The sequence below is a fragment of the Cotesia glomerata genome, linkage group LG3 (genome assembly GCF_020080835.1).
Source record: "Cotesia glomerata isolate CgM1 linkage group LG3, MPM_Cglom_v2.3, whole genome shotgun sequence".
NCBI lineage: Eukaryota > Metazoa > Arthropoda > Insecta > Hymenoptera > Braconidae > Cotesia > Cotesia glomerata.
This window is the reverse complement of record NC_058160.1, coordinates 15,684,549-15,747,126: the sequence shown is the minus strand read 5'-3', so window position 1 is coordinate 15,747,126 and position 62,578 is coordinate 15,684,549. Positions and strand designations below refer to the sequence as shown.

Genomic DNA, 62,578 nt, shown 5'->3' with positions numbered 1-62,578 from the left:
GTCTCATTTTGATAATTATATTTGATATTTTATCAATTAACCAAAATTAATAAGTGATCGATACTTCCTCGTTTCTTCAAAGTCGAAGTATAACTTATTTTGATAATAGTAATCAATATTTTATCAATCAACCAATATAAATCGGCCATCAATACTCTCTCATGTCCCTTAAACCAACCTGTAACTTAGTCTTATAACAAGAATTACTATTTTATCCATTAGCCAGAATAAATCACCTTTTAAACATCTTTTGACCCGTCCAAGTCGATTATTCCTAAATTTTACTAATAATAATTGATTTTACACTAATGTACGGAAATAAATGAGCCTTTGATACTCTCTCGATTCCTTTAAGGCGACCTATGACTCATTTTAATAATTATAATTAATATTTTATCAATCAACCGTAATTATTGGGCAATCGTGTTCTCTTGTTTCTTCTAAGTCGACCTCTAAATTATTTTGGAAAAAATAATTAATATTTTATCAATTAAGTGAAATGAATGGGCCGTCGATACACTCTCGTTTCACTTGAGTCAACCTATGACTTCTTTTGATAATAACAATTACTTTTTCATTCAATAGCAGGTATCAATTAGCTGTTGAACATCATTTGACTCGTCCGAGTTGATAAAATTGATTTTACTAATAATTATCAAAATTTAATCGATCAACCGGAATAAATAGGACATCGATACTTTTTAATTTTCCTTGAGTCATGCTGTGATTTATTTTGATAATCATAATTACTATTTTATGCGAAAGCCAGAATAAATAAGCTGTTGAATATTTTTCGACGCGATCGAGTTGATAATTAATTGATTTGACTAATAATAAATGTTATTTCACTAATTATCCGAAATAAATGAAACTGTGATACTCTCTTGTTTATTTTAAGTCGACCTAAGTGTTTTTTTAATGATAATAATTAACATTTTAACGATTAACCAAAAAAAATTGGCGATCGATACTCTCTTGTTTCTTATAAGTCGAAGTATGACTTTATTTAATAATAATAATTGATATTTGATCAATTTATCAAAATAAATATGCTATCAATACTCTTTTAGATCCTTTGATTCAACTTGTGACTTATTTCGATGAAAATAATTACTATTTTATCCATAAGCCGGAATAAATTAGCTATTGAAAATCTTTTGACCTGTCCGAGTTGATTATAATCCTTAATTTACCAATAATAATAGAAATTTCACTATTTTACCGAAATAAATGTGCTTTCGAAACTCTCTTGTTTCCTCTTACCAACCTATAACTTGTTTTAATAATAATAATCAATATTTTATCAATTAACCACAAAAAATGGGCCATCGATACTCTCTCGTTTATCTTGAGTCAACCTGTAAATTATTTTTTAATATTAATTACTTTTTTATGCAATAGCCGGAATAAATCAGCTATTAAAGATCTTTTGACCCGTCCAAGTTGATCATTTTTTAATTTTACTGATGATTATTGATATTTCACTAATTAACGACAATAATTAAGCCTTCAATACGCTTTCGTTTCTTCTAAGTTGACCTATGAATTATTTCAATGATGATAAATAATATTTTATCCATTAGCAAGAATACATTAGCTAATTGACATCTTTTAATCCGTCTGAGTTGATAATTGATTTATTTTACTTATAATGATAAATATTTTTCTATTTAACCAAAATAAATGAGTCATCGATACTTTCTCGTTTTATCTAAGTCTACATGAGACATATTTCAATAATAATATTTAATATTTTATCACAAAACCAAAATAAATGGGTCATCGATACTCTATTGTGTTTCTTGAGTCACCCTGTGACTTATTATGATTGAAATAATTACTATTTTATCTAATGGCCGGAATAAATAAGCTATTGAACATCTTTTGACCCGTCCTAGTTGATAATTTCTTAATTTGACTTATAATAATTGATATTTGACACATTAACCGAAATTAATGAGCCTCCGATACTTTCTCGTTTCCTCTAAGTCGACCTATGACTTATTTTAATAATATTAATTGATATTTCATCAATTCACCACAATAAATCGGCTATCAATACTTTCTCGTTAGTCTTGAGTGAACCTGTGATCTATTTTTAAATAATAATTACTTTTTTATACATAAGCCGGAAAAAATCAGCTATAAAAGATTTTTTGTTCTGTTCGAGTTTTATTATTCTTTAATTTTAATAATGATAATTGATATTTCACTAATAAACCAAAATAATTTAGCATTCAATACTCTTTCGTTTCTTCAAAGTCGACCTATGACCTATTACAATGATGATAAATAATATTTTATCCATTAGCAGGAATAAAATAGCTGTTCAACATTTTTTAATCCGTCTGAGTTGTATATTTATTAATTTTACTTATAATAATTAATATTTTACTAATTAACCGAAATCAACGAGCCATCGATACTCTCTCGATTTCTCTAAGTCAACCTATTACGTATGTTAATAATAATAATTAATATTTTTTATCGATTAACCAAAATATATGGGCCATTGGTACTCTCTTGTTCTTATTGAGTCAACCTGTGAATTATTATGTTCATTATAATTACTATATTATGCATTTTCCGAAATAAATCAGCTGTTAGACATTTTTTGACCCGTCCTTGTCGATAATTTATTGATTTTACTAATAATAATTGATATTCAACTAATTAATCAAAATGAATCAGCCTTTTATACTCTGTCGTTTCCCTTAAGTCAACATGTGACTTATTTTGATTATCATAAACATTATAATAATTATCATTATAATTATAATTGATTATTATAATAATTCTTATAAAAAAATATTATTATAATAATTATAATAAGTACTATTCTAACCATTAGCCAGAATAAATAAGCTGTTGAACTTCTTTTGACCCGTCTGAGTTCATAATTTATTAATTTCACTTATTATAATCGATATTTTACAAATTAACCGAAATAAATGAGCTATCGATACTCACTCGTTTCCTTTTAGTCGACCTTTGACTTATTCTAATAATAATGATCAATATTTCATCAATTAATGAAAATAAATGGACGATCGATAATCTCTCGAATCTTATAAGTCAACCTATGAATTAATTAAATAATAATAATTCAAGATGGCACAATCCATATCAAGATGGCGGACGGAAAGAAACAGGTTTCCGATACGTGCAAAGCTTTTAAGTGTCACTCCAACATGAAAGTGCCTAAAATAGTTATTTGTCTTGTGTGTGAAAATGTTTATCATGAGGCTGATTTTAATAAACATTCCAAGGGCAGATATATAAGTGAAATGCTAGTAATATGTCCAAAACATCAAATGGACGATATAACCAACAAATCTGAATGTGAATTTAAACACATTGGATGAAAATGCCTCGACAAATAATTGCACAGATTAAATTATTTCATAAAGAGGAACTTAGAAATGACCTATGTCACAATTTGTCGTTAAATTCGTCTAAACATAACCAGGAAATTACTGATTCAACGGAGCTTTGATGAACTGTCCATGTTGAGGATGGAAAATGAACTTTTAAAAGAATTAAATAGTGAACTAAAAAGTAAAAACAAACTACTGGATAGTATTGTTAATAAGGTAAATAATCAAGTGAGTGATCTGTCGTATGCTAGTGTAGCTAAAAGTGAACCAAATAATGCTGATCGAGTGCCTAATATTTATGTAAAACCCAAAGAGAATATTAAAAATCCTCAAACTTTAGCTAAAGTTAAAAACAATTAACATGTGAACCTTGCTATTCCTATAAACTCGGTCAAAGATAATAAAGAGGGTCATGTGGCTATTAAATGTAAAAACAATCTTGATGTGTCCAGAGTGAAATCTGTGCTGAGTGATAAACTTGGCCTTGAGTACAGTGTTGAACTGGAGCAGCTAAAGCTACCAAAAATTAAGGTTATTAATGTTGACTGTGACTTAACTAAGGATGAACTGTGTGATGATATTTACAATCGTAATTTTCTTGAGATTGATGGTGCTTTTAACATAATTGTTGATTATAAGGGTCATGCTGATAATCGTACTCTTATCCTAGAAATAACTTCTGAGTCTTATCTACATTTAAAAAAATAATGGCTTTAGACTGTACGTTGGTCATCAGTGCTGTAGAATTTTTGATTATTTTAATTTCAACCTGTGCTTCAATTGCGGTAGATCAAACCACAAGCATAAAAACTGTAGTAATGAAATCAGATGTCTAATATGTGCTGGTAGCCATCTTACTAAAATGTGTACAAGCCAATCTAAAAAGTGCATAAACTGTGTTTTCTACAATGATAAATTCAAAAAAGATAGAGCTACTGATCACTGCGCTACAGATATGTGCTGCGAATATCTCAAGTACAAACTGAACAAGATTATCAATGAAACTGATTATCCCATCAAACCTATTTTTACCAAATTCAATTGGTAATGTAGGAAATAGATTGACAAATCAAAATCAATAGTTTATTATCAATGGAGGATAATTCTATTGAAGAAAACTTTTAGTGATCTTTGCAGCTTAAATAAATTTCTATGTCATGATAACTTACTGATACTCCATCTCAATGTCAGAGGTCTAAATTCTAATTTTTGAAAATCTTGAAATTTTTATTCGTAACTTAAGTGTCAAACCTGAAGTCATAATATGTTCCGAGACTTGGCAACTACCCTGTTTTACTTTTTTCACCTTGATGAATACAGTTGTTATTATAATCATAGTAATGTCAATAAAGCCGACGGAGTGGTTATGTATATTAAGAAAACTCTACAATTTAGCACGTCAATTGAAGTGTCGGGTCAAGTAAAGTTTATGTCTACTAAAATTAAATTGAATGATGGTAGTGTTTTAAAATATCTGGTGTGTACCGATGTCATGATGTGAGCAGGGAAGATTTTTGTTAAGGCAACATACGAATACATCAAGTTAAATAGTCATGGCAAAAATCATGCTATAGTTGGTGACTTTAACATAAATTTGTTGTCAACAGATCTTTTAGCCAACAACTTTCTGTCAAATTTTCTAGACAGAGGGTATTTACCACATTTCAATGGTATAACCAGACCTAATGATTCTGGTGGAACTTGTATTGATAACTTCTTTATCAAATCTAACATATGTAATTTAAAATCCTTTACTTATACTAATACTTTTACTGATCACTTTCCGATTTTTGTCAGTTTTGATCATCATAAAAGCAATAATAATAGTAATTTTAGTAATAATAATTGCAACAATGGTATTGTTCTATAAATTACAACCATCTGGCTATTCTTAGTAATGAATTTAATTGGTCGACATTACTTGAAATACAAGACCCTGATAAATTTTTCAATGTATTCACTGATAGTATTAAATCTTTAGTTAGTGATGCTAAGTTTAAAATCAGAAATAAAAACAAAAATAAGCCACGTAGTCAATGGATAACTCAGGGTATTATGGTTTCATGTAAGATTAAAGAGCAACTATATAGTATTTGGAATTTAGACAGGGATAATGAGGAACTTAAAAGCCAATATAATGCATACTGTAAAATTCTTAACAAAACAATTAAATTAGCCAAAAGTAACTTTGAATCTAAAAAAGTCAGAAATTATTGTAATGATAGTAAAAAACTGTGGAATTATGTAAATAGCAAGCTTGGAAAAAATAATCGAGCTAAAGATATTGATTATATTATTAGTGATGATGAGATTGTTTCAGATAACAAATTAATTGCTGATAGTTTTGTTGACTTTTTTACTAATGTTGGTGAAAAGCTTGCGAGTAAGCTAGGTAACAATGATGAAATTAATTGTGAAAAAACTGTTGAATATAATTGTAATACTATATTTTTATTACCTACTAATAAATTTGAAATAGAAAAAGTTATCAATGAAATGAAAGACAAAGCTGGTGGCGTTGACAATATTCATAGCAAGATATTAAAATGTATAGCCAAAGATATTAGCCTGCCTTTAGAATATATCTTTAATAACTGCATAAGCAGAGCCATCTGGCCCACTGCTTTGAAGAAAGCTGATATTATTCCGATTTACAAGTCTGGTAACGCCCATCTGGCCACCAATTACAGACCTATTTCTTTGATTTCTAACTTGGCTAAAATCTTTGAAAAAATCATATATGTTAGATTATATAATTTTTGTATTTGTAATAATTTGATCGCAAATAATCAATTTGGTTTCATGAAGAATAGAGGCACGGATGATGCCTTAGCTTTTACCTCTAACTTTATTTACAATAATGTGGATAAAAACCTAGCTACCGTGTTAGTTTTCTTGGATCTTGCTAAAGCTTTTGACACTGTGAATCATAAAATTCTTCTAAATAAACTATGGCGTAAGGGAATAAGAGGTCTGCCTCATAAATTGATTGATAATTATTTATCGAATAGAGAGCAGTGTGTCAAAATAAATAATTGTAATAGTGATTACAGATCTGTGAAAATTGGAGTTCCTCAAGGGACTATCTTGGGACCACTTCTTTTCATTTTGTTTATTGATGATATTTTTAATATTGTACCAGAGAATGCACTAGTTTCTTATGCTGATGATACTGCAGTCCTGTGCAGTGGAAGTGGTTGGCAAGTAGTTCATGAATGTCTGACTGAATGGTTAAAAAATTTAGATAAGTGGTTAAAAGGCAATAAGCTTACGCTCAATGTTGATAAGTCTACATACATTACTTTCGGAAGCTACATTGATAGTGTTCCCACTAGTTTTCATTTGTTTATTAAAGATAGAAAACTGAAAAGAGTTGAAAAGCTGTAAATATTTAGGGTAGTGTATGACTGTCATATGAAATGGAATAAGCATGTAACTGAGCTGATTAAAAAGTCAAGTACTTCACTTTTTATTCTATAAATTAAGTATTGGCTACACCAATCTATACTGAAAACAATATATCATGGACTATTCGAAAGTGTTATAAACTATGGAATCATTGCTTGGGGTGGTGCATATGATAATACGATGAAACCTATTATAAATTTGCAGAATAAGTTGATAAGTAAAATGAAAATAAAAAATGAAATGTTAGTACCCTTAAAAAATTAACCAGTATTTTGTTGTGAATGCGCTTACTTATTACTTTACAGATTGTAAATTAATGTACTCTGAGAGGTTTATAAACACACGTAATAGACTGATAATTTTACCAAAAATTAGTAAAAGTTTAAGTACCAAAAATGCGTTTTTTGTGGCAATAAAATATTTCAATCTAATTCCTAATAATCTAAAAGCTCTTGAATGCAAAAAGAACTTATTAAGCAAGAATTTTGGGAGGTGGATTAGATCTATTGAATTATAAATTAAGATACTATATTAGATAGCAAAATATTGTATAATTAGTCGTAAGGAAACTTATACTTTGTACATTGTATTGGCTTATGAATGTTTTAACACGATTTATATATAACTAAATATTATTGTATTTTTCTTGGTGTCTATGCACAGGTGTTATGCACCTCTATAGAATGTATATCAGAAGTAAATAAAAAATTGTTATTGAATTATTCAATCAAAATAAATAGGCTATTGATAATCTCTCGGATCCCTTGATCCAACTTGAGGTTTAATTGTTAAAAATAATGACTATTTTATACATAAGCCGAAACAAATTAGCTGTTAAACATCGTTTGACCCGTCCAAGTTTATAATTTTTAATTTTTACTAATAATAATTAAAATTTGTTTGTTAATTAACCGAGATCAATGAGCCATTACTACTATCTCGTTTCCTTTCAATCGACCTATAATTTATATTGATAATAATGATTGATATTTTATTAATTAACTAAAATAAATGAGTGATTGATACTCCCTCGTTTCTTCTAAATTGAACTATAACTAATTTTGATAATAGTAATTAAGATTTTATCAATCAACCAGAATAATTTGGCCATTAATATTCTGTCATGTCCCTTGTACCAACCTGTGACTTAGTCTTATTATATTATTTACTATTGTATTCAATTGCCAAGATAAATCAGCTTTTAAACATCTTTAGACCCGTCGAAGTTGATAATTTTTAAAGTTCACTAATAATAATTGATTTGTCACGAAAGAAACGTAATAAATGAGCCTTCGATTCTCTCTTGTTACCTTTAAGAGCGTATACACTGTTTTACATTTATCGATTTTGAGGATATTTTTCAAAGTCGTTGATTGGGGCTTCACGTGAATAAAAAGTCCTGAAACTTGGCAAAAATAATCAGAATATCATTACGAAGAATATGAAACTACCTATTTTTACAAAAAAAAATTTTTAAAATACTGTTAATTATTTTTAAATTCGGCGGTTAATAGTAGGTTATGTTTGAATATTAAAAAAAATTAAAAATAAATTTTTCGCAGCACTTTTTAGAAAAATAATTACCGTTATGTTCTAGAGAAACATCTAATGAATTGATTTTTATATGCCATTTGGTAATTTCTAATCACATAAACTCAATCAATCAATTTGAAAAAAAAAAATTGTAAAAATTATTAAAATTATTTGAAATGTCAACAAAAACATCTGTTATGTTATTTTTAATCATGTCACTAGATGGTGGTAAATGTAAGTGGAAAACTGAAATTGATTGATTTCTGTACTGTAAGATGGCACTTATACTGTGAATTTAGGTTTTGTCTTCTGAGTACAGTTTTGTACTGGAAAACGTGAAGACAAAGCGAGCAAGGCTTGCTTGGTTTGAATTTTGTTTGTTGCGGTGGCTCAATACGTATATTTGATTGTAAACTAGACCCACAACTGGGGTTATTAATACATAATTATTATTATTTTTATCAATAATAATTTAATTATTACTTAAACAATATATAATAATAATAATAATTTTTAATTTAACAATATATAATAATAATAATTTTTAATTTAACAATATATAATAATAATAGTAATAATAATAATTTTTTGAAGATTAAAACTTTTTTAGAGTTTTAGATTATTTTGAAAAATGTGATTTTTTTTTTATTTTAAATTTATTTATTTATTTATTATTCTAGCATACAGGTCTATAGAGATGCAAAAGCATCTGTACATAGAGCTAGATATTAGATAAATATCTTAATTTACATAATTTCTTTTTTAAAATTAAATTTTTGGAAAATTTTAATGAAAATTGTTATTTAGCTAAAACAAATTTTAACGCAACATTTTTTTAATCGATATAAAAAAATTCAAATTATCGAAAAAATTCAAAATTTCAAAAAAATTCAAATTTCAAAAAAATTTAATTTTTCAGAAAGAAATCAAATTTTCAGAAAAATCATATTTTAAAAAACCTAAAACTTCGAAAAAAAAAATTAGGAAAACGTATGACCCTAAAGGCCATCCTGCAATTACCCGCTAACTCCATATCTAAGCGCTCAAGAATATAATTTTTGTGTTTTTTTGAGCTCTTCAAGCTCAAAAAGATAGCCGTTTAAAAGTTATTTGAGAAAAACCACGTTTAAAAAAATTTTGTTTCTTTTATTTTTAAAATTCCCCAAATTGGGATAAAAAAAAAAAAATTAGGAAAATGGTTGAATCTAAAGGCCATCCCTGTAACTTCCCGCTAATTCCATACCTAGGCGCTTAAAATTGTACTTATGACGTCTTTGAACTCTTCGAGCTCAAAGAAGCAATTTATGTGTTATTTTGAGCTCTTCGAGCTCAAACAGTTTGCAGTTCTACGTTTTCGAGCTCTTCGAGCTCAAAACGCGGGGGTAGTCAGGGAAGCTTTCTGTGACCTTATAACGTCGAGATCTAATGAAAACTCGATTTTTGCAAAACGGGGTAAAAACAATAACTTCCCAATTTTTGAAAATCTTCGATTTTCTTTGCGCAAAGTTAAAAATAAGAAAAGAAAACATTATTTCCACTAATCGGCTGACGATTTATTGTCTATCAAAAGTGGCTGTAACAGCTAAAATAGTGGTTTTAGAAAAAAATTATAAGACACCAAATATGTAGATTAGAAAATTTCCTACAAAAAACATGCCAATGGTATGCGTTTATACTCGGAATTCTCAGAGATAAAGCTACTTAAAGTAGTGCCACCACGGCGTAAAACCGATAATCATTATGTACTAACAAGGCTAATGGTAAAGAGACGATAGGTTCTAAAATATTGATTTTCGGAATAATTTATGCTTATACAAATTTTTAGCTTAGGAAATTTCCCATAAAAAACACACCAATGAATTGTATTTATTTTGGATTAATCAGGAGATATAGAGCCACTTGAATAATGTCGAGAAATTTTCTACAAAATATTTTTTTATCTATCCATTTAATTTGGATTTAATTTTTTAATAAAATCGAAAATTAAAACAATAATTTTAAAGTTAGAAAAAAAAAATTTTTTTCTTACTTTTTTCAGATTTCTCAAAATTTTTGAAAATCTATCACGCTGTTTGATTAGTTCCGAACGGCTTAGTCGTTCAAGAGTTATAAGCAATTCACACACACACACACACACACACACACACACACACACACACACACACACACACACACACACACACATACACACACACACACATACGGACATATAACATCGCGGGGGTAGTCAAGGAAGCTTTCTGTGACTTTAAAACGTTGAGATGATGAAAACTCGATTTTTGCCCGATTTTTGAAAATCTTCGATTTTCTTATAGAGAAGTTAAAAATTAAAAGTACGAATCTTTAAAAATATTTTTCGTATTATAATTACTTTTTTCAGATAATATAAACAATTAACAGGTATCAGCAGATTCAGTGTCATACACATATGCGACACTGAAGTTTAAATACTTGAAACTATTTTTTACACTATTATAACACTAACATTATTATAAAAAAAATTATTCCAAGAATTCTACAAGTTTAAATTAAAAAGAAATTAAAATTGCAAATCTTTTAACATATTTATCGTATTTTAATTAAATTTTTTAGATTATATAAACAATTAACAAGAATCAGCAGATTCAGTATCACACACATTCGACACTGCAGTTAATAGACAATATAATTTTTTACACTTTCATAACACTGAAATTCTTTTAAAAAATTTTTATTTTTAAAATTTCACATGTGTAAATTTAAAAAATTAACGTGCGAATTTTTTTAAATATTTTTTTTATTATAATTAATTTGTGAACAAATTAAGGCAAAGAACAGATATCAGGTGATTCCTTATCATACATATATGACACTGCTGTTGACAAACTTAAAACAATTCTTTACGCTTTTATAACAATCAAATTATTCAAAAAATTCCACAAATGTGCATAAAAAAATTAAGAGTGAAAATTTTTTAAAACATTTTTTGTTTATTATAATTAATTTGTTAGACAAATTCAAACCATTAACAAATACCAGCTGATTTATTATCATACATATATAACACTGCAATCGACAGACTTAATACAATTTTTAACACTTTTATAACAATGAAATTATTTTAAAAAAATTTGATTTTAAAATTTTCAAAACTGTAAATTGCAAAAATTAAGAATGAGAATTTTCAGAAATATTTTTTATCATTATTAATTTATGAATAAATTAAAACAATGATCAGGTGTCAGGTGATTATTTCCTATCATACATATATGACACTGCAGTTGACAGACTTTGAACAATTCTTTACGCTCTTATAACAATTAAATTATTAAACAAATTCCACCAATGTGCATTAAAAAAATTAAGAGTGCAAGTTTTTTAAAACAATTTTTGTTTATCATAATTAATTTGTTGAATAAATTCAAACCACTAGTAGATACCAGCTGATTCATTATCATACATATATAACACTGCGATTGGCAGACTTAATACAATTTTTAACACATTTATAACAATGAAATTATTTTTAAAAAAATTGATTTTAAAATTTTCACAACTGTTTATTGAAAAAATTAAGTGTGAATTTTTATGAACATTTTTTTTTATCATTATTAATGTATGAACAAATTAAAACAATGAACAGTTCCCTGTTTAAAAATATTGATTGAAAAGAATTGAAAATGATGAAATTCGAATTCTTTTCAATAATTTCAATTCTTTTCTTTGTATATATAGATATACAGTTTCCATGGAGTGACCGCTACTCAATTCTTTTCAATCAGTATTTTTAACCAGGGTTATCAGGTGATTCCCTAAGAATTTCAACAATTAACAGATGTCAGCTGATCTTAACTGTCAGATATAATCTAAAGAATACTTCTTGGCTACAGATTATGTAAAAATAATTTTAGCGCACTTTGGCGGGTTTAAATGTAGGCTGTGAAATATCTTTGTTTAATTGTAGCTTCCCATCATTGAAGAGTTACCGTACAATTTCATTTTATATGGACTGTCGCACTGACTTTCCCAATCAAAAAAATCTCAGGATCAAAATTTTAGTTGCGTTCAATATTCTGATTCTTTATTTTCGTTACTAAATAATTTGTTCAAAAATATTTTTAATCTTATTTTTAGATTCACCACTGGTTTTTTTATAGCTATGAAATTGCGAGCTTCTATTTTTAAGCTTTAAAAATGTTTCTGTTGTTTGCTGTGCGAGAGCTCAAGCTTTAAGAAAAGTTTCTTTTTGATTATTTTGATGTTTACTAATAAACGTTAATACTTGATTATCTTTTTCACCGGTAAAACACCAATCTTCATCACAACAACACTAACGCTCTTCATTACAACACCACTAACACTCCAAAATGTCCAGCACAGATCTTACTTGTTGAGTTATCATAAGAATTAATGCTGATAGTAATAAGTTTATGCCATTATTTGGCGAAAGTAAACAAGTTCTTGCCATTGTTTTGTCATATCTTTAGCAACTTTGCGAATACTTTCGGAATCGTAATAATTAACATTTACTATTGCATCTACTCATGCTTAATTTCAGCAGTCGCAGTATGTTGACCATCGGCCATAAATAAACTCCAATTTGATTGAAAACTTTAGCAAACTCTCAACCTTATTGCAAAAGTAGAAATGAAAATTTTTTATGTGAACTCTTCTATAACTGTGAGCACAATACATCTACAAAGAAATAAAATTAATTATTATAGTTTAGGTATACTTTAAATGATTATAGGTTATGTATTTACTTACTTGAAGGTCAACTTCAAAAATTGTTCATTGAATAATTGTTTTAACGTTAACACTATTTTCATTATTTTATTATACAAATTATGGATGGTACAGGTACCTCTACCCTTCATAATAATGATAATCACCAATCCACCAATATTAAGGATAAAATGGAGTAAACAGTAAATAAATAAAAAGTGCGTACACAATAGTATCTTTACAGTACGGATACTTATACACTCCATTATATATATGTTCAACAAGTTCAGTAAATTGAAATAAATTGTTGAACAAGTTGCAATAATTTAAATTTCCTGTGACTCTAATTTAACGCCGAATGTTTACGGATCCGTAAGTGTACGAATCTGTATGTAAAATCTCCGCATTATATATGCGACATTTTCAAATGAAAATTTGATTTTCCAGTGGTTTTGTAACGCTTCGTACACCATACACCGTACCTAGGTCATCAGGAGCACACGAAGTCGTCGATTGATAATAAATATCCAATTTACATTACATAACTTGTGGAAAGTTTATCCTGAGAAAGACCTGCGATATGTATTGGATCCGGTAAATTATCTTTTTATTGGAGCTTTGTATCTTCCCAAAGATAATTCGGCTTCACCACTTCAAACTGGGTTATCTTCATGCCGCTCTGTCATGACTCGATATTTATAAATATCTATTTTTATATTTACAATATAAACAATATATGGAGCGTAGAAGTTACTTCTACATTCTACAAAACAATAACATTGTGTTTATATGGACGCATGCGCAAAAAGTGACATTTTCAAACATTATGGCTTATATTCATGCAAGCGTCCAGAATCTTATCGTAATGATGACATCACAATAATCTTTCGCCGGTGTAAATTATTAATTACGATTTAGTGAAAAAAGATGAAAATTTATTTATTAAAATGGCAGATATTTATTACATTTTAATAATTTTTTTAACAAGTGAATTTTGCAAAAAAATGAAGAAAAAAATTGACATGTATAAATTTTTTTAAATTAAAAATGCAATTTTTTTTTAAATTATTTTTTGGAAAAAATTTGTCTGCTAATAAAAATTAAAAAATTATAAGAGACTGCTAACTTTAACATCATAAAAAAGAAGAGCGATGTCCATACGATAAAAGAAAATTAAAAAATGCAGATAATTGATGACATTAAAGTTAGCAGTCACTTAACAACTTTTTAATTTTATTTACTCAAAAAATTTGATCAAAAAACTTTTTTTTTTTAAATTGCATTTTTCATTGTTTAAAATTTCTATATGTACATTTTTTTTCATTTTTTGCCATACTTTATTTTTTATAAAATTATTAAATATACGCTTAATTAATTTTCATAGATAATTAAGAAGTCAAATTCAGTTCTTTATTTATGCATAATTTATTAATTAATTAATTAAAATATCAGTAGAGCAATTGCATTTTCTAAATGAGCACTTCAGGAGCATTTAATTGTTATTACTACCACTTGGTGGCAGGTCGATAGCCACTTACTGGATGTGGCGCATGCGTCTCAATTTGAATTTGCATTACTTTTTTATTGATTTTATTACTCTACATAAATCTTAATATTAATTCCTACATTTCTATCTACTGCAATATAATAATTATATTTCAGTATTTAGAAAAATTGTAAAATAAAAAAAAATTTACGAGTCATGTAGGCAGAATGAATCGTACTATATATTTTTTAGTTGGATTCATAACAACAATTCGCCAATAAACAAAATGACAATCGATGCGTTTTTTTTTTTAACATATCTGCTTTCGCAGAGTTTTTAGTCAACTATTGATTTTCCCATAACCATTAATTATTTTTTAATTAATTAAATAAATTTATAAATAAAAATAAATAAATTATAAAGTCAATAAATAACAATAAATAAAATATAAAGTTAATCAATTAATAAATTGTAAAATAAATATATCATAAAATAACTAAATAAAAGTTAATAATATAAATTAATTATCTGTTGATAAAATAATATTAGCAGCAATAATTACAACTGTAATTAAAGTGTCCTGTAACAATAAGAAAAGTTTTGTGAATTCAATACGTTTTAAAAGTGCTGATATTTTTCTTATTGTGAGCTATTTTAAGCAATAAATAATGGGACGGAAGGTGAACAAAATATCAAAGCATTCAAGGAATCATAAACGAATGCAAGCGTAAGTATATGACTCATGTTATTTTATTAGAGAATATCTAAGAATATGTTTAAAAAAGATTTTATAAATGTAAGTCACAGCCTTTTTTTAGGTACATTTCTTTATAAATCTATCTGTTGTAGCCGGTCTCATGTCGTAATTTTAAGAAAATTTTTTCATAATGTTTCATTTCATCGAGTAATATCGAAAGATGGCATTGGCTGAAAATTTTATGTGTGTATTTACGTGTATATATATATATATATAGAGAGGTTATTTTTATATGCATCATGAATTTTGTTGCAGTATATACAATTTCCCTGAAATTTTGGACCCTTAATATTAATATTAAGTACTCGAACCAGGCATGTAAAGATTTTCCATTAAAAAAACACAGAATCTCTGATTTTTTTATCATTAAATTTCTATAGCTCAGTGGCATTTCATAGCATCGTTTCGACCATGGATGGATTTTTTTCAGAATTGAATGCTATACAAAAATGTCCTCTGTGGCTAAGCCGTAACTTGAACCGGTGCGGTAGTACAGGGCCTCTAAACTTAATTTTTCAATGAAATTCGCGTTTTTTCGCATTAACCTCGTGAATGACAAGAGCTACAGAAAAAATGTAAAAAACAAACTTGTAGAAAATTTAATTTCCTACAAAAAAGATTCTTAGCACCAAGTCGCTGACATTAATATTTCCGGAGATATTTAATGATAATATTTTTCTAATTTCAAATTTTTATAGAAAATCTTTTTACCGTTCCATCATTTAGAAAAAATAACAAGTTAAGAAAGTATTGATCGATAATACAAAAAAGATATTTTTTATAATTAGACGCGATTTTCGATAAAAATTTGAAATTAGAAAAATTTTATCATTAAATAGCTCCGGAAATATTGATTTCAGCGACTTGGTGCTAAGGATCTTTTTTTGTAGGAAATTACATTTTCTACAAGTTTGTTTCTTACATTTTTTCTGTAGCTCTTGTCATTCACGAGGTTAATGCGAAAAAACGCGAATTTCATTGAAAAATTAAGTTTAGAGGCCCTGTACTACCGCACCGGTTCAAGTTACGGCTTAGCCACAAAAGACATTTTTGTAGAGCATTCAATTCTGAAAAAAATCCGTCCATGGTCGAAACGATGCTATGAAATGCCACTGAGCTATAGAAATTTAAAGATAAAAAAATCAGAGTTTCTGTGTTTTTTTAATGGGAAATCTTTACATACCTGGGTCAAGTACTTAATATTAATATTGAGGGTCCAAAATTTCAGGGAATTTTTTTTTTGGGTACTTGCAACAAAATTTCATGATGAGACCGAAAAAAAAAGCACCCTAATATATATATATATATATATATATATATATAGCATATATATATATATATATATATATATATATATATATATATAATTAAACTTTTGAGCCAATGCTATTTTTCGACATTACTCGACGAAATGAAACATATTACAGTACAACCTGGTTATAAGTTATATTTCTTTTTCTCTTCTACATACAAGAAATGTATCATATATAGATATAACTGGCGTGAGAGTGAGTAGATCATCCAATGTAACTTATGACCAGGTTTTACTGTATGATAAAATTTTCTTAAAATTATGATATGAGACCGGCTACAATACCGGCTACAGATTTCTAAAGAAACCTACCTAAAAAATTAAATTTTCTAAAATAAAATTTTGTTAAATTTTTAAACAAAACAAATTGATTGAAATTTGGATAAAATTTTGACTTTTTCTAATATCTTAGTATTTGTTTTAATTATTCTATTGTCTATTTTTGTGACTAGTGTATAAGCCTTTTTAATCATGTCTTAATTAAAGTTATTGAAATTTTAATTCTATTTCAAAAAAGTTTTTTTTACTGTTTCTTCCAATTATAAAAAACAAAATTTTTAAAAGTGTTGATTTCGCAAACTATCTATTCCACTTTTCACTAAATTTGTGCTTAAAATCCTCGAAAACAAAACATAACTTTCATATCTTTCGAGCTGTTTAACATACAATTTTTTGATTTATCGTTAAGGGTCTTAATTTATTTCATTACTTCACAGACGGAAACTAAAACGTGAGGCACAGCTATGGGAAGAAGCTCGTGTGAAACTCGTTGAAGCTGGAGCAGCTGATGACATTGAAGATGATGTAGTGATCGACATTACTGAGTTTAATGTCATGGAAGTTGACTCCAACGGAGATTCAGTATACGGTGCAATGGAAAACAACGATGAAATTTCCAAAGCTAGTGATGCAAGTAAAGTTACCAGTAATATTATAATAAGTAGTAGCTTATCGTGTGATCTTTAAAGATTTCCTCATGATAATTATCAAGATAACTTAAATACGTTTGAGAATCGGAGTTTTCGACAGTCTACTGACGTCGATATTTCCGGTCTTGATAAATTAAATTCTAATATAGATAAACATGCTTGTATCGCTTCTGTAGAAAATGCTAGTGATATCATTCGCGCTAACAGCCAGGAATTAGATTTTCAGGCAGTTGAACTGGATGATATCGAGTATTCTAAAAGTCACGTTGCCTCTGTATCATTAGAGATTTCGAAAAAACGAAAACCTAGTGAATTAGAAACACTTAGACTTGGTAGTTTAAATTCAAGCTCATTTCTTAAGCCTTCATTTATTGTAGAAAAAGATACACTGCCACATGAGATTTCGCAGATATCTTGTGATACTGAATATTTATCTTGTGATACTGAAATCAGTAATGGCGAAGTTTCTTTCACTACAATAGATGATAATGCTTCGCAAGAAACTCATGATACACATTATTTATCATGTGATGAGCTTAAAGATGATGGGGTATCAATTGAATTAAACAATAGTCATGAAAATAATCAGAATAACAATGCGTTTGTTAATGCTGATGGTAATCCGATTCATTCTTATCCTGATAATGTTTCACAAGAAACCAATTCTGAGTTAACTGATGATAACTCAGATAATAACGTTGATAATTCAGATAAGAATGTTGATAATTCAGATAAGAATGTTGATAATTCAGATAAAACTGATGATAATTCGAGCCAGTCACTTCCGACTTCTGGTAATACGAGTGCTTCTGTTATTTCTGGTCGTCGTATCTTTAAACCAATGTTCTATCACGAACAACTAAAAAATTTCGGTAATGCTGAGAACCATGCTCCCAATTGTTCTAGACTTCTAGAGAACATTGAGATAAGTGAATCTTATAATATCGGCTTAAATACTTTGATATATTTCAAGTGCCTTCAATGTCAGATGATGAAAAAAGTTTACACTAATCCACCTAAGCCTACTAATGCTTTTACTATTAATGAAACTTCTGTATTGGCAGTTTTAGGAACAGGTAGTAATTTTACAGCTTTTCAAAGTTCATTAGCTATATTTGATATACCCTATATATCACATAATACTTTCAGTAAATATCGGGAAAAATTTAACAATTTAATAGATGATACTCTTGCCGATGAAATGAAACAAGCTGCATTGGAAGAAGCAAGAATTGCTATCAGTAAAGGTGATGTCACCTCTGATGGTATTCCTATTATTAGAGTAATTAAGGATGGTAGTTTTGGTAAGCGGAGTTATGTAGGCGGAAAATATGATTCTCTTGGTGCTGCTGTAGGTGTAATTGGTCAAGCTACTCAAAAGCTGATAGATATTGAAGTTTTAAATAAATATTGTCAAATATGTAAAATTGCTGAAAACCGTGGCATAAAACCGCCAAAGCATACGTGTTTTCAGAATTATGATAGGAATCTTAGTTCTGGAAGCATGGAATCTGCTGGTGCTGTCAAAATATTTCAAAGAAGTATTGAGAAAAATGGCTTGATTTACATAGCAGTGATTAGTGATGATGATAGTAGTTCTTATAAAGCTATCCGCGATGCTGATCCATATCGTAAATATGGCATTACAGTAGATAAAATAAAGTGTACCAACCACATGTGGCGTAGATTTGGTACACATATTAATGAAGCTTCTAATGCAAAAGCTATAAAATCGCACGGCGTCGGTGTTTTACGAGACAAAATTAAAACTAGCGCGATCAAAATGCGCAAAATTGTCACGCATGAAATCGATTTATTAACAAAAGATTTGGATTTAGATAAATTACTAAAAAGTGAAGATGAGCTTAAACAATTTAAAGAAAAAGCTGGAGAACTACAGAAAAGCATTAAAATTGTTCATCATCACGTTTTTGGTAATCATGAAAAATGCCCTCTACATTGGGCTGATCGTTGTGATCGTTCAAAACCAAATTTTACCACAAAACTAATTGAGTATGGTTTATTAGCAGGAGTAGAAAAAGTTTTAGAAAAATTTAGCTTAAATGCTATCCATTTACTCCATAAACTTACTACTAATGCCATTGAACAATACTTTTCTATTGTTGCCAAGCACATTAGTGGGAAGCGATGCAATTATTACAGTAAAAGTGGTTACCAAGATCGAGTGAATGTATCTGCTATCGATCAGATTACAGGTACTCCTTTGAGCAAAATTTTTAGCCACAGCAAAGTTGATATTCCTCAAAACGTTAGCAAAATTGAAAAAGGACACGTTTTGCAAAGACTTCGCAATAAAAAATACCGTGAAGCTAACAAAAAGAATAAACATCAAAACCGATGCCAAGGTGCTGATAAGGATTATGGTCCTAACGCCGCTCAGCCAGATTTAGCTGAAACAGACCCACAACTTTATCAGCAGCAAAAAGAAGCACATAATGACAAGCTTCGTGAACGGCAAAAAAATCGTGTTGTTCTTGAAAAAAAAACAAAAGATGAAATAAAGTATGGTGAACCTCATGCTTTTGAAACAGATATGATTCCTTCTGGTTTTTTTGGAAAAATTTGTAAAATGGAAAAAACATCGTCTTGTATACCTGTTGTTAACAATATATGTAATCCAGTTGTGTATGATGATGATCAGCTCGAACTCATGGAAAATCAGAGGGCTAAAGCTGTTCAAGATTTGGAATCCAATATTGGAAGTGTAATTTCACCTTGCGGTTTATTCATTTCTACCGATGAATAATCCTTTTATTTATGTGCTCGGCCTGATGGTACAGTTGAAGATGACTCTATTGTAATAGTTTGTAATATCTCTGAAGATGAGCAAACAAGTGCTGATGAAGCATTAAAAAGCAATAGAAATCTTGCTAATTTATTTTCCTCAGATTTTCCTGAACAAATTAATATAACTCACTCAATGTATTACAATATTCAGGGACAGCTTCATGTCTGTGGCAAAAAATATTGTCATTTTGCTGTTTATACACCATTAAATTTAAAAGTAGCTGAATTAATTGTAAAAGATGATGTTTTTTGGTATACTCAAATGAAACAAAAACTAGGTAGTTTTTATTATCAAGTTTTAATCGATGAAATTATAGATAGTAGGTTGGATCGAAATATGGTAATTCGTGAAGCTCCATCTACTATTGAAGCTAGACGTGAAAAAGCTAAAAGAGAATCAGAAAAATCAGTTGATCAAGCTAAAAAATCAACTGATAATGCTGAAAAATCAGCTGATGAAGCTAAAAAATCAACTGATAAAGCTGAAAAATCAGCTGATGAAGCTAAAAAATCAACTGATAAAGCTAAAGAATCTGCTGATAAAGCTGAAAAGTCATCCCAGAAACAAAAACAATCTAAGCAGTCCGAGAAAAAACAATCATTACCGAACCAACTACCGCGAAAACAGCTGAGACCATCGAAAACTTTTCGAAATTCTGAAATGGGTATGATAAACGAATTATTGATGGTTATCGTCAACAAATTTTTAAAAGAAGTAACTATGATTATAGGGTTAATATTTTAAGTGACCAAAGTTTCTTGGATGATTTGTCTATATCTTCTTTCCTGTTATTACTTGAAGATAAGGGTTTTACTTTTCAATTTCTAATGACGATTTTCAATCCTCTAAAGCCTTCAACTTCAAATAATGACTTACAAATCTTTGGTGGTCATCCCAGCAATCCACATTGGTATTGCTTACATTTCGATGGTCACAATGTTTTCATTTATGACAGTTTAGGCCGTGATAATTTTGAGCGGTTGTCACCAGTCGAACAACATTACATACAAGTTCGCTATCCTAAACAAGTCAAAGAAAAACAAGTGGTTTTTAAAAATGTTACTAGTCAGTCAGATGGAAGTATCTGCGGCGTGTACGCTGCTGCATATGCAACAACAATCGCATTAGATGGTGATCCGTCTGATTTTCTTTATTCTCAAAATGCAAAAGAAATGCGAGAACATTTTTACACTCATATTATTCTAGCAAGAAAATTAGTTCATTTTCCAGGCACTAGAAAGAATTAATACTTTTGTGATACATATTAACAGAAAAATTAATGGTCGTTAATCGTGATGTTACTGCTCTTATTTTCTGGAATGCTTTAACATTTAATGTACAGTTTCAGGATAAAGTGCAATTGCAGAAATTATTTATAGATTTATCAAAGTGCAAACTGACGAAAAATCTTAAATAGCATTGCTTGCACTACTATTCTGACAAAGTACCTACTCTTATAAATAAAAAATTAGATATTACGCGAGTATAAAGCCTTACCGATGAGTCCTAATTATCGCGTTGTAACATCTAAAGCAAATAATTCGTATTTTATACAATAATTATTTGTTTTGAAACTTTTGTTTCATACATACATCAGAGATTAAAAATATACAGTCTAAAATTTTATCAACTCAACGAGAAATCGATACTTATTCGATTTATGTTATTGTTGATGATCTTATAAATTGGTGGTTATGAATTTTCTCTGTTGCAATTAATTTAAATTTATAAAATGTAGGTGGTCTGAGGCAGAACGCATCAATTGAAAATAATTTTGAATATTTTCTTTGTACTTAGCGTTCAGGACGAAACCACATTTCAAAAAAAATATTGAGAAACTCAGAGTCAAAGAATCATTTCCAATAAACCAAACTAAAACGTAGAAAATAAATAACAGTTTAAAAAAACTAAAAAACACACTTTATATAGAAAACCAAATTAAAAAATGTAAAAGAAATGTTAATAAATTTGAATTAAGAATGGTGTAAAAAATTATAATAAATATAAATTAATAATAGTATAAATAAAAAAAAACTGAATTTTATTTTTAAAAAAACGTGGGGTGCTTTTTAAGATATTATCAAAATGATAATCCTTCTATTAATATTTGTTAATAAAATATTTATAATTATTGACACCATGCGCCCCACGTTTTTTTAAAAATATGATACATTTTTTTCTCATTTTCACGATTATTAATTTATATTTATTAAAATTTTTTACACTATTCTTAATTCAAATTTATTTTCCATTTTTTCATTTGGTTTCGTGTAGAAAGCGTGTTTTTTAGTTTTTTTAAACTATTATTTAATTTAGTGTCATATTTAAATTCAAAAGTCCAGAATGTCGATAACATAGAACACTTAATACTGTAAAGTATGTTTATAAATATTTTAACCTCTTCCCACATGTTGCCAATATGTATGACATAAAATTTAGCAGTCACTTCACAATCTTTTAATTTTACTTATCAAAAAAACTTTGCTACAAAAAATTATTTTTAAAAAATTGTGTCTGTAATTTTTTTTTTTTCAATTTCTACATGTCTATTTTTTGCCACAATTTATTTGTTAAAAAAATTATCAAATATCTGTTGAATTAATTTTATTCATTATTTACCAATGAAGTGTTCAAAACAAGTGTTATAAAATAAAAAAATTACACACAATGGAAGAAATAAATAATCACGATCAGCTGAATTAAAAAACAATAGTTGCACCTATACAAGTGATTGGAATACTGGGCACCGACTTTGAAGCCAATCCGATAATAATAATCCATAAAATAATGAATAAATACAACAAAAAATTGTCTCAAGGTATTATAAATAAAAAATTAATAAATGGATTTTACAGTGCTCTGCTACGAATATAATTTAACACACAAAATGGATTCAGTGTCACCCGTAGATTTTGATATATCTTTTTCTCCAATATTTTAAGACTTATCATCGAGAACCATGAAAAGAATCCGAAGATTTAATACGCCTAATGTATAAAATAATAGTTTTACAATTAAAACTTTATTGAGACGTGTTTGAGGTTAATAATTTATTGAAAAGTTTCATAGAATCTCATCCAAAAGACGGTAAAATTTATTACAAAATGATTAAGTGCTTCGTCGCCGCTCTGTGTTTGAAGCGTTTATCATCAGCTGAAATCTTGGAAGATGAATTTATCGTTTCAGAATTGAAGATTTTTTTTTACAAAAATTGAGAAAAGAGATTGGAAGATATTTATTTCCTTGGTGATAAAAATTCTGCGGGTGTTTAATCAGGTGACTATTTTACCCCATTTGTGGGAATGATATTAAATGATTCATATGACTGGGAAAAGTCATTAGCTTTGTTGAACACTTTGATCAATCATATCCTAACTCTTTCTTCCGAAGAAGTATCATTTTTGAATTCCAGGTACTACAGCCTTGAAACAACGTGACAGCTGATTTTCTGAGGATTGATGTCTTCGATGGAGCAGGGTCGCAAACAGGGACTCTACATGCTTACAGAAAAAATCCAGTTGTAAAAGATTTGAAGTTTCCACTGTATCTTCGAGCGGGCGCTGAACCACAAGACCAACGGAGTAATTAAATTAGGATTAACAATTCTCTCGAAAATTGACCCGCAAATTTACAACCAGGACTTGATAGCGCTGTTAATCACCGGCCTGAACACGACTTTTATCTATGACAGCTAGACATCAGAGCCCGAGCCAGTGGTTGTTAAAGAACTAGCTGAATTATTCGTCAAAGCTGAGTATTCAAAAGTTACTTTAATTAATAAATTTATTCTCCACGTCATTGTCTGCTGTACACCAGTGTGTGTTGCAACGCATTGAGGATGTATTTGACTGACAAATTGACTTGAGAAGCTGCTATTGATTATATTGAGAGTGCAAATTTGTCTAGTGAAGTTGATATTAAGTCGTTTGCGCAAATGGCTGCTTTTTTGTAAGACGCAAAGAAAATTTTTAAATCCTCAGCGTGTCCATTTTTTAAGAAATTTCATGAGATATTTAACTCCCTGATTAACATTGAATCTTGGCCGTATGCTGATAAGAATAATTACCTAAAAGTAATTACTTTTTTTAACTGGCTTATTTATTATTTAGGAGAGTATTGTACCAATGAAGACCAATAATTTATCTCCAATACCTTTATGTCGCACGTAAAATCTGTGCTTGCTTTTATCATCAAGCATCTCAATCAATCTTCTTCAGAATAAATTTATTTTATATGCTTAAAAAATGTCACAAAGTAGATTAAAAATAATCTAAATTGCTATAAATTCTTTTGGTATCTTACTCGGTAGATATTATTGAAGAATATGACGAAATATTACTGAGCTTGTTGAAGTTAATCGACTGGGGCATAGAGAGTGTAATATGCTCAGTAATTTAATTACTGTTGTACTTGTTGAGCAAAAGAAGAACAAGCAAAAGAAAGAATAAAGCATCGAGTGATGCAGTTGTTGCTGGTTATCACGTCGATGCATCAGTTAAAGGAAGAAAATTTGGTGAAGATATATGACACAATTAGGGAGTTGATTATTATTGAGAGTAATGAACCCACGGTGAGAATGATGCAGGAGTGGTTGATGTTTAAAATTTATTTAGATTATCCTAAACTATTGGAAAAACTCTGGGGACTTCTGGAGAGGGCTAAAGAATAAAGGCCTGGAAGTATTACATCGATTGCCTCAGCTGTTTATCATGTTTAGAGGAATATTTTTGTGGAAAGTCAGCAGTTATTTGTTAAAGATGCTACTTCCCAACTTTTGTCTTGCTCTTTCAGTCAAAAATTTGTTGTTCGATTTTATTGTCAGGTAATAGTTTTTTCTTTAAGATTGTTTTGATTTTTAAGTAAATAATGATTTACTAAGTTTTTTTTTTTTTTTTTTTTTTTTTTTTTTTTTACAGACGGTGTTGACAAAATTATTTGAAATGATTCCTTTATCTTCGTATTGTAATTATAATATTTTAAAGAAGTCTATTGATGAAAATCTACTGCGAGGGAATATGTACAAAAATTCAATGAAGCTTTGTGAAGATTATTATTTTATTAAATTTGATCCTATTAAAAATTTAACTCTTATTACGGTATGTATTTTTATTTCAATTTACACTTTATAAATTGAACTAATTTATTTAATAATAATAATAGTATTAAAGAATTAAAAAATTATTATTATTATTATTATTATTATTATTATTATTATTATTAATATTATTCTTGTTATTTCTTTATTACGATAGTCTTGAAATTTTTCTAATAATAATAATAAATCTTTTTTTTTTTTCTGACAATATTTATGACATCCCAAGAATGTTAAATATGTCTAAAGATGCGTGGATATCACCAAACATTTTTGAACATCTAGCTTCAGTCTACAGACTAAATAATATTGGCGCTCATAATTTCATAAATAATGAATATACATTGGAAAATATCACCTCATCTCAGATGATAAAAACGCGATGTCTAGAATTGAATGGAGAAGAAATCAATAGTGAAAATTCTGGTGATGTTGAAGAGAAAATAATGCCTTGGAAACCAATGATTCCGTTGGAAGAATATTTATCAGTAACATTGAGACGACAAAAACTAGCAGATGAAATTAGATTGATTGTCGTTGCGAGTTTGATTGACATTATGGCAAATTTAGGCGGGCTCGCGATGACTGCAGAAATATTTTGTGCGAAGCAATTGGTTCTTGGTAGTATAAAAGATGTTGACAATAAAGAGTTTCAGATGTTAAGTGTGTCTCTGCAGAAAAGTAGGTTCAGAGGTACAGTGGTGGGTAACAGAGGTGAATGCACATGAGCTCAGAAATTATTTACTGGAAAAGAGTTGTTTGGGGTAAAAAGTCGTTGGCGCTAAACAAACTGCTAATGGTGTCTGTCTTACCGATGTCAAGTCTAATAGAAAAACTGTTCTTGTTTTGGGGTAATTATTCATTAACTATAATATATAATCATATTTTATTTAATCTAAAAATTCAATTATTAAGTATTAATTTTTTGTTAATCATTTTTTTAGAAATGAAAAAAACGGAATGCCGGCAAATTTATTTCCTCTGATAGACGTCTGTATGGAAATTTCTCAGGCTGGTTTCAAAAAATGAGATACAGCAGCCTAAGACGTCATTTTTATAAGCTATCTTCTTATAATTAATGCATTATTATTATTCAATAATATAATTTCTAACGATCATTTATCAAGTCACACCAATAATTATTTTTTTTACATGCTATATATTATTATAACTGTCATTTTTTTAATAAAAACTGAGCATTATTATTTGAGAAATTATTTAGTGATAATTAATGCACTTTTAGTTAATAATAAAATGATATTCAACGATAATAACACACTAAAACACAGTAATCATTTTTTTTGGGCTACGCTGTCTGTTGCGTGTTAATTGTTTAATCATTATTTAAAAAAAAAAAACACGCGAGGACACAGCGCGAATTTTTACAGAAACTAATAATGTCAAGTCTTTTTGAACTTATTTTTATAAATTTATTTAATGAGAATTTAAAATGAAAGTAAATAAATAAATTGAATTACATAGATATATCATTAAAATATTATAAGAAATATTGACATTAATCGAGATGATATTGAAATGAGCAAATATCTAATATTTTGTGACTTGGTTTTTGTTAAGAACTATTCCAAATTTCCACATTCATTATAAGAAATGAAAAAACTTTATATACAAATTTTGTATTGAACATTGTTTATCATAATTTATTTATTACGTTTATCTGTCCAACAATAGCTAAAAAATGTTCGGATGTTAGCTTATTTTATCATAAACATTATAATAAATTTTATTAACAATCTAATCTTCAGAAAAGTAGTGAGTTTAATTTCAATATCAATATAACAAAATTGATTGAACAATTTATAATTTTACTTCAAACTTGGTCAATTTGTTAAAAGAATATTATTCTATTCTTTGGCAACTTCATTATCCCTACTCAGCTGAGCGCTTACATTAAGAACTCACATAATAACTCTTGAAGCATCAATTCTTAAATTAATAAAACAATTTTTTATAGTTTCTCTATTTCTATTACGTAGAAAATTTATAATAATGGGAAGAACACAAGCAAAATTAACGTAATTAATAACGTCAATGACATGTTAAACTTATTGATGTTAATTAAAGATGAGACACAGCAGACGATAAACTTAATCGACTCTCACCATGAACTAAAACATAAATAATAAACGTAAATTATAAAGAAAAAATACTGAATTATTATTGAAAATAATAAAAATAGTAAAATTATCAAACATATATGATCCTTTTTAACGGATAAAATAACGTTCTTACCAATTATTTCAACTTTTGACCTTTTTTCTCAAAAATTAATAAACAATAAATCTTCTACGACTCACATAGTGCTAGATAGATTAGTGTCGTATACTATTAACGCCGTTGATTGCAATTAATATAAACTTATTGCTCAGTGTAAATTCAAGCCAAGTTGTCGAGCAGTGACTGCAAGAACATATGTAAAAATAAATCAGTGATGATCACTGAATCACATAAAAATTAATCACTGATCAAAATGTTTTTAGAGACACAGAAAAATAAAATTTTTGCTAATTAAAAAACTGTTTTCACTGAAGAATTTAATTTTCTCATAAATTTTTTTGAATCGATTAAATTTTCTTCTTTTCTAGCAAAAATTCTGTTTTTCTGATTTATATGACAAAATTTAAACATAAAAAGACTCACTAATTTTTTTTTATTTTTGTTCTGCCCATTAGCTTCCAACTCTTTCTTGGCTTTTTTTAGCTTCGCGCTTCTTCTTAGCTGTGTAATTTTAAATGTAAGCAGTAGTTACATTTGATCCTGGTAAGAATAATTAAATTTGTTGTGTAAATAATAAACATAAATGCGAACATGAAATTGCTACAGCGCTAGTACATGTAAATATGTCCTTCATAAGTTCTAACGAGAATTGATGACATCATAGCATAGCAATTAATATGTACATATTGATTATTATAATCAATTATTATAAATATTGCCAAAAATCCTACAAATACTTTACGTAACCAATAGAGTAATTCAAGAGCAATTTTTAGTGCAAAAAAATTTAGTACAATGTGGATTATTTTTTTAATTATAAAGATTTAATTTTATGTTACCAATTTTTTCAGAAATTATCTATATTATTAAGAGAATAAGCAAATTTTTGTGGCCAGTGTATTTATATGATAAAATGGGTTTTTATGGTTGAATTAAGTATCGTTGGAAAAGTCTTAAATTAGTTGTGTCTTTTCATGGTTTTATATCATTCTCACCGATAGTCAATTTATTATGATAAGTATTTAGGCTACATTAGAAAATTCTCTACCTCTAGATACATAATTTACAAATGACTTTGTATTTCAAGAACTATTGACATTTTTAAAGAAATAAGCTCATCCCGACATTACACTCATCGAGACCTTTCATTTAAGTACCTACATCAATTTTTCATATGTTTTTATATATATTTATAATATATCAAAATGCGTGTGGGTACTCAAATGAAAGCTCTTGACGAGTGTAATGTCGGGGTAAGCTTATAGATTTAAAAATATCATTAGTTGACAAGATAGCAATGTCAGTTCTTAATTATTGACATTGTTAAAGATATAAGCTCATCCCGATGTTACACTCATCAAGAGCTTTCATTTGAGTACCCACATGCATTTTTGATATATTTTTCATATATACATATATATAATATATATAAATATATGAAAAATTAATGTGGGTACACAAATGAAAGCTCTCGATGAGTGTGATAGCGGTATGAGCTTATATCTTTAAAAATGTCAATAGTTAAAAAAGTACAGTGCAATTTAACAAAATTCATAATTTAATAAAGCAAAATTTCATTTATTTATAGTTTACAAGTCACGGCAGTCATATCGTGACTGCAAGGTTATTAGTTAATAATTAATTTATTATATGATTAACTTATTAATAATGAAGAAGTCATCATAGCAGTAGAATATAAATAAATAACTTAGTTTTTTTATCATTTAATTAACAATTTATTAATACAAGTTACAATAAAATAATAATCCATTCATAATTAAAATTTTTAGATTATTCATTATTAATAATTAAAAATAAGGGAAAGAAATATTGAGCTGCGGATTGTACAACAGCTGCTGAAGCAACTGTTGCAACTGCTGTTCACGAGTCAGACCAGATAGTTGTGCTGCAGCAACTTGAAGCGCTTGATGCGGATACATCAAGTTATTAACATTGCGTGGAATGAACTGCGGCACTTCCATATTGGGCAACATTTGTTGACCGTTAAATGATTGCGGCATCAACAACTGTGGCAGTAAGGACGTTGACATGACGGACTGGGGTATTAATGACGGTAACATGACGGACTGGGGCACTAATGACGTTGACATGACGGACTGGGGCTGAAATGACGGAGACGCGACGGGCTGGGGCACAAAGGATTGTGACACAAACGACGGTGGTGCGACGGGCTGTGACACTGACTGAGGCACAGGTGTTTGTGACGCGACTAACTCTGGTGCCACTGGCTGTGATGCGACTGAGTTTGGCTTTGATGCATTCATACCATGATCTAAGTTGTTCTTCATAAGCCGTTTTACTTTGTTTTGTAGCTGTCGGTGGTACCTTTGCAGATTTTTCAACTTTTTGTCGGTAGTTGACAAAGTTTTTGAGGCACCAAGACAAGCAGGATTTGTAGGTACTCCAGGACCAGCAAGATTTCCGGCGTTGGGCGGAAGACCAGGAGCAGCAGCACAATTTTCATGTATTTCAGGTACTCCAGGACCAGCAGGATTTCCAGGATTGGGCGGAAGACCAGGAGCAGCAGCACGATTTTCATGTATTTCAGGTACTCCAGGACCAGCAGGATTTCCAGGATTGGGCGGAAGACCAGGAGCAGCAGCACGATTTTCATGCATTTCAGGTACTCTAGGACCAGCAAGATTTCCAGGATTGGGCAGAAGACCAGGAGCAGCACGATTTTCATGTATTTCAGGTACTGCAGGACCAGCAGGATTTCCAGGATTGGGCGGAAGACCAGGAGCAGCACGATTTTCATGTATTTCAGGTACTGCAGGACCAGCAGGATTTCCAGGATTGGGCGGAAGACCAGGAGCAGCACGATTTTCATGTATTTCAGGTACTCCAGGACCAGCAAGATTTCCAGGATTGGGCGGAAGACCTGGAGCAGCACGATTTCCATGTATTTCAGGTACTCCAGGACCAGCAGGATTTCCAAGATTGGGCGGAAGATCAGGAGCAGCACGATGTTCATGTATTTCAGGTGCTCCAGGGCCAGCAAGATTTCCAGGATTGGGTGGAAGACCAGGAGCAGCACGATGTTCATGTATTTCAGGTACTCCAGGACCAGCAAGATTTCCAGGATTGGGTGGAAGACCAGGAGCAGCACGATTTCCGGGCGCAGAATGTTCATGTCTGACAGGTACTCCAGGGCCAGCAGCATTTCCAATATTAGGCGGAACACTAGGAACAGCGAAATTTCCATGGGTAGGGTTTTGATGAATTGCAGGATTGTCAACATTTGCAGAACGTCGAGTATTACTGCGTGTCTGAGTCTGCGATTTTGGTGGAGCTACAGTCGCTAGGACATGAGCATATGTCTTTGGTGCGTCCATATTTTTGCTTCGAAGAGACTGGTGCACACGATTATTTTTTCTGACAATTTTTTGTCCTTTCCCTGTAGATTTTAAAATTATAATATTTTATTAAATTATTTCATTTATATTGAATTATTTACATATTTTATTTTACTTTATTTAAATTTTATTCGTTGTAAGGTCAATTATCTTAAGCGATATGAAATTTTATTTTATGTTAGAATATATATATATATATATATATTTTTCTGTTTTCAAAATAATATTTATTAAATATTTTAATTTTATCATTTTCAGTTAAATAATAATGAATATTAAGTTAGCCGACATTTCAAAATTTTTAGAATATTTTTTTATTAAAAAAATGATTACAAATAAATTAAAAAAAAATTTCACTTGTAAAAAACTTTAAAATTTTAAGTGGAATTTAAAAAAAATATTTTTTGTTCTAATTTAATTATTTAATAACTAAAAAAAAAATTAAAAAATTAAAAACATCGGCTAATTTTAGTATTATTAAATAATAAGAAATGAAATAATCGCGTTTAATTAATATATAAAATATAAATATAAAAAAAACTTACTGCGTACGTTTGCTGGTTTCATGGCGTCGTTTATAGTTAAAATGGCGGAGTTGAGCTTGACAATTAAGAACTACAGAATAACCATGGCAAATTCACTTAATACTTAAGCTCAATCACATTGACCGTAGTATTTGATTAGAGTATAGCAAACCTGCCATATTGTAGTGTGGCACTACTGCAATAAAGGCATGTTTCCAGTTGCATTCACATAGTGTCTTAATGTGTTGCATGCGTATGCGCCTGTATAAATAAAAGTCTTGTTGTTTTACGGAAGTTAAAGGTTATTTAACTATTGAAATAAAAATTAATGAAAATTAATGAATAAAATTTTATTTTCATACAAATATCTTTCATCCTTATGAAGTGTACTTAACCACGTGTGTCATTTAATGACAATTTTTCGTGAAAAATAATAAGTGATATACGAAGAAAGAGTGCTGTAAGCAAATGAGTATACAACTTTCAAAGACAATGAAAATTATATAAAAATTAAGTTAGCCGACATCTAAAAATTTTCAGAAATTTTTTTTTTCTGAAAAAATGATTACAAAATAATAAAAAAAAATTTTCATTTGTAAAAAACTTGATAAACTGTAAGTGCAATTTTTAAAAAATATTTTTTAGTTCTAATTTAATAATTAAAAAAAAATTAAAAACGTCGGCTAACTTTAGTGTGATGAAAATTAAATTAGCTGACATCCAAAAATTAAAAAATTTTTTTTATTGTGAAAATGGTAACAAAAAAATAAAAAAAAAATATTCATTTGTAAAAAACTTAAAAAACTATAAGTGCAATATTTTAAATATATTTTGTATTTCTAATTTAATAAATGAAAAAAAAATTTAAAAAAAAAACCGTCGGCTAACTAAAGTTACTATTAGTAACTAAAGATACTAAAGTATTATTAAAAGGCAACTGTCAGAATTTTCAACCGAATCACTATAAACAAAAGCTCGGGTGAATATCTTGAACGCGGGTGTTGTGACTATCTCGCTGAACAAAAATTCCACGGTGATAACAAGAATCGCTTCTCGTGAGTGCGAGAAAGTCAGTTTCCAAACTCCAGTATCTGCGGTTGTGCATCCTAAGATAAACGAGTGCCCGATCTTGGTGAAGAAAGAAATGCAAATAACTCTGGCGTCTTCTTTGGCCAAAGCTATGTCTAACATAACGCAATTCAAAGATGGTAACATACACGCGAACGTTTCATTAGCTGATGTGACAATTACTAAGTACAGATCGTCATACTGGCTGTGCAAATTCTGTGGTCAAAAAATTTAGAAACTGTTTTGGACAGTGCTCAGTCACAGTCCAGCGATAAGAGCATTTTGGAGCGAATTCGTGCTCAAGTCGAAAGAGACTCTGAATGTTCTAGCAGATTTAGTTCTGCAGGAACAATCACCTTCAAAGAGGAGGAAATTAAAACTTCTATTGCTAAGAATTTCCCAGAGCAAGAAAATCTTATTCAATCTCTCTGCGAAAAGAAGTTTCCTAAATTAGTTGCTGAAGATATTCTCCTGCTGTTTAGCCTTTTCAACAATGTGTTTCCGAATGCTTATTACATGCGAGTTGAAATAAAAGGTTTGTTTATTTGTTTAAAGTTAAATTAATTATTTTTAATTGATTATTTTTTGTATTTTTAGGATTGAAGGATCAAGTAAGAAATGTTTGTGCTAAAGAGTATTTGGTTCGTGAAGAAAGTGGTGATGAACAAGGAGGCACTTGACAAGAAATGGTAATTTAGTTTTTTATTTAGTTTTTCGAGTTAAATTTTTAATGATTTCGCGTTATGGATGTCATAAGGTTGTAAGAAATTTTTTTTGTTCAAAATCGACGTAATTATTATCTAAAAGTATAAAATTACACATAAAATTCAAATTTTCAACAACATTTTTTTTTTTAATTGAGAAAAAAAAATTAAATAAAAAAAAAAACATTTTTTTGGAGTATTACATAATACGGTAAATGTATGTATAATAAATTTAAAATAACCACCATTTCTCTCACACACATAAAATGGAGCTGATTGGTGTAACTTCAGTAGAGTAAGTGAGATGAATAATAAACATGCTTTGAAATTGCTGCTAAAATTCTTGATTTAGCTTTTTACGCATTATCGAAAAAAAAAAATATCAACATTCCCTATCAACCAATATAATCAATTATATTCTTTCAGGTCTTACAACTATACCAAATTTGTAAGCTCAACTACGAATGAATGGTGGTAGGTTCAAACGGTTCCAGAACAACAAGTGCGTGGAAAGTGCCTTTAAAAGTTCTGGAGTGTTTTGAAGAAATCGAGAAATAGACAACCTCGGAGGCAAAATAATTAAACATTAATGGATGATATTGACGGTGACGTAAATCCCGAGTGGGTAGAAAATGAGAGCTCTGTATCAGACGACAAAAAATTGCTGACCTTGCCCAGCGACGAGCGTTCGAGCTTGCCACTGAACGTCAGAGTGATGTTTGAAGTACGCGACCATGGCCAACATGCAGCCAGGACATGCAGCCGCACTCCATATACTCGCTTTGAGAAATGATGAGATTGGTCAGAGAAATCTGCAAGGCGATCCGTCCGCTAGATAGATTGTCTATTGAAGGATTGGTGTGTGTATGGGCCCATGAGGCGCTGAGACTCTTCCAAGACCTACTCGTAGATGACTCTGAACAGGCTTGAACTAATAAAAACATCAACATTGTCGCCACTAAGTCCTTAATGGACGTAGACAAGGAAAAAGCTTTGTACCATCCTATTTTGTACAGCAACTGACAGTCCAAAGACTACGTTCCTGAAGAGCTGACTGTTCTTCTGGATTTTCCGGCAGTCTCAGGGAGATTTTATACTGATTGGGGTTTCAGGAGCCGGTGAAACTACTCTGTCAAGGTTCGTTACCTGGATAAACGAACTATCGACCTTCCAGGTAAAGATTTATAATAAATACATAGCGGAAGACTTCGATAACGATATGAGGCAAGTACTGAGATGCTCGGAGTGCAAGAATGAGAAGATAGCTTTCATTTCGGACGAGTCCAATTTCTTTGAATATGGATTCTTGACGGGAATGAACACTTCGCTGACTAATGGAGAGGTTCCGAGTCTATTCAAAGGCGGCGAGTATACGATACTGATAACTCAGTGCAAGGAAGTAGCGCAGCGGGAAGGATTGATGATCGATTTGAATGAAGATTTCTACAAATAATGCACTGGTCAAATTATGAAAGAAATTAATGGAATTTTAACAATAATGAATCCCAGCACAGACGGGTTCAAAGAACGCGCGGCTACTTCACCGGCGGTGTTTAACTGCTGTGTCTTCAACGAGTTCGGAGGCTAATCATTAAACGTGCTGTTCCTGGTTGGAAGACATTTTACGTCGAGAGTAGACCTGGAAAGACTTTCTTGGAGGTCTTCAGACTTTTTTCCCATCAGCTTGTTTGCTGATTCCCAACCGAACAAGTGATAACTATGCTGAAATTCCCGACCTAGAGAAGACTGAATCTAAAAACTCTGGAGATAAAGTAAGCAAGTTAAAAACCAAGAATTAATAAGACAACATTAACTATTTGTAAGGTAAAAAAAAAGGTAAGAATTTTGAGCGGTGGTATGATCAAGGTAAATATTATAATTTTTAAAAATTATAAAAATAAATCGAGTTGAGACTAACGATACATTTTTACAGATGAGAAGAGTGATGCAACTGAAGGAAGGCAACAAATCGATTCGGTGGTTTGGAGCACCACTGTTTTCGTTGCCGCTTTCTGGTTCCGATCAGCATAAAAATATTATATATTTGTATCTCGTTGCGAGGTAAAAATCACTAAGTGACAAATTGAGTTTGACAGCAGAATTGAGCTGGAGTATTTTGTCATGAGGACTAGATGATGATTTTTAATTATTTTACTTTGAGATTTGAACGTGGTCGGTGATAAGTATCGTTTAGGCAAATTTTTTTCTCATTGCGGGTTATAAATTTTAACTACTAAGTGAAAAATTGAGTTCGATAACAGAATTGAGCTGAAATATTTTGTCATGTGAACAGAGTGAATAATTTAAAAAGTTTAAAATAAATCAGTGGGTAAAGAATATCCTGTAGGTGGGTTAATTTCTCAAAGGGTGGCTCGAATTATTATTGCTAAGGCAAAAATTAATAGGCTATTGATAATCTCTCGGATCCCTTGATCCAACTTGAGGTTTAATTGTTAAAAATAATGACTATTTTATACATAAGCCGAAACAAATTAGCTGTTAAACATCGTTTGACCCGTCCAAGTTTATAATTTTTAATTTTTACTAATAATAATTAAAATTTGTTTGTTAATTAACCGAGATCAATGAGCCATTACTACTCTCTCGTTTCCTTTCAATCGACCTATAATTTATATTGATAATAATGATTGATATTTTATTAATTAACTGAAATAAATGAGTGATTGATACTCCCTCGTTTCTTCTAAATTGAACTATAACTAATTTTGATAATAGCAATTAAGATTTTATCAATCAACCAGAATAATTTGGACATTAATATTCTGTCATGTCCCTTGTACCAACCTGTGACTTAGTCTTATTATATTATTTACTATTGTATTCAATTGCCAAGATAAATCAGCTTTTAAACATCTTTAGACCCGTCGAAGTTGATAATTTTTAAAGTTCACTAATAATAATTGATTTGTCACGAAAGAAACGTAATAAATGAGCCTTCGATTCTCTCTTGTTACCTTTAAGTCTAGCTATGATTCATTTTAATAATAATGATTAATATTTCATCAATCAACCAAAATAAATGGGCAATCAATATTCTCTTGTATCATCGAAGTCGGCCTCTGACTTATTTTAAAAATCATCATTTATATTTTAACAAATAACCGAAGAAAATGGGCCGTCGATACGTTCTCGTTTCATTTGAGTCAACCTATGACTTTATTTAATGCTAATAATCAGTTTTTTATCCAATTGCATGTATAAATCAGCTGTTAAATATATTTTGTCAGTTCTGAGTTGATAATTTATCAATTTTACTAATAATTATTAATATTTTATTGATTAACCGGAATAAATGGGCCATCGATACTTTCCAATTTCCTTTGAGTCATTCCGTGAGTTATTTCTATAATCATAATTACTATTTTATGCATAAGCCAGAATAAATCAGCTGTTAAATATCTTTCGACCCGATCAAGTTGATAATTTGTTGATTTTACCAGTAATAATTGATATTTCAGTAATTTACCGGAATGAATTAGCCTTCAATACTCTCTCGATCCCTTTAAGTCGACCAAAGACTTAATTTAATGATAATAATTAATATTTTATCAATTAACCAAAAAAAATTGGCGAACGATATTGTCTCGTTCCTTATAAGTTGAACTATGATTTGATTTCATATCTGTTAATAATTTCATATACACTTTTCTTTGACACATACACCATTTGATGATTCTTTGCGCTTCTAAATGTTTCTCCACAAGATTTTTCCCATCAATAACTGTAGCTAATTTATTAATATAATATTCAGAAGATTTTATTTTAATAAAGTTTTTTCTTGAATTTTCTCGACAATATTTAGCCACAATTTTTTTAGCTATTGATATCTTTTGTTTTTGAATTTTCTTATCAGTTGGTTTTACAATGTTCTCACTATCAATAGATTTTGAATTCGAATTTAAATGATTTTTGTCATCAATTTTGGAGTCTTGTTTAGGTAGTAAATTTTCGACAGTACCACCATCTTTGATATTAATTTTCTCTTTAGACAATTCGCTTGAGTTTTCTGAAGAATTATAATTAGGCAATGACGGTGAATTAATTATTATTTCAGACTGCTTTATCAATAATTCTTTTTGATGAGATTCTGTATCATTGTTTTTGTTGTTGTGCAATAATTTATTTGTGCAATTAACTCGTTGATTGTAATTTTTATGATTCATTTTTATTATTTCTTTTAAAGTTGGTAAATTTAAGGTAATATTGCGATCAGTAGTCGGAAAGTGACTAATTGTATTTGTCTGAAATATTTTAGCCAAATGAGAACGCATGAGACTCTGTTCGTAGACAATGCATTCAGGTTTTTGATTATATAATAAAGATATTGCAAACGCAATGGCAAATACCCCACAATCAGTGCCATTACGTTGGTGTTGAACTCTCATGAAAATTAATGATTTTTCATTGATATTGAAGTAAGGATACAAATGTCTCAAAAATAAGGTTTGATCTTCATTTATTGTAAATTTATTCAAAGAATCATAAATATATATTTTTTTAGTATTATAATATGAGCATATCCAGTGTTTATCAGTACTGTATAATATTTGAATATGGTTTTTCAGCGGTGGCACAGGCTCAATATTTTCAGGTCTTGCCAAATACAGTGTGTCACGGTGATCATAGTAATTCGAACAATTAGCTAGAATTAATTTAAATTGATACATATGTTCATCCTGCAGTTGATCTCCATCTGTAACCATATTTAGATACTTGTCATTCAACACTGGTAAGGGACACCTGTGATTGGTATTTCTACGTTTTTTAGTTGGTAGTTCTTCATTTAAAGTTGTTTTAACCTTTCTTCGTCTTTTATTTGTTGGAAAATCTCTTTTTTCTGTAATTGTACTACTTTTTATTTCTAAATTTTGCTGAATGGAAGATTTTTTTTTAACTTCAACTGTAGATAATTCATAATCATTTGCCGGTATTGTGTCGTTCTTTCTTTTTCTTATATTAATTGATAAATAATTACTTTCGGTACCATTGAAATTGTTCGGCTCTTGATTTATTTTTGTAATAGCTCTTTTGTTAATATTCAAAACTGGAAAGACTTTGCTAAAGTTAGTGACGTTGATACTTTTGTCTTTCATTGCATTAAAAATAGGTTTACTTAAATTTTTTTCATTATTAATTTTTGGAAAACTAGATATATTTTTAGTTTGATATATCTTTATTAAATGAGGGCGCATTTGATTATGATCAAATAAAAATGAAACTTTTATTGGCCACTCTCCTAAAGCCAGAGAAGTTGCAAATGCTATCGCATAAACTCCACAATCGTAATTATTTGGTTGTCTTTGTACATCAGGAAATTCAATTGTATTACTATTAAATGTAAATTCTGGGTATAATTTTTCTAAAAAAATCTTATGCTTTTCATGAAGTTGTTTTCTATTCGCAGAATCAAAAATATAAATTTTTTTGGTATCATAATAACTGCAAACCCAGTGATCGGTGCCATACCTGTCATTTTGATTAAAAATATAATCTGTGTCGCGACTATGCAATATTTGTATATGCTCTTTATTAGCATCCAGTTTTTCAATAGCTTCTGGATGTTGAACATACCAACTTTCTCGAATAGCATACTGAAATTGATTGTGAAGGAGAAGAGCAAAATGATCGATATACTCATCTTCTAACAATTGATTGTTAGCAATAACGGATAAATTTAAATCATGAGTAGAAAACATTTTTATGTAGAATAGTTAATTAAATAAATTAAGGTAAAAATGTTTGTGTGGGAAATAAATTAAAAAAAAAAATGTTATGTAAGTCGTTTATTAATGAAATTTTTATAATTTTCAATTTATGTTAGTAAGTTTATATATGTTTATATATAAGTTCAAGTTATGTTAGTAAGTTTATATATAAGTTTATATATAATTTTAAGTTATGTTAGTAAGTTTATATACAATGGAGTAAGAAATCTTTCAAAAAAGTCACCTGTAAGATTTACAGAATAAATAAATAAAAATTTTGTCCTCACGTTAAAAAATTGATAAACTAGCTGTTACTACAAATTTTTAAAAAATGTTATATAGACTGTTTTTTTTAATGAACAATCACACAGCAGACTTTTTTTTTTATATTAAACAATCGCCCAGCAGACAGTTTTTTTATAATTAAACAATCGCACAGCAGACTGTTTTTTTATAAATAATTAAACAATCGCACAGCAGACTGTTTTTTTTAAATAATTAAACAATCGCACAGCAGACTGTTTTTTTTTATTGAACAATCGCACAGCAGACTGTTTTTTTTATTATTGAACAATCGCCCAGCAGACTGTTTTTTTTATTATTGAACAATCGCCCAGCAGACTGTTTTTTTATAATTAAACAATCGCACAGCAGACTGTTTTTTTTATAAATAATTAAACAATCGCACAGCAGACTGTTTTTTTATAACTAAACAATCGCACAGCAGACTGTTTTTTTTATAAATAATTAAACAATCGCACAGCAGACTGTTTTTTTATAACTAAACAATCGCACAGCAGACTATTTTTTTTTTTTTTTTATTTTAATTATTACCGAACCAAAGAAAAATAGAGAAGAGAATAAAAATAAATAATAAATAATCACTCAGCTTAAAAGCTAATGAAACGCTTAATTAATAAGTGTACTAATAATCAACAATTGGAAACAATTTAAGTAATATATATATATTGCTATTGTTACATATATATTAATTACAAATTTTTATAATTTTAACTTATATTTTTGTTTCCAATTTTGATGCATAAAAACATACACTAATAAACATTAGAATAAAATTTTTCAGGTTATCCATAAAATGAAAAATATATAATTGCTTGAAGTTCGTCAATAATCGAAACTAAAAAAAAAAAAACGGGACACGATTTATGATTGGTTAAAATTAAGGCGCGCGCGTAGCACGTCATTCAAGTAAAATTCCATTTAAAGGGTGTTTAATTAATAACGATGCTGTCTTTATTTATCTACCTAATAAAACAAATATCTTTAGATTTATCGTATAACTGGTACGTTAGTAAAGCTATATATGTCACTGAGTGCACTGAATAAATAAATAACTGAATAAATAAGAAGGTGGATATCAGAAAATTCCACTTATGTTTTGAAGGAAATATTATTCGACATTGACAAATTTCTATGAGAAACTACGCTAGTCAATCGATCAGATCTTAGTAGTCGCACCTAGATGTCACTACTACTACTAACAAATTGAGCGGCAATTCGAAAGGATCAACACTCAAACGTAAGTTGCAGTACATGCTATTTTAAAAATTTTATTTTTTTAATGCGTCTCAAAAAAAATTTTAAATCAAATAAAATGATGCTTCCAAAAAAGAGCCTAAGACTAACCAAAAGCATTATAATAGCTTACGTAAGTTTAATTCAATAAATAATTTAATAAAATTTCAGATAATATACAGATAATATACAGAATAACTTTATTTTTAACGGCGTATTGATAAGGTACTGTCAGATGAAAATTGAGTTACCCGACATTTAAAAATTTTTAAAATTCTTTTTTATTCAGAAAATTATTACAAAAAAATAAAAAAAAAAAATTTCATTTGTAAAAAACTTGAAAAACTGTAAGTGCAATTAAAAAAAAATATTTTTTTTTGTTTTAATTTGATTATTAGAAAAAAATTAAAAAATTAACAACGTCAGCTACCTTTATTATTATTAATTTATTACTGGCGATGTCTTCACTGACATCGAAATGGCAACACTGTACCACTCGTCGGTAAGAAAACGTTCCAATTTAATATTCTGATAGTCCATTTTTGTCAATTGGTGAACCGGAATATTGACATCAGTTCGACTACGTGAAATTATCAATGTTTTAATCGTCATGACACTGAATTTTTAAATATAAAAATAAATGATGAAATTAAAATTATTTGTTATAAATATATATATATATATAATATAACTATACCTTATAAAATAAATAAATTCAATTGTTGATTGGACGACATTTCGTCTCAAAATTATTCTCGCGAGGTATTACAATAATGATAAATTACAATAAACGGTAACGTTCGGTTGTTATGTTAACCAACTTTTATTATTAATATTTTTTAGTAGCAGGTGTCGCGGCAAAACAATAAAATAGGATACATCAAATGATTTATATAGTTCATTTAGCTTATTCTTTTTCGTTGTTGTTGACGTGTGTGTAAGTAGCCTTTATAATTTATTTTTAATTAAAAAAATTAAAAAAATTTGCCACAGTATTTTTATGATTATCAATTAAAATATCTAACATCTTCCCAAAAAACATAATAGAGATCGTTTTAAATATATTTAAGTAAATTTTAGAACAGTTAGTTATAATGTTTATAATGTTGTTTTTTTAAGTTTGATTTGAACAAAATGGCGGATCAACGGCGACGAATATCCCGTAAGTAAATAAAAATTAGTGCTAAAATCAGCAGATATCTGACAATTTAGTGATATTAGTGACGGATTTATTTATTATTTATTGATAACAATGTAATATTTATAAAAATTTAAAAAATTGTTAAATGCTATTGCACGGCTCATGATTCGAAGCATCGAAGAGTACTTCACAGTTGAAAAACTTTTTGTGCCTAATTTCAAGAACTATTTTTATTATTATGCCCTTGTTTGTTTATAAAATCAAGATATTTTATATGCTATTGTCAAGATAATGTATTTAACTATTTTATTAATATAATTGTTACTCGTAATTGACTCTGTCGAAGCACTATTTTTTTCTGTGAATTTCGGGAGTGATGGCATTAAGACTGCAGATTATTCGTGATTTTACTAATTTCAAATTTCATTTTTGACAGAACAAGAACTCAACAACAATTTCATGCAGTGGGTAGTTGGACCAAATAACCACTGGGCTCGAAACTTTGGTTTCCAATACCAATTAGGACACCAACAAGCCAATCGGAATATTTGGTATATCCCACCACCGCCAGTAGCTCCGCTTGCAGCTCCGCCTATGATGCCACGAGCAGCTGAACGTGCAGCTCTGATGATGCCTCCACCACCACCACCGCCACCAGCGAATCCAGCTGAAAATTCCCCGGGACATCAACGAGAGAATCCACCAGCAAATTTGCCAATGGATTCGCCAGCTAATCCACCAGAGCTTCCTCCAGTGGATTTGCCAGCAAATTCCCCAGGACATCAGCGAGAGAATCCACCAAAGCTTCCTCCAGTGGATTTGCCAGCTAATCCACCAGAGCTTCCTCCAGTGAATTTGCCAGCAAATCCCCCAGGACATCAGCGAGAGAATCCACCAGAGCTTCCTCCAGTGAATTTGCCAGCAAATCCCCCAGGACATCAGCGAGAGAATCCACCAGAGCTTCCTTCAGTGGATTTGCCACCAAATCCGCCAGTGGATTTACCAGCAAATCCGCCAGCGAATTTACCAGCAAATCGGCTGGCAAATCCAACAGCGAATTTGCTTGAAAATCCACCAGAAAATCCAGCAAATCTGCCAGCCGATCTGCGAGGACATATGCCTGAGAATCCACCAGCAAATCCACGAGGATATTTTCTAGAGAATCCTCATGCGAATTTTCAAGCAAATTTGCCAGCAAACCTGATGTTCAATTCAGCAGGAAATTTTCTGGCAAATCCACCAGGAAATTGGCCAGCAAATTTACAAGTGAATTGGCCAGGAAATTCACAAGTGAATTGGCCAGGTAATTCACAAGTGAATTGGCCAGGAAATTCACAAGTGAATTGGCCAGCAAATTCACAAGTAAATTGGCCAGCAAATTCACAAGGAAATTGGCTGCCAAATTTACAAGCAAATTGGCTTACAAATTCACCAGAAAATTGGCTGGCAAATCCACCAGGAATTTGGCTAGCAAATCCGCAAGCAAATTGGCTAGCAAATCGACCCGCAAATTTGTTCGAGAATCCGCCAGAGAATATTCCAGCAAATTTGCCAGACAATCCGCGAGGATATCAGCCAGCAAACGTGCCAGCTAATCCGCCAGCAAATCCACCGGCAAATAGGCCAGCTAATCCATCAGAAAATTTACTAGCGAATGTTCCACTGGAAGATCTTCCACTTGTGCCGAGAAACTCGCAAAGTATGTCGTCTGGCTTGAGTGCTGACGATATTGCAGCTCAGTGGCAACTGCGACCAAATTCGTCGGTTGGACCTACTGTCACTTGTAAGTTTTTTAACACTCTACAATATTAATTATTAGATTCCAGTTTAATTAATTAAATTAACTTTTTTAACAGCTGGATCCAGTCGTCGCCACTTCGCAGGTGGTATAGGTCATCGCAATAATAGAGGGCGTGGTAAAGGGCGTAGCAGAGGACGTGGCAGAGGACGTGAGAGATGGCCGTACGAAAAGGGAAGTGGCGGAATCGTTCATAATTACTACATGAAATATTAAAAATAACTTTAAGGAAGTTGTAGCGTGATAGGCATTTCAACAGAAAATTATGAAATTTTTTTTATTGAAAGATAAATATATTAATAATTCACTACCAAAATTTCAGATCAATTGACCGCATCGTTTTTGAGTAATTAATTTTCGAAATTGTATCTTTTACACGTAGAGGTATAGAGAGATGGTAAAGTTAGTATGAAATCTTCCATACCACTCGAGTGGGCCAAAGATTTCATACTAACTTTATCATCTCTCTATACCGCTACGTGTAAAAGATGCAATTTCAAAAATTAATTACTCAAAAACGATGCGGTCAATTGATCTGAAATTTTGGTAGTGAATTATTAATATATTTATCTTTCAATAAAAAAAATTTCATAATTTTCTGTTGAAATGCCTATCACGCTCCAACTACCTTAAGATTTATAATAAAATCTATTTTTATACTTTTCAATAAAGAAATAATAAAAGTGTGTCTTGAATGAATTTATTATTGCTATTGTTATTATTATTATTATTATGTTATTAAATGCTCAGGGGGGTTGTCCCCGGAGTCCGATTCTCCGAGGGCCCAGCCTGAGCTCCATCCATTACTGCTGGACCACTCCGCACAACAAGGCGGTTAGTGATCACAGCAGGCCAAAGTCATTTTCCTAAGTAGACGGAGGGAACCTAGTATGACAGCCTTCTGCATCCTGACCGCCAAGAATTCAGCTTTTGATGAGCAAGCTGGAACTCTGGCAAGTGAGGATACAAAAGACTGTTTCATCCCTCCGAGGACGCCAACAATCAGGACGACGAGCTTGACACGGTAACCTGGGTAAAGTTTGCCAATTTCAAACAGGAGATCCTGATATATCTGTCTTTTGTGCTCTTCTTTGGCTGAGATGTTGTATTCAGCCGGGGCCGAGAACTCAATGACATAAATGTCACAAGTAGCCTTGTCGAAGAGCACAATTTCAGGTTTGTTGTGATCTATCCGCCGAGTTGTTGCAAACGGCATGTTCCAATAAATTTTGCAACTGTCATTCTCAACAACCTGGGGAATATCTCCTGGCAGATAAGGCAGCACTGGTGTCATATCAATACCGTAGTAATGACGAAGATAGTAGTACAGTACTCTCAGGGCAGCGTTGTGACGCTGGATATATGCACCTCTCGCCAGCACAGGACATGCTGACAAAAGGTGCATGAGCGTCTCCGGGTGTTGTTTACACATCCTACATGACGTGTCCAGAAGCTGCACCTGGAGCACCTTGCTACGGTATTCTAGAGTGTTAATGACACCATCTTGGCAAGCAAATATGAACCCTTCAGTCTCGGACATCAGGCCAGCTGACTTTAAGAAGGAAAACGTCAGCTGGGTGGACAAGCCATGATCACGCACGTGTTTGAAGAACACGCTGTGCATGGACTTGTCCATCAGTTCGCCTAGGAGTAGTTTTTCCTCGGCGTTCCTGATGACGCTCTTGAATTCCTCCTTTCGGAGTTCCATAAGAGCGTTTATCTCTCCAAGACCAAGGGTTCTTGCTGCATATATAGCTGCCTTTATACAAGAACGACCCCTTATGCGCATTCTCATGTTTATGAACAATTTGCATAAGAAAGTCATCCTCGTCTGCAGTGAAATTGACAACTTCGTGTGTTAAACCCAGGACCAAACGATCATGCAGCCGCTCCAAACTCTGCAGACCTCTCCCACCGATGGACCGGGAGAGGTATAATCTGGCGACTGATGAATTGGGGTGCATGCTCCGGTTCATGTTGATAGTCTTACGGGTTTTGATGTCGAGATCTCGCAGATCCTTTCGGGCCCATTTTAAGACACCGAAAGAGTATAGTAAGACTGGGACAGCGAGCGTGTTAGTAGCGGAGACTTTATTTTTACCGGAAAGTTCGGAGGACCAAATTTTCCGGAGTCTCCTAACATACTCGCTACGGAGAGTTGCTTGGACTTCGGAGACCGCATGCATGCGGTGCTCTTCCATTCCTAGATATCTGTACAACTCTCCGGCGTCTAATTGTCTTAAAACGCTCCCATCTACCAACTCGACATCATCACCCGTAACAGAGCACTTACCCCTCGCCAGATGTACGACCGCACACTTGTCCAACCCAAAAGACATTCCGACATCCCGCGTGTACTCTGCTACGATGTTAAGAGCCGCCTGTAGATGATCTTCATCAGCACTATAAAGCTTCAGGTCATCCATATAAAGCAGATGGGTAATCGAGTATTTTCGATCACCCGGAGGCCCCACAGAGTACCCACGAGTTTTACTGAGAGCAACAGATATAGGCAGCAGTGAGATGCAAAACAGCAGAGGGCTTAAGGAATCACCTTGGAAGACCCCTCGTTTGTACTCTACAACTCCGGTTATGTGCAATGCGTTTCCACTTCCAATGTGAAAACGCGTTCGCCAGAGCTGCATTGTACGCCGAATGCATTCCACTATTTCAGGATTGACCCCCAGGCATTTGAGGAGATATAAAATCAACTCATGAGAAGTTGAGTCAAATGCCTTGCGATAGTCGATCCAGGCCATTGACAGGTTGCGTTGATAGTAGATCGCATCTTGTGTGACACATCGATCAACTATCAAGTTCTCTTTGCAACCTGACAGGCCTCTTTTGCTGCCACGCTGTTCATATATCTGTTGCCATACAGGTTCTATCTCCTGCAAAATACGGTTGTTCAAAATTTTTGTAAAAATTTTATATACCGCATTCAAGCAGGTGATAGGCCTGTAATTCTTTGGGTCAGACAAGTCACCTTTTTTTGCTATCAGTACGGTTCGCCCTTCCACTAGCCAGTCTGGAATCGGTTCGTCAGCTCTAATGTACGATGTAAATATACGGGCCAGATGGAGGTGGGTAGAAGTAAACTTCTTCCACCAAAAGACATTTATGCCATCTGGTCCCGGGGCAGCCCAATTTTTGCTGCCATTTAGAGCTGAACGAACTTCATTCACACTGACTGCAGGGCTCTCTTCATCAGCATTCTGTCTACGGTGTTCCCGACAGAATGCTTTAAAGTCGTGCAGAGCTGGAGTATTGGCGTTCACGTTTGGTTGATCTCCATACAACTCAGTCCAAAAAGCTTCCACCCGCTCAGGTGTTGGATAATTCCCTGTAACATCGGTCTTTGGTGTCAGAAAGCGTGAAGGGCTGGATCGAAACAACGAGTTGTCGACCAACCGCTTCAGCCTTTTCTCTAGTGACTTTTTGGCAGTCACTAGAGCCCGCAATTTATTGAGAGACTCTTCCTTGATAACAAGAAGAGTACTCTTATTCAGTGTGTGATGACGCCACCGAAGTTCAGCAGCAATGCGTCGAATTCGGGGCGTGTATGCTCTTTGAGTTGTTTCAAACTCAATCACACACTGAATGCGGGAGACCTGTTTCCGGGATCTGTCAATTTTGAGTCCAAGTTGTGAGATGCGCTGTCTCAACCTTGCCTCGATTGAGAGACAATGTCTCTCTCTCGGAAAAGCCGAAACTGCTGCACCATACACAACCTGGCTCACAGTGAGCAGGGTGGAATCCTCCAGGATGTTTGCACGGAGATCTTCATTTACCGCTTCTAGCTGTTGTTGGGAGTAAGTTATCTTTTTAGATATACTTACTTGCCGTCCTATAAAGGGATTGTTGTCATCCAAGGAGGAACGGCGTCGCTCTTGGTGTAATTGCGCTGGAAAGGAAAGTCTATTAGACTGCCTTCTATCCGGCACAAGCGATCTTCTATTACGCCGAAGATAAGCGGCATAATTACGCAGGTGTTTAGGCGTAAAATGCTCTAGCTCCGGATGCATATCACTCCAAAGAGTGTGCATCCGGGCCATATAACCGCTCACCCCCGGCTCGCTACGTTGGTAGCACACCAAGAGGTCGACTCGTAGTTCCTCCGTCCACTTAAAGAAAGTCCTTAAAGCGCCAGGGTCGTCATCGTTCATCGGGTCCGGCGTGCTCCTCCCACCTGATGAATGGTCCTCATCCGAAAAGGACCGGTTGTGGGGAGCACTTCTGAGATTACGCCTTGTTGTAACTCAGTATTTCAATGCAGTGGGTAGTTGGCCCACTGCATCGGCTACGTCGTTCGCCTACAGACCTGGTGTTATGGTCTGCGTTTCCCGCGATGCGCCGCTTGGAGGCCACGTAGCAAGCACCGCTATTATTATTATTATTATTATTATTATTATTATTATTATTATTATTATTAATGATATCTATCTATATGATTGAGAAAATAAGAGAAATTTTGTCTCCGAGATAGTCATACAATAAAATAAATTTTTTTAGTGAAATTTAGTGTCAATGCAAAGGTCTTAATTTAAATTTGTGCCTTTTCGAGGTTTCATATCATTCTCACCGATAGTCAATTTATCATGATAAGTATTTGGGCTGCATTCGAAAGTGCTCTATCTTTAAATAGATAATTAAAAAATGACCTTGTATCTTGTACATTATTGACATTTTTAAAGATAAAAACTCACTCCGATATTGCACTTATGAAGACCTTTCATTTGAGTACCCACATCAATTTTTCATATATTTATGTACATGAAAATATATCAAAATGCGTGTCGGTACTCGAATCAAAACTCTTAATGAGTGTAACAAGGGGATGAGCTTATACCTTTAAAAACGTCAATAATTAAAAAAGTACAGTGCAATTCAACAAAAGTCATTATTTAATAAAGCAAAGTTTTATTTCTTTATAATTCACAAATCATAGCAGTCACATAGTGACTGCAAGGTTGCTAAATATTATTATAATTATGATTATAATTTACTTTTTAAATTATTGTTATTATGAAAATGTTGTTAGTGAATAATACAATACATAATAAATATAAAAAAAAATTAGGAAAACGGTTGACCCTGAAGGCCATCCTGGCAACTTCCCGCTTATCCCAAATCTAAGCGCTTATCATCACACTTAATACTTTTTTGAGCTCTTCGAACTCAAAAATCTTTTCAAGGTTCGATGAAACATGATTTTTTAAATTTTTAAACTGCTGTAACTTTTGAATGAATCAACCGATTTTCACGTGGTTGGCGGCGATCGATGTAGTTTTTTGAGCTCTATGAAAAAGTTTGAAACGAAGAAATTGATCTGATGAAACATTTCGGAGTTATTACAAAAAAAAAAACACTTTTTTCGATTTGTTTCGACAACGATATCTCACGAACGAATCAACCGATTCTGACGAATTTGGTGGCGATCGATGCGGGTTTTCAAGGTGAAGAGCTGATTAGTTTTTTAGTTCGATCGGTTTAGCCAATTCGGAGATATTTAGAAAAAATGAAAAAAAAAAACAACTTTTTTCTCCACTTTTTTTGCAATTTCTCGAAATCTACCGGTCCGAATCGGTTTCAACTTACAGGAAATCTTCAACTTACAGGAAATCTAAGTTTGGCGAAGCCCTTTCGAATGACACCAACCGCGATGAAATCGGTCAAGCCGTTCAGAAGTTATAAGAGGTTTACACACACACACACACACACACACACACACACACACACACACTCGGGGCAGAAGAGATACTGCTACCGGGCGCGTCTCCCCGAGCGGATGGGAGAACGCTCGCTGTCCTTGGATGACACTTAATCTCTTAGTTGATGAGGTACAGCGGGTAGGAGCCAAGCAAAATAACCAAACAAAATACGCTCCCGTGGACAAAACTCCCCTTTAATGGGTTGGTCGCACTAACTGACCTAACAAGACGATCGTTCTCTGCTGCGACCCACTGGGAGTGACCGGAACCTGTATCGTAGTTTCCGACGATGCAGGCCACGGCTGATGTGAGCTTGCTCTACCGAGGTGTAAGTTGCAGCAGTGGATCAGGAGCCAGCCACTTCGGGCCTTGATCAGGAAGTACGCAGTGAGTGTTAGAGGTCGGAATCTTCACCGCTCCGAGCGAGTCTGGTCCGTCCGTGTATTCCGGGACTGGCTAAGTGTCGGCTAGGCCTCAGGGAACTGGGGTAGGAGTACTATCTCCGAGGGTACACCCGTTCCTAGTTATGACAACCCGCTCCACTCCGTACGATGCGCTGGTAAATCAAAAAGTATGAGTAATTCACAGGAAACAAACAAGAATGAAAACGGGCTTCATGCCCAACAAGCAGCGATTGAAGCGGGCGCTGAAATGAGGAGAGCGCAAGCGCTGGAACGCCTGGAGGAGCTGACTAATGAGTTAAATAATCTCGTTCAGTCAAAAGTCAATATCCACAAGGAGATCAAGACCAAGGCGACTAGTGTAACTAACGCCCTTCGAAGGTTCAAAAAACTGGATGAAGAATGGCGATTAGCATCGCGACGCACTCCCCGTGCTACACCGGGGCAAACCAACGAAGTTGTAGTTGTGACTGACGAAGCAATGGATACCGGAGCCGAAGGTGACGGTGAATCGGTCATCGAAGACAAACGAGAAACTGTCACGAAGACTGGAAAAAGGAAAGATCGATCCTCTCCAGACCCAACGTGCAGCCAAGTCACCAAGAAGAAGGACCTGAGACAAAGCCCTCCACAAAGAGCGACAATGCAAAGGGACGAACGGACAAAAGCGATTGCTTGGCAGAAAGTCCAGTCCAAGAAAGAACAAAGAAGGCAAAGGAAAGAACAGCTCCCAAAGCAATTTCCCGAGGAGCCCCGTCCTGAACCTAAACGGAAGAAATCGCGAAAGTGGATCAGGCCAGACGCACTGATCATCCGCCCAGCTGAGCCGGCGAAGTACGCTGAGATTTTGCGTAAAATAAAAATGATGTCCCTGACGAGCAGGTCCGTACTACGGTGGATAAGATCCATAAAACTAGGGCCGGAAACATGCTGATTACGCTCTCTAGGAAGAGCTCCGATAAAGGCCAAGCTTTACAGAAAACCATCGAGGGCATCCTACAAGAAGAGGCCAAAGTGATCTGCAAAGGTCCACAGGAAGACGTCGAAATCCGAGACCTTGATGACACTACAACCAGGGAAGACATTCAAGCCGCCTTGCAGATGGCAACCGGAGAATCCTGCGAGGTATCGCTAGAGGCAATTAAGATCCGAAAGGCCTACAGAGGTACCCAGACTGCCGTAGTGACTCTACCAGCAGCTGCAGCGCGGAAGATATTGGAAGGAAGCGGTAAAATCCGTATCGGCTGGGTAAACTGCCGAATTAGAGCCACGAGAAGACCAACCCAATGCTTCAAGTGCTGGCACTTCGGGCATCATGGATTTCAGTGCAAAAGTAGCGTAGACCGATCTAAGCTTTGCATCAGGTGCGGACAAGAGGGGCACAAGATCGCTGGTTGTAAGAATCCAGCCAAATGTGCATTATGCGCTGAAAACCAAAGCGCAGAGAACTCTGCCCACTACGCCGGCAACCACAAATGCCCGGTATTCCAAGAGGCGCTTCAGAGGTTAATAAACAAAAGAACATGAAGATACTGCAGCTCAACCTCAATCATTGTGAGGCTGCACATGACTTGCTTCTGCAGACAGTGCGTGAACTAGGGCCTGACCTTGTACTAATAGCTGAGCCATATAAATGCCTTAAAGGCAAATTATGGGAAACGGACACGACCACTAGGGCCGTCATTTGGTCCTGTGGCAAGCTCCCATTCCAGAGCGTAGTTAATAATTGCAATGCCGGCTTTGTAGCAGTATCAGTAGATGGCGTTCGCTTCTATAGCTGCTACGCACCACCTAGCCTCTCTATTGTTGACTTCACTAACTTTCTGGATCGACTGACAGAGGACGCGAAGCAGCATCATCCAGTCGCGATAGCCGGCGACTTTAACTCCTGGGCAGTAGACTGGGGTAGCAAGCTAACTAACGCACGAGGTAAAGCGTTACTTGAGGCTTTTACTGCATTAGACGTAGTCTTACTCAACAGTGGTGACACACCAACCTACACCAAAGGAGACGCAAGTTCCATCGTAGACCTCACGTTCGTCAGTAGCAGCCTCGCGAGAGGTAACCTCAACTGGAAGGTGCTGGATATCTACACTGCCAGTGACCACAACGCGATTCTCTGGGAGATATCAAATGACCAGGATACTAGAGGAACTCGTAGGTTACCTAACCACATTCGGTGGAGAGTACAATCTTTCGACGTGGGTACGCTGACGACTGCTTTGGATAATGGCCCGATCACCGCTGGATGCGCAGAAGATCAGACTAAAGAACTTATGAAAAGAGTGACCGAAGCTTGTGACGCCAGTATGCCACGAAAACGAGGCATAAATAGAAGACCCGCGGTGCACTGGTGGAACGATCACATTAGCGCTCTTCGTAAAGAATGCCTCAGGAAAAGAAGAATATCACAGCTTGGCTTCCGTCGACCTAACCTTGCAGAACTGGTGGCAGAGTATAAAAAGGCCCGTCGGGAACTAAACAAAGCCATCAAGGATAATAAAAGACGCTGTTGGAAAGAACTCGTCGAAGAAGTGGAGAAGGACCCATGGGGCAAACCGTACAAGGTGGTCACGGCCCACCTGAAATACCAGCCATTGCCGTCGCCTACGTGTCCGCGGCTCCTAGAGAGGATTGTTACTGTGCTGTTTCCTCAACAACCGGTATTCACCGGCCAGTTAAGGCAGCTAAACCCTGAAGACATTCCATCTGTCACGGAAGAAGAACTAATGGAGGCTTGTAACCGCGTAGGGAATAACAAAGCGCCGGGACTAGACGGAATCCCTAATATTGCCTTGAAAACAGCCATAAAGGCAGCACCAACGTTATTCTTGAAAGTTTACAATACGTGCCTCAAGGAAGGAACATTTCCTCGGAAATGGAAACAACAACGACTGGTTCTACTCCCTAAAGGAAAAAAGCCACCAGAAGAGCCGTCATCTTACCGTCCACTTTGTATGCTGGATACAGCCGGTAAGATATTCGAACGCATAATTCATCAAAGAATAGAAGCAGTTGCAGATCCACTCCTGGCAAACAACCAGTATGGATTCCGAAAAGGACGATCAACCCTGGACGCGATCAATCTGGTTGTTACTACGGCCCAGGAGGCAATTGCAGGAACCAGATGGAAGGGTGGTACGAAGAAGTACTGCCTGGTGGCGACGTTAGACATCAAAAACGCCTTCAACTCTGCTAACTGGGACTGCATTATGCAAGCTCTTCAAGAGAAGAACGTGCCAGGATACCTAAGTAAAATAGTAGCTAGCTACTTCACGGATAGAGTCCTCAGATATGACACAAAGGACGGTCCGAAAGAGTACGAAATCACCGGAGGTGTTCCGCAGGGCTCTGTTCTTGGCCCACTGCTGTGGAATATCATGTATGACGGACTTCTAAGGCTAAAGATCCCAAGAAATATTAAACTTGTAGCGTATGCGGACGACGTGGCCGTAGTGATTGTCGCTAAACACCTGGACGAGATTCACCACATGTTTGATCTAGCATTCCAGCAAGTAAACCAGTGGATGGACACAATGAATCTTCAACTGGCGAAACATAAGACTGAGGCAGTGCTTATTACCAGCAGGAAAGTGTTAGAGACCATCAATCTTAGAGTCGGCGAACAAGAAATCACATCACAACCTTATATCCGATATTTGGGAGTGATGCTTGATGCCCGTCTCAACTTTAAACAGCAAGTGGAACACGTCAGTGCCAAAAGCGTCAGTAGTAAGGGCAAGCCTCGCACGATTGATGCCTAACGTCGGAGGCCCAAAGCAGAGCAGGAGACTATTGTTGGCAACTGTAGTCACATCAGTGCTTACGTACGGAATATCCATTTGGGCCGATGCGCTAGAATTACAAGAAGCATGGAGAAAGGCTGGACCAGTATATCGCCTGAGTGCCCTAAGAGTAGCTTGCGCCTTCCGCACAATATCTGAGGAAGCAGTGTGCGTAATTTCTGGAACCCTACCTCTCAGAGTCCTAGCTGAAGAAATAAGGAACCTTTACCAACGAAAGAGGTCAACAACACTGAGCGCAGAAGAACTCAGAACGGAACAAAGACAGCACAGCATCGCACGATGGCAATCTCAGTGGGATGCCGCAGAGAAGGGTAGATGGACGCATCGTCTCATACCAAAGATCGACATTTGGCTGAACCGGAAACACGGGGAGGTCAACTACTACCTAACGCAGATGTTGTCAGGACATGGCTGTTTTCGGGCTTATCTTCACCGCTTTAGGCATGACGATTCTCCGGAGTGCCCGTCCTGCCCTGGAGTCACTGAAGATGCGGAGCACGTTTTTTTCGAGTGCTCGCGTTTTAATCCACAACGTGAGGAGCTGGAGAGGATCTTGAAGAGGAGAAGTCAACCAGAGTCAGTCGTAGAAGCAATGCTGTCTTCAGAAGCTGCCTGGAATGCAACGAACACTTTTGTTACAGAAGTGCTTACAGAGCTGCGTTCCATCGAGAGAAAAAGAGCAAAAGACAGAATCTAGAAGGAAGAAATAACATCTTAGCCACCAGAAGGAAGAGCGGCAGCTAATTCCTCCCCCCGCGAAGAAATGCCTTACGGCGGTACCATGGGGGATCAGAGGATAGAAGAGAAAGGGGTTTAGGGTTTAGTGGGTAGGGGCGTTAGCGTCGAGTTTTTAGTATGACGCTGCGTCGAGTCGCAACATATCCAGGCCAAACAACTATGCCTAGAATCCGTAAAAAGGATTCCCCCCCCTAAAAGGGAACACACACACACACACACACACACACACACACACACACACACACACATACATACACACACATACATACAGACGTACGGACATCATCGCGGAAATAGTCAGGGAAGCTTCCTAGGACCTCAAAACGTCGAGATCTGATGAAAACTCGATTTTCGAAAAACGGGATAAAAACAATAACTTACCGAATTTTAAAAAATTTTCAATTTTTTCTAGCGGGAAGTTAAAAATTTAACATTTTATGTAATCATGAAAATTGTTGAATCAAACTTGATACTCCAAAGCTCAATCATTTAAATAGAATAATAATTTTTACATTTTTAATTTTAAATTTGAACTTTTCCCGCGCAAAACTAAAAATTCATAAATACATGAATTATTGCAGACAAAGCTATTATCATATAAAAAATTATTTATTCGTTAATTTTAAAGGTCAAATCCTAATGGAAAAATTGAAGTTCTGTTTTTCATATAGTAGCTAGTACCGTTAAAAAACTTAACGTGACTAAACCGTGTCAACTCTCCGGTATTAATCAATAAACTAAATTATCAATGGGAATTTACATTTTTTATGTATATATAATAATAATTTTAACATTTTTTTGCATTAAAAAAATTGTAAATTTAGATTTATTACTCTAATACACATTAATTTAATAATAACGATGATTATTTTAGTAATAATAATGATAATGATAAATATTATTATTAATATTATTATTATTTTTAACATCGATTTATTACTATAGATATAATTATTATGTATATATAATAATAATAATTTTAACATTTTTTTGAATTAAAAAAATTGTAAATTTAGATTAAATACTCTAATACACATTAATTTAATAATAACGATGATTATTTTAGTAATAATAAATAATGATAATGATAAATATTATTATAGTATTATAACTATTATTATTATTATTATTATTGTTATTATTATTATTGTTATTATGATATTGTTAGTAAATAATCCAATGCATTAAACGCATAATTTAAATACGTATTATCTAACGATTATCGATGTTTGAAACCCGCTCAATTGAGTAACAATGCTACCTACAGGCAACGACCAAGAAATCATAGAATGTGTACAGCGTTCAATGAAAATTGCCTAGATCTTGAACAGCTGGCTTATCGGATGAAAGTAAACCTCAAACAATGTTAGTTCGTTGTCTATTTAGTCTAGTTACTAAATGAAATTTAATAAGAAAAATATGTTTTATGTTTACAAACATCCACATGTAAAGTTGTTTCATAGTTTGTTCTAGAAATTTTGTATTCATGAAGTAATTTTAACATTTTTTATTTAAAATTTGTGATGTTCCCGCGAAAAATTAAAAAGTCACAAATGAATAAAATATTGCGGGCAAAGCTATAATCATATGAAAGGTCGTTTGTTCTTTAATTTCAGAGCTCAAATCCTAATAAAAAAATTAAGTTTTTTTTTTCTTATAGTAGCTTGTAGCATTAAAAAACTTAATATAACTAAGTCGCGTGTACTTCTTAATTTGTATTGAAAATCTAATAATCAACTAAAAATTTAATTTGTATAAAAAGATGACAAAATTTCTACATTTTTTGTAATTGAAGCAATTGATAATTTAAATTTTATACTTTCCCGCTGAAAGTTCAATATCAATGAATAAGGGGGTATTTGCAAGCAAATCATCTTAGTTTATCGACATGTGTGTAAGTCCCTTCAAGAACTACATTGGATTTACTTTTCAGATACATTTAGATTAATGAACTTAAAATATCAATGAATCTTTATATTTCATGAAATCGTAGAAAATATTTGAATATTTTTTGGCATTTAAAAGTTTATCATTAAAATTTAATATTGTTTGTATCGAATTGAAAACTCAACAAATAACAAAATACTCACAGCCAAGACACGTTATTTAGTTAATTGACTTATGTGAGAGTCTCTGTGAAATGTTACTTCACTTTTATACGGTACCAACTTAAATTTTGCATTGGCTGCATTTCTCAAAACGAACTAGCTCACTAAAGTGTTATCCACTCCAAGGAATGCATAAGTACACATATTCTCCACTACATATAAATGATCCTTATACATTAACATATAATTTCTACATATCTATATGTATATTCATTTCAGTCTATCGGCCTGAACATTAGACTTTACTAATATATACTTTTAGCAATACAGTCATTATATTTATTTAACTATTTTAATAATTTAACAGACCCTTTTAAAATATATATGTATATATATGCATACATATATATATAATAAAAAATATAATATAATATAATAAAAATTATAATGAACTATAACATGAGTATAAATATATATATATATATATATATATATATATATATATATATATATATATATATATATATATATATATATATATATATATTGGCTTTATAATACTAGAATTTGAATTTGCGCGCGCAAGCGCGCGCCTGACTATAGCATTTGCATATATTTTCATGCTTATGATATATTCGACCAATCACGTTACGAATAGTTTGATGCCACATACATTTCATCTCAATTTTATATTAGGATGTTGGATTAATGTTTGAGTTTGATTAATTAACTTAAATTAATTATTATTTCTATCAATCTATAATCGGATTTCTTATAAAGTTACAAATTAGTTTAATTATTTATATATATAAAAGAAAAGGCATTATCATTCAATAATATTATTCTTCTAAAATCTTATTCATTAACTATAACTAATTATCAGTTAATTATAAATGAGATACAGAATATTAATTATTAATTATTAATTATTCAGCTACAGTATACTATATAAAATCAGATATAATAATAAATGTTATTTAACAATCTTATTTTTATTTAGTAACATATGACTTGTACTATTCTTTGTTACTTTTAGAACAAGGGTCTATTGAATTTCACGCGTGTCTTTTACAACTTTTCCTCATAGAGTTTCAAGTTTCATGTGGCGAGAAATCGTCCTGGAATTACTCAAGTACTTTTTATGGGTTCTAAGAACTCGGTTACAATGTCCTTTTGTACCGAAATATAAATTTTTATTTTATTTCTTTTTTTATAAATAAAACAGAGTTAACTAAAAGATATTTATTACAACTAGTAAGAATTAAAGCATTAAATGAATGATTTGAATATTTACTTGGAATATAAAATTTAATTAATTTTAATCATCTAATATTTAGTATTTGAATATTTCATTTGAATTCGCGCTCTCATAATTGAAAGCGCTCTAATAACAGGTAGCGTCACCTGTTGGATGCACTAGGTGCATCACAAAAGTAAGCACCCCACAGTTTTTTTTTTTTTTAATTTTTGAACTTTTTTTTTAATTGCATCGTTAGTTCGTCGTTTGTTCAAGTTAGCCCCCCTATCGCATTTTTTAATATTTTGGTAGCAATGCGGGTCATGAAACCTCTTTTTTCGATTGTTCATGTATATAAAACATTTTTTCCTACTTCACATTGTTTATTTGTTGTTTAATTAACATTTTTAATTAGCTGAATACTGTGAATTTTTATTCTAAATATTCGCTCTGTGCATGCGTCAACTTTACGTTTAGACTTTTAGCGCGGTCTTTTGAAAATTATAGTGACAAGTAAATTCATATCATATCATATGTAAAAAATTTAAAAATCTACAACTGTAATATTTTAGGAATTAGGAATCACTTTTTAATTTATTGAAATCATTAAAAAAAAAAAATTGTTAGACGTCAGCCAATATCAATATCATTAAGTAAATAAATAAATTACTAATAAATATTCATTCCTTTTTAAATTTCTTAAAAAATATAGAAACAATTTTTAATCAATGCCTGTATATTTTTTTTTAATATTCATTAATTCTATTTTCATGAATAATACGAATTATTATTAAAATAAAAAAGAAATAACAAATAACAAAAAATTTTGATAATTTATTAAAATAAAACTTATTATAAATCTATTAAAAACTACACGTTGCTTTTTTGTCCTGTGACTTCTATAATTAAAATTATAAGAATAATAAACTCACTCTAATCACTGTGCTTGTCACCATAATTTTCAAAAGACCGCGCTAAAAGTCTAAACGTAAAGTTGACGCATGCGCAGAGCGAATATTTAGAATACAAATATTCAGCTAATTAAAAATGTTAATTAAACAACAAATGAACAATATGAAGTAGGAAAAGAAGTTTTATATCCACGAACAATTAAAAAAAGAGGTTTCATGACCCGTATTGCTACCGAAATATTAAAAAATGTGATAGGGGTGCTAACTTGAAGGTACATTATTAATAAATTTTTTTTTAAATAAATAAACGGAGAACTAACAAATGTTGATAGTGGACAATAAAGAACAAACGACGAGCTAACGATATGATAAAAAAAAAGTTCAAAAATTTAAAATAAAAACTCTGGGGTGCTAACTTTTATTAGTGCTAAGTTTTATTTAGTGAACTAACTATCCGGGCCAAGCTACAGTTTATGTAGAAATAATTCCAGTGCACTCTGGTGGCCGTAGATGCAAGCTGTGAATTAACTTTTTTTAGTGTGGTTGCGTATCTATAGGAGGATTACTACACATTTTTATTTTATCTAGTCTGTGGCGCTGGCTTTTCTCCATGAAAAAAAAGTCAGGATCGAAATTCGTGAGCACGCTATAGTTTGTGCTGATAAAATTTAATAATTTCAAGTATTTTAATTGTTATAAGTTGTTATAAGTGGATATAATTAATTAATAATAGTAAAATAAAGCATGTATTACTGTTATAATATACAATTTAGAAAAAAAAAGTACCGTAGAATTAAATAAAATATTCCAACCCCGAAATACCGTTCTGCTTACAGTAAACACAGTCGGTAGTCTGGCGCTCCGTTTGATTGAACGGAACTTGGCGCCAGATTCTACCGAATCTGTGGATCACTATGTTATACATTAGCCAAAATAATTCAGCTTTTAAACATCTTTTGACCCGTTCAAGTTAATAATTTTTAAATTTTGCTAATGATAATTAATTTTAACAAAAATAACGAAATAAATGAGCTTTTGATACCCTTTCGTTTCCTTTTAGTCGACCTATAACTCATTTTAATTATAATAATTAATATTTTACAATTAACCAAAAAAAATGGGCGATTGATATACTCTTGTTTCTTCTCAGTCGACCTCTGACTTATTTTAAAAATAATAATTTATATTTCATCAATTAACCGAAATACATGGGCCGTTAATACTTTCTCGTTTCACTTGAGTCAACCTATGACTTTTTTTGGTAATAATAATTACTTTTTTATCCAATAGCAGGTATAAATCAGCTGTTTAACATCTTTTGACTCTTCCGAGTTGATAATTTATTAATTTTACTAACAATTATTAATATTTTATTGATTAACCGGAATATATGGGCAATCGATACGTTCTAATTTCTTTTGAGACATTTCGTGACTTATTTTGATGATCATAATTACTATTTTATGCATAATCCAGAATCAATCATCTCTTGAATATCTTTCGACCCGATCGAGTTGATAATTTATGGATTATACTAATAATAATTGATATTCCACTAATAAACCGAAATAAATTAGCCTTCGATACTCTCTCGATCCCTTTCAGTCGACCAAAGACTTATTTTTGTGATAATTATTAATATTTTATCAATTAACCAAAAAAAATGGGCAAACGATATTGTTTCGTTTTTTATATGTTAAACTCTGAATTAATTTAATAATAATAATGGATATTTGATCGATAAATCAATAAAATAAATGAGCGATCGATACTCTCTTTATTTTTCTGAGTCGACATTTAACGGATTTTAACGATAATAATTAATATTTTATCAATAAGCTAATATAAATGGGCGATCGATACTCTCTTCTTTCTTTTGCGTGAACCTGTGACGTTTTTTGATAATAATTATTACTAATCTATCTATTTGCTGGAATAACTCAGCTGTAAAATATCTTTTGATTTGTTCGAGTTCATAATTTGATAATTTAAACAATAACTATCAAAATTTGATTGACTTACTGAAATAAATGGGCCATCGATACTATCTTGTTTGCTTAAGTCAACCTGTGACTCATGTTGATGATAATAATAGCTATTTTATTCATAAACCGGAATAAATCAGCAGTTAGACATCTTTTCATCCGTCCGAGATGAAAATTTATTAATTTTAGTAACAATTATTGATATTTCGCTAGATAACCAAAATAAATGAGCCTGTGATACTCTCTCGTTTCCTCTCAGTTGACCTATGACTTATTTCAATAACAATAATTTATATTTCCTCAACTATCCGAAAAAATGGGCGATTGATACTCTATCGTTTCTTATAAGTCGAACTATGACTTGATTTGATAATAATAATTAATATTTGATAAATTTATCACAACAAATATGCTATCGATACTCTCTTGGATCCCGTTATCTAACTTGTGACTTATTTTGATGAAAATAATGACTGTTTTATACATTAGCCTGATTAAATCAGCTGTTGAACATCTTTTGACCCGTCCAAGTGTATAATTTTTTAATTTTAATAACAATATTTAATATTTTGTTAATTAACCGAGATCAATGAGTCATTAATTCTCTTTTGTTTCCTCTTTTTCGACCTATGACTTATTTTGATAATAATAATTGATATTTTATGAATTAACCAAAATTAATTAGTGATTGATACTTCCTCGTTTCTTCTAAGTCGACCTATAACTTATTTCGATAATAATAATTACTTTTTTGTACAAAAGCAAGTATAAATCAGCTGTTCAACGTCTTTTGACACTTTCGAGTTGATAATTGATTAATATTACTAATAATTATTAATATTTTATTGATTAATCGGAATAAATCGGCTGTCGATACTCTCTCATGTCCTTAAACAAACCTGTAAATTATTTTAATAATAATAATTACTATTTAATCCATTGGCCGGAATAAATCAGCTTTTAAATATCTTTAGACCCGTCAGAGTTGAATATTTTTAAATTTCAATAATAATAATTGATTTTACATAAATGTACCGGAATAAATAAGCCTTCGATACTCTCTCCTTCCTTTTAAGTCTAGCTATGACTCATTTTAATAATAATCATTAATATTTTATCAATCAACCAAAAAAAATGCGCAATCGATATTCTTTCGTTTCTTCTAAGTCGACCTATGACTTATTTTAAAAAATAATAATTAATATTTTATCAATTAACCGAAATAAATGGGCCGTTGATACTCTTTCGTTTCACTTGAGTCAACCTATGACTTTTTTTGATAATAATAATTACTTTTTTTATACAATGGCAGGTATAAATCAGCTGTTAAACATCTTTCGACTCTTCCGAGTTGATAATTTATTAATTTTTCTAATAATTATTAATATTTTATTGATCAACCGAAATATATGGGCTATCGATACGTTGTAATTTCCCTAGAGTGATACCGTGACTTATTTCAATAATCATTATTACTATTTTATGCATAATCCAGAATAAATCAGCTGTTGAATATCTTCCGACTCGATCGGGTTGATAATTTATTGATTTTACTAATGATAATTGATTTTTCACTAATTAACAAAAATAAATGAGCCTTCAATACTCTCTTTTTCCCTTTAAGTCGACATCAGAATTATTTTAATGATAATAATTAATATTTTATCAATTAACCAAAAAAAATATGCGATCAATACTCTCTCGTTTCTCAACAGCCGAACTATGACTTGATTTAATAATATTAATTTATATATGATCAATTCATTAAAAGAAATATGATATCGATACTATCTCGGATCCCTTGATTAAACTTGTGACTTATTTTGGAAAAAAATAATTACTATTTTATACATTAGCCGGAATAAATCAGCTGTTAAACATCTTTTGACCCGTCTCAATTGATAATTGTTTAATTTTATTAATAATAATTAATATTCTATTAATTACCCGAGAGAAATGAGCCATCGATACTTTCTCATTATCTTTTTTCCAACCTATGACTTATTTTGATAATTATGATAAATTTATTATCAATTTACTAAAATAAATAAGCGATCAATTCTCTCTTTTTTCTTCTAATTCGACCTATAACTGATTTTAATAATAAAAATTAATATTTAATCAATTAACCAGTATAAATGGGCAATAGATACTCTTTCGTTTCTTCTAAGTCGACCTATAACTTATTTTAATAATAATGATTGATATTTTATCATTTAACA

The 62,578-nt window shown here is 31.8% G+C and overlaps 2 protein-coding genes across 2 annotated transcripts; one reads left to right on the top strand and one right to left on the bottom strand.

Annotated features, from left to right (window-relative positions):
• Positions 1 to 29,453: 29,453 nt before the first annotated feature.
• Positions 29,454 to 31,725, bottom strand: LOC123261379 (collagen alpha-2(IV) chain-like). Its single transcript, XM_044722973.1, has 2 exons — positions 31,719 to 31,725; positions 29,454 to 31,063 (listed from the first exon to the last, which is right to left on the bottom strand). The coding sequence occupies exons 1-2, from the start codon at positions 31,723 to 31,725 to the stop codon at positions 29,454 to 29,456; spliced, it is 1,617 nt and encodes a 538-aa protein (XP_044578908.1).
• A 9,913-nt stretch (positions 31,726 to 41,638) lies between these two features.
• Positions 41,639 to 43,771, top strand: LOC123261721 (sporozoite surface protein 2-like). Its single transcript, XM_044723499.1, has 3 exons — positions 41,639 to 41,742; positions 42,158 to 43,504; positions 43,578 to 43,771. The coding sequence occupies exons 1-3, from the start codon at positions 41,715 to 41,717 to the stop codon at positions 43,733 to 43,735; spliced, it is 1,533 nt and encodes a 510-aa protein (XP_044579434.1). The 5' UTR covers positions 41,639 to 41,714; the 3' UTR covers positions 43,736 to 43,771.
• Positions 43,772 to 62,578: the final 18,807 nt, after the last annotated feature.

Excerpts from the sequence above, each read along its gene's own strand:
- LOC123261721 (XM_044723499.1), top strand. The coding sequence starts at position 41,715 with ATGGCGGATCAACGGCGACGAATATCCC. Across the intron at positions 41,743-42,157 it reads TCAACGGCGACGAATATCCC|AACAAGAACTCAACAACAAT; the intron begins GTAAGTAAATAA and ends CATTTTTGACAG. Across the intron at positions 43,505-43,577 it reads GGTTGGACCTACTGTCACTT|CTGGATCCAGTCGTCGCCAC; the intron begins GTAAGTTTTTTA and ends CTTTTTTAACAG.